This window comes from Amphiura filiformis, chromosome 10, assembly GCF_039555335.1.
Source record: "Amphiura filiformis chromosome 10, Afil_fr2py, whole genome shotgun sequence".
NCBI classification, from domain to species: domain Eukaryota; kingdom Metazoa; phylum Echinodermata; class Ophiuroidea; order Amphilepidida; family Amphiuridae; genus Amphiura; species Amphiura filiformis.
Genome location: NC_092637.1, coordinates 60,887,998 through 60,960,086, shown reverse-complemented (window position 1 = coordinate 60,960,086; position 72,089 = coordinate 60,887,998). Strand labels below are relative to the sequence as shown.

The window sequence follows — 72,089 nt, the reverse complement described above, 5'->3', positions numbered from 1 at the left end:
AATCCTGGATGGTCAGTGACATTTTTTCACTGGCTGTCATTTATGTATGTGGAGACTTGTGTTAAAAACCTTTCTCATATTTATTTAATCATGTTTAATTATTGGTCGGTTAATTATGTTGACTTATTAGATATTATGTGTTTAGTTCTTAACCAAGTTGTATTGTATTATTATTATAACTGTTTACCTTCTTGTAAAACGGACAAAGCTTAGAAAGCTACAAGAAAACTGAAAATATCACGGAAAGTGACATATTGACAAAACGGAATTTCAAAAGTAGAAAACGGAAAACTTATGCCTCTTGCCTAATGACAATTGAAGACCTGAGCGCAAATCCACTTGGCCCCTCAACATGTATACACTTATGTTACGTACAGTTTCTTAGGATTTTATCATGTTTAATACATGTTCCAGGGTGAAAACATCATGAAAGGCTGTGAAAGATTTGTTTTGGCCCCTGAACATGTATAAAATATTACCAAACTATATGAAACTATACGCAACTTTAGTGTATACATGTTGAAGGGCCAAGTGGACTTACGGTCTTCTTGCGCTTCGATCATCAATTCTGGATTCGTGATCATCATCGTTTAGTCCAATGTGTGAGTTTAGCCGATAGTTCACCCGCGTATCGTGTTTGTCATTACTTTGGTATTTGATAACGATGTTAGACCACAACAAAATTCCAGTATCTCGTATGCTTCATTTCAAGATTTTGAAATCTACTCATGACAAATTTCGTACACCTCTATAAAATGTAGGACGATCAAACTGCATGATTCTGTTTTGATTTTGCATGGATTGAAACAAACTAGCATCATAAGCATGCAATTTGACTAATTTTACTTTTAATGTTCTGCGAGATGGCCATACACTTCAATATTTAAATTTTCTCAAAAGATCAAGAGCTATCTTTAAAACCACCTTACCAATACAAGGCTTGTTTTTATTCATTTTAATGCATTTTTCATGTTGATTCCAAATATGGCCATGAAAATGGCCATATTTGGGTTAAGGATGTTAAGGGTGTCAAGCAGGGTTATAGAAGAACATTTTTAAACATAATTTGAAACTTAAATCGTGTGTTTTAGCTTATTGTAAGTACCTCATTTTAGGAAGATAAAAGTCAAAATCCAAATTTAATTTCATATTTCGCCAAACAATTCTCATCAATGATTCAAGCGTTCCAAGTAATTATGTGGGTTGGGGTGTGTGCGTGTATGCGCAACTTAAGTATGTTACTCACCTAATCGGACATAAGGTAAAAACATTGCGCTATGACCGAGAATAATCCAAAACATACTGATAACACGAAGTCCATTGAGGCAAAGGGTAGTTGGTGACGTCACAGTACAGTCCATATATTTGTTGGCATTGTAGATTGCTGATGATGACAATATCAGCTTGTCAATAAAGGCTGCGAGATAATAATAATAATAATAATAATAATAATAATGTACTCTCTAACCTAATTATTATATAGGAGATTTTCACTGACACTGATAACAATCCTACTGAGCATTAGTTCGACTGAACATACTCAAGTTCAGTACTGACGTTTTTGCGTGTTTCGCTGGTCACTGTTTCGAATCGCGCACGCAATGGTAATCTCGCATAGCGTACACGTACAACGGCGAGTTGTCACCACAAACACGAAAAAGCATTCACGTCACTGTCGAACTTGAAATGAACCAAACTCCAGACAGAGCTAAAAAACTTGACCAGAGCTAAAAGTCTTTGTCCAATACATGAGTGCCTCAGCTTAAATGGATGCGGAATAATCGCAACGCATAATATTAACAAAGTCCAAATGAGGACGATCTCGGTAAAAGTAAATTTTCACATTTCGAAACTGAAAGTCTAAATATTCCTGTAAATACCATGACATGTGACAATAGGAAAGCCAAGTTATAGTTAAAAACAATGCAATCGTGTTCTCAGCACATTGAAAATAACCTCGTAATACGGGTTACAAATGATCATTATTTTCACACCTACCATACCGTCCTATCTTTTTGTCATCTTCATTTTCGGTCATTATTTCTGTATTGCCTTCTTTGAATGTCACGTGTTTTAACGATTCATAATCATGCGGCGGCTCCTCTGGTGCCAGTTTACAGTCCTCCGAAGATGTTCCATCTGCATTCTCTTTAGGTCCTTCTGAAATAATAATAACATTTAGGAACAACCAAGAATGACAGACGTCAAGAAAACTATTTTAGTCTATAATGTCGATAATTAAGACTGTTGTTTCTTTTAGGTCATTAGAAGCAAAGTGGGAAATGAACAAATATATTCAAGAAGATTCTTGATCTGGGCTTTTATTATTTTGCGTGTTTGATTATCAGGTCAATCAACTTCCCACGGCCCGAGATTGATTAGTAGCTATATAGTACAAAATGGGATATTACTTTATCTGATGCTTTTATCTGTACTTTAACAAGACATAAATCAACTTTTCTAGGCATTGTTGACATGGTATCGTCAGAAAAATACCCGTTTCCTATTATTAAGACCTAACTTTTGAGGAACGGTTTTTAAGGTGAAAAACTAAATATAGGGCACCCGTTGTGTTCAGATCGTGTCTGAGTTTGACTGACAGATAATGTTAGACGATATCTAGTTTCTTTGATTTTATTATACTTGCCTTCGTCTGCAGCTGACAGTATTTTGGCTCCAAATTCTGTAGATGTTTCTTCGACCTTTACGTCGACGTCTTGTGAATACACGTTGTTTGGCTGGACTCCGTTTGCAATTGGTGTTTTTCGTTGTCGCCGTCTCTTTGACAGCTCGGAAACTTTTGCTTTAACATAGTAATGAGCAGTGAGGTGGTACATAGTGGCAGCGAATACAATCGCAGCGAAGAAACTTATGACGCTTCTGTAATTGTGTAATTAATAAGAAAAAAATAAACAGCCAAACACAGTCAAAAAGATGTTATAATCAATGCGACATTGTAAATGTCAGCGATATTTCAGGAACGTCAATACCACAACACTCACATGAAAATTCCGTTTCAGCCATTTCTGCATAAAATTCAACAACTTTATTATGGTCAAGTCTATTAAAGGGTTTTTTTAATATGATAACACCGGTGACTTATACATACACGTACAAGGACGTGTATATGTGTAATATATAGCAGGAATAAATAGTTTGTTGGTAGAGCACTTGTTTTTATCTGTTTTAAAATGAGTACTCCTGGTACATCACTCTGTGTAGGTGATGTAGAAGTAAAGGATTCAGTGTGTAGTATCTGTCTAGATTAGTGAGCTCTCCGTACTTAAGACCACACTCTGGTTTCTTAATCTTCGTTTTCAATGTAATCCTTCCACAGATTAGGCAATCGAAAAATGGAATACCAATACCAGACAATCTCCATACTTATAAAAACCTGAGCTTATACATAATATGTATAAGCTCAGGTTTTTATAAGTATATGCTTGTGAATAGCGAGGCTTAAGCTACTTCAGCAAGTGCTACAGACGTTGCAACGGTCGACCCGTGGTACAGGGGCTATTTTACGTGGCACGTTTGTGCGGTGAGATTAAAAATCCGTTCAGTAAGAATTAAAACTCAGTGCTTTAAATATTCATGCCATTCGACAAACTCAATAGAGCTCAGTGGCCCCAATCGTATGATCAATTTCAGGTATAAAAATAATAAGACATTACTTACATTGTTGTGATCGCCCCAGAAAACCAAGGAACAACATGTAACTCACACATATACCATGGCACATATATTATCCCTAACCAGCCCAGATCTAGGAATAAATCATTCGAGTTATACATGTTTAAAGCCACAGTGATACTTTACGCAACTTCGAAAAGAATATTAGCACGCATAAAGCCCGTGGTGTTTTTAGTTCAGGCTGGCAGTCCCCTGTTTGTTTGTTTGTTTTTTGTTTGTGTTTTATTTTATTTTATTTTATTTTTTTTGTTTTTATTGTTAGTTGTTGTTTTGTTTTTTTTGGTTTTTTTTGTTTTTTGTTTCATACCGAATGACCCCATTTTTATTCAGGTTGTGTACTGAATGACCCCATATTTTTGTAATTGTACATTTGACCTGAATGACCCCTACTTTTAACATGGCCGAGGCACATCCCTGCCATTTCAGATAGGGAGTGCCTCCCCCGGGACTGTGTGTTATGAACATCGCGTCGACTGATAATTCTATCGTAATAATAAAACCCCGGAATCTCGGATTTTGACAAAACTACAGCACCTAGAGTCTTGTTTTTTGCAGGGTATATTGATTTAATAAAGTACAATATAATCGTGTAAAAAATGAATTAAAAAAAAACAGTGAGGGCGTCCTCCTCAGCAAATGTTATAATATGGCTTTAACTATTGGTGTGCAACAAAGTACCATACTGTGATTGTGTTGTTTTTCAACTTGTAATTATTGCTAACCGTCTATTTTGAACGGATTTTCAGCAGCCTCGTACGTCACGTGGCGTGTGAGCTATACCGCCTGAAATTTACAGAATTTTGAAACTTACTACGCGTTACGTGTGCATATATGACTCTATATGTATATGGGACCGACGCATCGCGACGTCTTAACCCGTCGGTTACTCAAGTTTCATTTACCAAATTCGAAATGCACCATTTGGGTCATAGTAAATGGTGAAGTCTGAATTTAATATATAGCCAAATAATCTCAGACTTTTTTTCCCATGACACATCAAGTCACCACCTAAATATTGAACCCGGGACCTCCTGCACTTTGGTTTTTTTGCAAGTACCCTAATCGCACCCAGGTGAGAGTGTATCAATACTCACATTCATAAGCCATAGTGGTTAAGTCATATTCACTGCAGCTAGTCGACCAACAGGTGCCAACCTGGAATCCATCTAACTGCCAGGCAAACAAACAATATGATAGGAGTCAGGAGTGCGTAATCGTTGGATTGAAGAGTATGTGAAAGAAAAAAGTATGATATTTCACTCGAATAACATTGAACTATGACTATAAATGGGTTTTTTGCTGCATTTCGTCCCCCTTAAGTTTGGTCCAAAAGCGATATCAGTGCCCAAATAGATGCAAATGGTTCTTACCCAAAGAAGATTATCACTCCATTACCACATGCATTACAATACACCATGATTTTGCAAAACACCCTAAAACTGGCAAGCAAGTTCTCATTGAAAATGAGCACAAAGGAAGGCTTTACAGCAGCAATATCAATGGGGACCCAATGGCCTATAATCAATGACAAAATTAAAAAGACTTCTGACGTCAGTGCAAAGGCGCGAGGTGATTAGTAGCTGATATATGCAGTACGGCATTTTCGGACTGGTGGATATGAAGGACGTCATACGCAAACTATTTTTTTAATTAGGTCTCGAATTATAGTCATACAGTTCTTCTTACCACGTTTATTTGACAGTATTGTGTCTTGAATGGATAAGGAGCACTGTCTGGGACATCAAGTTGGTTTTCAAGACAAAGCTCCCAAATACCGAAATCTTGCATTTTCCCAACAGTTCCGTACCTCTCGAGCAAGTAAGTGAAACTACCCCATGATGCTGCGACTAGAGCAGAAAAAGTGTGACAAAATATACAGTCAATTTTAGTAAAACTGCCCCCATGATGCTGCAAATAGAAAGGAAAAGAATGAAAGAATATAAAGTCAATCTTAGTTAAACTGCCCTGCTATGCTGCAACTAGAGGAGAAAAAGCATGACAAAATATACAGTCAATTTAAGTAAAACTGCCCCATGATACTGCAGCTAGAGAAGAAAAATACAAAGTCAATCTTTGATTGATTTGGTCTTGTGCATTGTAAAACAAAATTCAAGATCATTCAAGTTAACATAACACGCGTCACATCTGACTAGAAAATGAAGGGTTATATACAGGGGTTCCAACGACACAGGGCGAAACTATGGAAAGTATCTCGCTGATCCGCTACTAACATTTTTAAAATGCACACCTTTAAATAATGCTAAAATGGGTAAAAATGAGAACAATTGTTGTCTAAAATCGGGGCAAAGGAAGATTAAGATGACAAATATTGCTCAATGTTTCCTAGTATTTTAAACCGGGACCTTTTTAGTACACTGGAAAGGACCCATGAGATAAAAATCTACATCGTAAGACCTTGTCGATGTCATGCTAACTCAAGTATGGATCCTCTCTTGACGGGTCAGGCCCTTTTTCTGCGTGTGTGGGTGGGTGGGTGTGTGTGTGTGGGGGGGGTGTTTTGGGGGGTATGTGTGTGACAGTAGCGGGGGGATGACACTAAATTCACAATTTTATATTAGCAACGCAAACCTATATGCGACTTGCCGTCTACAAAATGAGGAAAGGTAATAATTTCATACATGTATCTAACTCTTACTCGGCCCTTGTATTGAGGTCACCACATAAAGGTGTCGTAAGTTTAGCGAATCGTTCCTGTTGAAGAGGATAACAACGCCCTCTAACAAGGTTACGAAATACGTGTCAAATTATTATAATCCCATCAGTGATTTGTTTTTCAAAAAATGTCTTCTAATTTGAAATGTGAATTACGAAATTGCTGTCAATAATACGAATGAAGTGCGTGACAAGTATAAGATGTGAAATACAAGTAGTATTTGAAGTCACGAAAAGCTTTGACACCTCGCCTGACCTTCCATTATAACGCCGTATTTGTCCGTGTAGGTCCCCAGACTTAATTTCAGAAATTGAAAAAAATAGATTACCATAAAAACTAAACAGTAATCTTTGGTGCTCTGAAAATTTTATATAGACATTTTACCGTCATTTCAGTCTTCATTTTCGGTAAAGTAAAAGAAGAAAGGCGTATATGAGATTAAAATAAATACTCTGTCTCCTGAACCAGATTAATTGTAACGCAATTGGGTATCACGAATCGTTATATATGATGTGCAGTTAATATCCATTTATTTTTATACAAAAAATATTGGATTGAAACCCCCACAACTTAGAAGGTCATTCTTCGTATTCAGAATGCAATTCGATATATCTGATGTGTTATCAAATCATGTCCCACAATACTGTCTAAATGCTCATTCCAGAGCCTTTAAGACATTTTGTGTCTCTTTGAAATCAAATGTGTAATCAAACTCGATTTTTATTAAAAAAACACTTTGCAAAAGCAAAAACTTACTACGAACTGCGTACTCCTCTCCCGCTTCTTCATCCTCCACCATTTTAATCGTGTCATTGTAGCATAGTTCGGATATGTTTCCCAACGGTGTATCCACGTAGCCCCCCGGCAGGCGTAGCAGCTTAAAATCTATAAGAATAACAATGATAAAATATAACACGAGGTAGAATATTACGTTGATGAGAAAATGCAATGTGTTCTACCGGTGTATCGCCTCCTGGTAGGCATGGCATCTTAGGGGTAATACAAACGCATCAAAAAAAGTCCCCACTTATTTGATTGTTCATAGTATAAAAAGAAATAAAATGTAAGGAATTTTTAAATGCAGTCCACTTCAAGTCGAGAAAGTTTTATTCATTTTGAATGATATTATTGAGCTTTTAACGGTTTAATTGATAATCATCTAAATGCTGTTTAAAGTATATAACAAACATTCCCCAAATATCGCTATGACGCTATAATGTGACCGCACTCTTACAAAAATATAGGCAAAATTGTTTTTCGGCTATAAATTCTACGAACATGCGATTTTCTCCTAAATATAAAAGAACATAAAACGTCAAGAGTCAATATCTCTGGGAATAATTTTACAAGAGCGAAATGAAAATCATGACTTTTACTGTTTAACCTATGGTGGGCCTCACCAATCAAAAATTACCATAGATGGGGTTTGCCCCCACCCCCCGTGTCAAAAACACACACAGTTGTGTCAATGTCATCCCCTCGCCGAATGGTGTGGAGATTTGTCATCCACATCTTCTCCTGTGACACTTGTACTGATATCGCCAAGTTGAACACCCGCTAGTCATAAGGACCGCTAAACATAAGGTTCATGTCATAAGGGTCGCTAGTCATAAGGGTCGTCAGTCATAAGGTTCACTAATCATAATATAAAAAGGACCGCTAGTCAATAATAGAAAAAAGGGCTCGCTAGTAGAAAAAAAGGCTCGCTTGTCATAAGAGAAAAAGAGGACCGCTAGTCATAATAGAAAAAAGCTCACTAGTCATAATAGAAAAAGAGGACCCCTAGTCATAATGCAAAAAGAGGTTCGCTAGTCATATTAAAAAAAAGGACCGCTAGTCATAATGAAAAATTCACGGCCGCTGCAAGTGATCGGTAACATAATAGAAATATACATTACATAAATTACGCATTCTTTGGTTTGTTCGATATTTCTGTTGTTCGATACCATAATCACCTCTTGAGCCAATCAACTACAAAGACCGAACTATTTTCAATACGGTTAGGATTAGGATTAGTTTGTACCATTTCAAACAAATGAACTGTCGAAGAAACGGAGGGCTACCAGAATTTGTTATATTACCTGGTTGTTGATTGATTTTATCACGCATCCACTGGTCAAATGGCTGTAACTGCGATAATTCTTTGCCAAATCGTTCAATATCAGCTGGCGTTAAATCTTCTATCGCCTTCAACACTTGAACTTCCCGCTGTTCTTTCAGTTGCATAAACCTGTCATGATAACCGTGATTAATATGCTGTTTCTCAAGAAGATTTGATTTAACGGTATTGATAAGTTTCTCCGCGGAATTTACAGCTCCGATTTGTGGAATCGTTAAAATGGAGCAGCACATTACCAGAAAGAAGAGAGTGGACGCCATCTTCACAGACGAATAATCCGCTACTAAAATGCATTCGTAGAAGATTATAATTGGATACCAGACTAGTGCGGAATAACGTTATAGGACGTTGCGCGATTGACGCTTTTATTTAAAGGTACCGTGGACCAAGAGTGGTATGCCTGCAAATAAACTTTGATTGTCCTAAATGTCTAAAAGCATGGACATACTGACCAAGCTGTTCACTTGTGACTTGAACACGAGCTGGTACCGAATTATTGGGTATTTATTTAAATAATTGGCTATAATTTGCCCCGGGAATTTGCGAACTATAATAAACAATACGTAAATTTGTTCAAGGATGATAATCATGTGACGTTTGTTAGCAAACCTTCGACTTTGCCCGTTCGACTATCAAATGCCAACAAACACTGTAGCGTATCAGAGGCGTAGATTTTACATATGGTGGAATTCAATCCACGTACTTTTTGTTTGGTTAGTGTACTACTACTGCAAATGTCATATAAACTATTTACGTAGATATGTCGCAAGTCACTTCACGCTTGCCATAACTTTGTATTTGTTTACAGTACAATGATAATTAAACAGGAGCAATATATCTGTAATATTGCTGTTGTCTTTGTGTTAGGAATATATACTATATACATACATGTAGATATGACCGGGTTCAATGCACGCATAATTATGTTGATACCCTGATACAATGATAATCAGTGAACGTGTTTAGAATGGTCAACACTGCAAAACTCACCTTAAGGCCCGGTCACACTGTGACGAATATGGGTGAACGGCAAGCGACGTTAAGCTGCGAATTGCAATTTTGAATTTACTGTCACTCATCGTGTGTTGTCTTTTGTTGTCGCTGACGAATCCGTTAGCGACCGCAGACGGCCGAAATTATTCATGTTGAAAATTTTGTGACGTCAAACGAAGTAGTTGTGATTCCGTTCAGATTTCGTTGGAGACCGCAACCCTCATTTCTGTGACGTCTCCATACCGTCTGTAGTCATTTTGAGGTCGTCACAATTTGTTGGTAGTCGTTGCCAACGACCATTGACAAAAAAACAACGGCAAGTGACTTCACATCTCGAACCCTGACGACACATTGTGGCAAGTAACGAAATTGTAACGATCTTGGTGCGGCAGTGACTTGCGAATTTTGTCCGGAGGGTGACGGATGTTGACTGTTGATGGCGGGTCGTTTGCGAGTACCTGCGGCATTGAAACGGTGGTCTGCGATGGGTTACGATTTTTAAACGATGGTCCACGATTTAAAACTTTTTGTGCCATTTTTAAACATTTTTTGACGTACGTCAGTTCGATTTCAATAGACTGTCCGGCACGATGCAATTTTGAATTTCATATATAAAGAAATATCAATAATAATAAAAAAATATTAATATTTTTATTGTTATTGATATTGATTGATATTAATATTTTTGATTATTATTGATATATTGATGTTAATATTTTTGATAATTATTGATATTGATATAACAGTTTGGATTTTAAATGATATTGATTTTAATATTTTGATTATTAATGATATTTATATTAATTTTTTGATTATTATTGATATGTGTAATATTTTTTATTATTATTAATATTGATATTAATATCTTTGATTATGATAATTGATATTGATATTAATATTTTTGATTATTATTGATATAGATATTAATAGTTTAGATTATTATTGATATTGATTTTAATATTTTTGATTATTATTGATATTTATATTATTTTTTATTGTTATTACTGATATGTGTAATATTTTTGATTATTATTGATATTGATGTTGATTTTTTTGATTATTGTTGATATTGATGCTAATATTTTTGGTTATTATTGATATTGAGGTTAATATTTTTGATTATTATTCATATTGATATTTTTGAGTGGATAACCAGAACGCTGTGAAGAGTGGGAACGCTAAAGTGGACTATACGACCCGCACACACACACAGGCTTTGATGTCGGCCGCTGTCAGCTGCCGTTCCTTGCCGCAAGCAAATCCGCTGCCAGCAGTTTGGCCTCGTTGCTTGTTGTCGGGCTCCATCGATACATCGTCACTCGCCGCCCAGACAACGTCCGGTTTTGGTCGCTAGTCTCCGTTTCCTGTCGCAGCCTTTCGTCCCTTGCCGTCGTGTTGTCGCTGAAGGTCGTTCCCACTCGTCGGCGAATCTTGTTTTTCCTATTTTTGCCGTCGCTCTGCCGTCAACATTTTGTGATTTTCACGTTCGTCACCTTTCGTTGGTTATCGTCCGTCATAGTGTGACCGGGCCTTTAAGGGGATGTGCAATAATTATGTGTACCCTGGGTGGTAAATTGCCAGAATGGTCTGCCAAAAAGTCCCCTCCCTTCAACCTGCTCAAAAAGCTTGGCCCATTTTTAGCCACTCCATCGCATGGTACACGGGATTATTGCACTACACCTAAGTTAAGCCATATTGCAATATTTGTATTCAAAATAGATTAATAATTCTTTGCTATAAAATATTAGCTTTTATTATCAGATATGTCCACTTTTAGCTGTGCAACTGAGGTAAAGCAAAGAAAATTGGAATCAAGAGTGCCCCATCTGACAAAAAATGAAAGAGAAAATCGTGAAGACAACCAAAAAGAAAAGGGACAAATCATGGGCTATTTGGGGGGTGGTGGTAATAAATCAGTACCAATTGACTAGCAGGAGAACTTTGGATGATCTAAAAATTCAAAATGTGTACCCAACCAAGGAAAATAAATGTAAAAAAACTGTTATATATGTATAACATCCAAAATATGGTTAAAAAGACAAAACCATCGACGTTCTGGGTGCACACACATTGCTTTTTATATAGGTAAAAACAACAAGTAGCTCTTGTAGTAACTTAACTTATACGTTGGCCACGTAGAAGTAACTCTGAAATGAAACAAAAACAAAGAAAAAATCCTGTTTTTCATAAAAGAAAATCTGTGTGAAAATTTCGCATGAAACTAAATTTCGTGTTCCTACTTCCTTACCCAGGGACGTGGCCAGCTTTTTTGGTCGGGGGGGGGGCAAAATAAAATATCGGGGCACAGACGAAAACTTACTCCTCATAACTTTTTGTTTGTTCATTGTGCCATGATAATTGACTATTGTCAATATTGATTTATTATTGTCATTGCCTTATGACTATTATACGTAGATATGACAGGGTTCAATTCACGCTCGACATAATTATGTTGATACAATGATAATCAGTGGATGTATTTAGGCTAGTCAACACTTCAAAACTTCCCTTAAGGGGCCGTGCAATAATTACATGTAGCCCAGGCTGGTGAAATGTCAAGATTTTTGGTAAGGTGGTAGATGATGATATATCGTCATTTTTGCCGTTGCCATTGAAATATTACATACTCACGAAATCTTCACAAACAATTCTAAATGTGTTCCAGTTTGAGCTTAGTAGATCTTCTGAGGGTCCATGACACTGCTCCACAATGTTGGAGCGGTGTATGAGGGCATTGTAGATCCTGATCTTGTCATGTTGTAAATGGATCAGGCAAAAGCCCACACAAAAAGTCTGGTCCATCTCTTCATTTTTTTTCTCTCAATTGAAGGATTTTTTCAACTGTTGAATCATTGCAAATGATATCCAGTGGCTCGTTTGTCATAAATTTGCTTTATCTATCCAGTTCATCTATGCCAATTTAGCACAATTAGCACGGTGGTATCATCCGCATAGCGGATGTTGCTGATCCTGACATTACCCATCCCGACACCTGTATATCTCAGGTATCCCCCTCAATTTTGTCGATGAAGAACAAATTTTAGGATTGTGGATCCAAAAATGGAATAAGATCGCCTCTCAGGTCTCATACAATGCAAACCAAAAATTACACATGCTGCGTATGCTGAAAATATTTGGCTTAAAGAAAATGAGTTAATCAATGTATACAAAGGCTATCTTCGGACACTTTTTGACAATTCGAATGCAGTATTATCCTCGTCACTTTCCGCTGGTCAAAGTAGTACCCTGAAGCTGCCAAAACACCGTGCATGTAGTATTATGTTTGGCCATAATCTCAGCTATGCTGAGGCCCTATGGACTTACGAGCTTGAGTACCACGGTGATAGGAGAGACAACCGTTGTTGCAGATTTGTCCGAAGGCTTGCCAGCTCATCGCGTACCAATGATCTTTTGCCCTACCAGACAGGCGAGTCATGCTCGCAATCTCCGCAAATGGCATCACTACTCCCAGCTGTGTTTCAGAACACATAATGGAAAGGTTTCTATACAAATACGATTCTCTTATAAACCATCATGGGCACAGTTTTCACCTCGATACACCTGAGCACACATGTTGGTCCAAGACCTTCCAAGCAGAGAACACCAAGCAGTGAATGTCTCCACCACAGTCTTTGATTACACTACACGGTTGAGTGCATAGCAATGTGAGAGCTGTGGAGCTTCTAGCTGAAAAATGGGCCTCCTTGATTGGTGTTTGTCAAAACCTCAAGTGTTCCCTTCATCTAATCATTTTTATATCAAACGAAAGCTAACACTTGTTATAGCAAGGCGAATGTGGTAAATCTGTTGAAAATTATATTCCTATCCAATCACATATTTTAACCAAAATGTAGGTTTTAAAAGTCAAAACCTCAAGTATTCTTTACAATATTTGTCAAATTTTATGTCATTAAATGAAAAGCACAGTTATATTGTCCATATACTAGCGTCACTAGAATGAGCAATGGCCAATTCTCTCACATTAGAGTTAGTTAGTGGACAGTAGAGTTATTCAAATAAACCATTGACGCCTGGGGGCACTCAACCACACAATCACAATCACCCTGTAGGTAAATTTGGTAACATTGCACTCGCGATCATAAATGTCACCTGATTGTGATCATTTTGATCAAAGTTTAACAGATTGTGTATTGTTTATAAATCATGTAGTTTGCAAGATATTTATAGCCATTATTTAAAGTCAATGTCCTATACCCGGTACCTGCTCGGTGTGTTCATCGCGCTACGTTCTCGCACGTTATTCATTATATTCTTTATACGAAGCCATTTTAATACCGTAGCATTCGGCCACGAAGATGGCGTCCACTATCTTCTTGCTAGCAATATGTTGCTCCATCTTAATAATTCCACAGATTGCAGCGGTAAATTCCGCGGAGAAACTTATCAACACCGTTAAATCAAATCTTCTTGAGAAACAGCGTGTTAACCGCGTTGATCGTGACGGATTTATGCAACTGAAAGAACAGCGGGAAGAACAAGTGTTGAAGGCGATAGAAGATTTGACACCAGCTGAAATTCGACGACTTGGCAAAGATATATCGCAGTTACAGCCATTTGACCAGTGGATGCGAGATAAAGTCAGAACAATCCATCTACAACCAGGTAATTTTTTGCTTGTTTTTTATCCCCTTCAACAGTGGAACTTCAGCCGTACCGGATAACAAGGTCACATGTTTCGTTTGAGTTAATGTCACTTCATGGAACACTTCTGGACGAGAATTAGTCCCACAGAAAACTGCATTACAAATTTGGATGATGTCAAAACATGTAAATGGTTGTACATGATAAAATTAAATAATTATAAAAGTTTATATTTAGGAGCATTTACCGGTATGTGTATAATTAGTAACTTTAAAAAAATAACAATATTTGTATTTTTTTCAGTAATGTGAGATCAAATCATAATGCTTTGACATACCTTTAAAAGAAATTTTGATATGAAATGGTGTCTTTTATCCTAAGATAGTTGAATGATTTTTACAGGCCAGAAATTCGCCCGTAAATTGTTGTTGTTGGGGTTTTTTTTATTTGTTTGTTTGTTTTGTTTTGTTTTGTTTTGCTTTTTTGTTTGTTTTTTTGTGTGTTAAATATTAATATTAAAGTCTAGTCTAGACCAGTCGGCGATTTTGGAGAAAAAAAATTCGTACAAAGTCAAGTCTGTATTATACTAAATGTTAAGTCTATATTATGATATATGGTTCCCGATGATGTGCGTTCATCCTTCACTAGAGAACTATTTTATATGAAGCCTGCCAAAATAAAAACTCTTACACTAGAGCACTAAATTTCACGCCTACGCTTAATACCAGGATTTGAAAAAAAACTGATATAGACAGTATCAAGCATTGTGATTTCTTCGGACATTTACTAAAAAAAATGAACATTGTTGTTTTTATTTGGCCGAGAAAATTAATTTAAAGTTCAACTCCAAATTCGGTCGTTCCAGTGCCTAATTATTATGCCCTTTGAGTTGGCCTTGTATAACAATAGCCAGCGAGTGAATAGTGTTCTGAGTGCATACTGCAGTTTAAAAAAGAACCCACACATGTTCACATTCATTTTTATTGCTTTTAAATATTATAATCAATCAAATAAGTGAGGACTATCTTTTTGTGAGGCGTTAATATTAGGCCTAAGCTGCTACGCCTACCAGACGACGGTGTAGAAACACCGTTATAAAGGATGTCAGAATAGTGGTGGAAGGACACGATGAAGCATTCAACTTTCTCATCAATGTAATATTCTACCTCGTGTTATATCATTGTTATTCTAATAGATTATAAGTTGCTGCGCATGCCAGGGGGCTACGTGGATACGCCGTTGGGAAACATATCCGAACTATGCTACAATGACACGGTGAAGATGGTGGAGGATGTAGAATAGGGTGGGCCAAAAAAAACTTTTTTTCTCGGATCGACTTGGAACTCTCGGAGAATTTTACTGGGGTACATACTAGTATTGTGCTGAAATATCAGTAATATCGGAGCATGTTTCGCCCAGGCAGTAGATTTTCACAAAATCCCTACTTTTTTGCTATTTCTTACTGTATATCTCTATATAGAGATATCAGTAGAAACAATCTGGGAAAAGTAAGCATTCAGATGCCATGCTAACCAATATTAAACACTTTGGGTAGTTTGTTTGGACCCTCTAGAACATCACCAAATAGTAAGCCGTCTCCAATTGGTTACCATTATTTTGCTAAAGACACGCATGTAAGTCAAATATTAATGATATTTGAGTTGCTATATTAAGGGGTAGGGGTAGCATTATGGAGAATTTCACCAGTTCTACTCAGTCAAATTTCCCAAATGCGGTATTGTTGCACATATATGAACTGCAGCATTGCCAAAAATAAATGCTATATGATTTTCGGTTATCCATGTTTTGACCAGAGGTCAAAAGGTCACACAGCCTTGAAAATTACTACAAATCAGGCGTCACATGACCCTTTAACCCCTGGGCATGTCAAAGCTACTCTAAATTCATACCTGATGCATTGTTTGTACTTTTGCAGTTCATATCTACCCAACAAGACCAAGATTGTGAAATTTGACTCAGTAGAACTGGGGAAATGCTCCATAATGCTACCCTTACCCCTTAATTTAGCAATTCAAATATCATCAATATTTAACTAAATACAGGTCTCTAGCAAAAAATAATGGTAACCAATTGGAGACTGCTTGCTATTTGGTGATGTTCTGGAGGGTCTAAACAAACTACCAACATTGTTTAATATTGGCTATGATGTCATTTCATGCCTACTTTTCCCAGGTTGTTTCTACTGATTTCTCTATATAGAGTTATACAGTAAGAAATGGTGAAAAAGTAGGGATTTTGTGAAAATCTACTGCCTGGGCGAAACATGCTCCGATCTTACTGATATTTTAGCACAATAGTAGTATGTACCCGAGTAAAATTCTCCGAGAGTTCCAAGTCGATCCGAGAAAAAAGGTGTTTTTTGGCCCACCCTAATGTAGAAGCGGGAGAGGAGTACGCAGTTCGTAGTAAGTTTATGCATTTGCAATTTTTGATCACAAATTCGATTTCAAAGCGACACAAAACGCCTTAACATCATTTTCACTACTGATTTTCTATAGTGCATCTTATTGGCTATGATAATCTTATTTTCTTATTTCTGAAATTAAGTTTAGGGTCCTATGAGGATTTTTAGTTTAAAGTGGAAAATCCATCGCCTCTTCACAAAACGTCGGTGAGATGCAAAATACGAGTTCAGACATTCTGGACGCAGAAAACACACACTATTATTATCTACACCAGGCACAAAAAGAAACTCGTCAGTTAGAGTCATCCTTGCTGTTCAACAACCTGATAATTTTGGATTATTCTGAAATGTATCGTGTCCTAAATTTAAGTCCAGGAGAGGACTCACAGTCGTTTGAACCTATTGCTATGGCTTATCCCGTTGCATCATCACTTCTACGGCAAATTACAGCCTGCTAATGGTTAAGCCGAAAGCCGTGTATTAAAGACAAAATAATACTTTAAAGTACTTTTAGTAATTAGCGAATGGGGCATCAACTGTCAATACTGCTGTTCCATTTGCCCAATTTTTCACTTCAAAAATACCAAATGACAGTTTTATTGATTAACTTTTAGGCAATTACATACATTTTTAATTATTTTTACACTTTCGCTGGGATCACTGAACATACTTTTAATGTTTAACAGGACAAATCCCAAATATGGTGCGTTCTCTGTCTTTGATTGTCATAATATTGTTTTAATTTTATACTGTTACAGTGATGTGCATATGATTTTAAATTTCAATACTGCTGCTCATGAGGTCGTAGTCGAACTCTCTAAGGTTCTGCCACTGTTATGGCAATTGCGTTTTAAATAGAATCAATATATTTGGGTTCGAGTCAATCCGAAGGAAAACTTTTAGAGGATGCATGCGTAGTGTAGGGTGGTGTGATCGTCTTTACCTATTTCCAATAATTAATGCCAGGAGCCACTGTACCATTATGTGTGATTAGTGCAGTTTGATCATTTTTACATGTGGACACGAATACGAATACACACACATGAAGGAAGATCATGTGAGGTGTCAAATGTTTTCGTGACTTCAAATACTACTTGTATTTCATATCTTATACCTGTCACGTACTTCCTTCGTATTATTGGCACCAAGTCGTAATTTCGACATTACTGTTGCAAATGGTCATTCAAACTTCAAAATAGAAGACGTTTTTGACAAAAAAATTACTGTTGCCTGTTTGGAAAATCAATTACAAATAAAAATTGCACGCGTGGTTTTATTCAATTATTTGTTTGACAATGCACAAGACCAAAGCGATTAAAGATTGACTTTATATGCATGCTTTTTCTTCACTAGTTACAGCATCTTGGAGCAGTTTTACTAAAATTGACTTTATATTTTGTCATACTTTTTCTTCTCTAGTTGCAGCATCGTTGCGGCAGTTTTACTAAGATTGACTTTATATTTTGTCATACTCTTTCTTCTCTAGTTGCAGCATCATTGGGGCAGTTTACTCAAATTGACTGTATATTTTGTCATACTTTTTCTTTTCTAGTTGCAGCATCATGGGGCAGTTTCACTTACTTGCTCGAGAGATACGGAACTGTTGGGAAGATGCAAGATTTCGGTATTTGGGAGCTTTGTCTTGAAAACCAACTTGATGTCCCAGATAGTACTCCTTATCCATTCGAGACACAATATTGTCAGCTAAACGTGGTAAGAAATGTCACTATAATGAAGGTTGTCCGTGTTCTATAAGCTGCATATCCAATCAGCTTCTGCATTACCTTGTATCAGCTTCTGCATTACCTTGTTTTGTACTTTCAAAAGAAGTACCTGCATGTGCAACAATGACTGTTTTCAAAATAGCCCGCCAAAATCATGCAGGTAAGTCCTAGGTCATACATTGCATTGGTTTGAATGAGGAATACTACGGGAGCCAGCGCCTTTTGTTAGAAGTCACATATGACTGAAGTGGATAACCTCTATTAGTGACCGAATTAAAGAGACTACTTTGCCTGACGTCAGACGCAAGCTACAGCGCTATATCACCTATGGCTCTTTTTTGTACCCTGGAGATGTACTGTATATGTACACGATAGCTCTATACAAATGTTGGGGTACGACGGGTAACAGCAAAATGAAGATTTGCACAGCGTCCCAGAATGCACCATGTGCAGTAAATGCCACTTATGCGAAATTTGACCTTTTCCGGCAGCCAGACCAAACCATGACATATCTTTTAAACACCCAAGGATTACCGGGTGTATTAAAATGATTGGAACCCATCAGCTTTCATGTCTAATGAAATGCCTGCTTCATCCACACTCAACATTAGATTATCCTGAAATGACTACTATTTATTGTTTAAGGTAGTATTTATCAGGGGGGTTACACTCAAAAAATAACTACACACTGGTAACAACAGTTATGTATATTATAGGGGCAAGGAATCCAATTACTTCAATGAAATTTCAGTGATTCAAAACAAGCGGTTCATTATATAAGAAATGAGGTACATTCTAGCTGTACTGTTTGTCTTGAGTCACTGAAATTCCAGTGTAGAAACTTGATTTCTTGCCCCTATAATATACATAACTTTTGTTATTAGTGTGCGATTATTTTTTGAGAAAAATGCAAAAATAGTCAGAAATTTATCAAGGGGTGTAGTACCACCTTAATGACCTTTTCTAGGAACAAAAATCTACAACTATAAAGGTGGGTGTTACGATGCATTTTGATGTGGCATTCTTGACCATGCTCACTGGATAATGATTGGTATCAATAATTTTGATACACCCTGTATTATGTTCTGTCATGTGCAAATTTCAAATTCTAATGGATTTATGCATCTATCAGAAACTACACTTTTGTTATGCTGCAGTAGCCTTCCTACATAAATCAAGGAACATCAAAAGAGAAGTTAAGTTGATCTCGGTGTCAAAAAGTGAATGGTTACTTTGTGTCCTTACTTACTTTTGAGGGCTCTTAATTTTCGAACACTTGCAATGAGTACAAAATGAATAAATACTTAGCTTTATGACTATACATGAAACCCTCAATTACTCATGAGTACCATTCAAAGCCTAAGAGCCCAGTGATATTGCTGCTCCTTCGTGTTCATTTGCAACGGTTACTTGCATGTCACGTGTAGGGTGTTTTGCAAAAGCATGGTGCAATGTGGTGATAATTTTTTCTTTTAGTAAGAGCCATCTTTGTACCAATAGCGCTATATGACAGAGCTATATACCAAAGGATGCCTCAAATACCTAATGCAAATAATTGTGTGAATGTAAGACCTGTTTTTTAAGTTCTACAGGAGTCAAAAATTAAAGTTGCTCCGATTTTCATAAAACTTTTACCAAAATGTTTAACTAGCTTCAGGATGTGAGAAATATGTATGTTTTTACTATCTGTGATGTGTAGGTATAGGTTCTAATGCCAATTGTCCTGTAAAATCGGTTTAATTACATATCACAGATAGTGGAAATTTATTCTCATTTTTGAAAATATCACATCGGCCAGGATCTCACTTCGATTTCTCCAGAGAATAAGACTGTCCCCATGTCCCCTGTTTGATACCATTTATATTCCCTTTATATAACCCGACATAATAGTTTTGAGGCAACTTTTTCTAACCTTTTTGCGAATAATTTCGAAAAGGTTGTGTGTTTGCTGGGTTACCTCGTATCTGGAAGGATTGCGTAATCGTTGGACAACGCTTTTCAACCGGACATCATGCCGCCTGGGTAATGTTGCATCAAGGACACGCTTTTAGTTAGGTGAAAAAGTTCAATTTGGTGACCACTCTCTGGCTAGTAAGGTTTGACGATTGATTCGACTTCTATGGACCATTTAGAAAAAAATAGCCACCATGTCCCTCGCGAAAATCCCGGCATTTTTCGCTAGAGGCCAAAATCCAAAATGGCCGCCGCCACCATTTTGAAAATTTAAGTTTTGAACCAGAGCACCTAAAATCATGCACAACGACACTTTTTCGGATATGTCGAGTACAAGGATTCCGATTCTGACATTAGTTTGACATTACGGCATCATTTTCACCCAGAAATCCAAGATGGTGGCCGGCACCATCTTGAAAAATTTAGTTTTGAACAAGAGGACCTAAAATCGTGTACAAAGACACTTTTTTGGATAAGTCGACCACAAGGATTTCAAATTTGACATTACTTTGACATTACGAACTCATATTTACCCAGAAATCCAAGATGGTGGCTGCCGGCGCCATCTTGAAAAAAATAAGTTTTGAACCAGATTACCTAAAATCATGTACAAAGACACTTTTCCCGGTAAGTCGACCCCAAGAAATCCGAATCTGACATTAATTTGACGCTACAAAATAATTTTTGCCCAGAAATCCAAGATGGCCCCCATTTGGTAGAGCGTAAATGTGATTTTTGAATGAGAGCAGAAGCATAAGTGTGTCATTTCCGCCTTATCTGGGGTTCATGTCTCTTATATGGGGTTTAAACAGCCTTATTTTGGGTTTACATCCCTTATCTAGGGATAAGGCGCCTTATCTGTGGTTTAGACGGCCTTATCCTGGGTTTACGTTCCTTACCTGTGGCTAAGATGCCTTAACCTTAGCATATCGCAGTCTAAACCCAGATAAGGCATATAAACCCCAGATAATGCGCCGTAACCCCAGATAAGCGACGTAAACCCCAGATAAAGCAGTCTAAACCCCAAATAAGGCGCCTTAACCCTAAATAAGGAACATAAACCCCAGAAAAGGCATCTAAACCCCACATAAGGTGCCTTAACTCTAGATAAGGGTTGTTAACCCCAGATAAGGGTCGTAAACCTCAGATAAGGCATCTAAACCCAAGATAAGGCGCCTTAACCCCAGATAAGAGACGTAAACCCAGATATGGCAGTCTAAACCCCAGATAAGGCGCCGTCTGGGGTGTACTTCTCTTATCTTAGGTTTATGTTCCTTATTTAGGGTTAAGGCGCCTTATTTGGGGTTGGGACTGGTTTATCTGAGGTGTACGTCCCTTATCTGGGGTTACGGCGCCTTATCGGGGGTTTAGACTGCCATATCAGAGTTTACGTCTCTTATCTGGGGTTAAGGCGCCTTATCTTGGGTTTAGATGTCTTATCTGAGGTTTACGACCCTTATCTGGGGTTAACGAGTTAAGGCACCTTATGTGGGATTTAGATGCCTTATCTTAGGTGTATGTTCCTCATTTAGGGTTAAAGCGCCTTATTTGGGGTTTGGACTGCTTTATCGGCGGTCTACGTCCCTTATCTGGGTTACGGCGCATTATCTGGGGTTTAGATGCCTTATCTGGGTTTAGACTGCGATATGCTAAGGTTAAGGCATCTTAGCCACAGGTAAGGAACGTAAACCCAGGGGCGCCTTATCCCTAGATAAGGGATGTAAACCCAAGATAAGGCAGTTTAAACCCCATATAAGGGACATGAACCCCAGATAAGGCGGAAATGACACACTTATGCTTCTGCTCTCATTCAAAATCACATTTACGCTCTACCAAATAGGGGCCATCTTGGATTTCTGGGCAAAAATTATGTTATAACGTCAAATTAATGTCAGATTCGGATTTCTTGGGGTCGACTTACCGGTCTTTGTACACGATTTTAGGTAATCTGGTTCAAAACTTATTTTTTTCAAGATGGCGCCGGCGGCCACCATCTTGGATTTCTGGGTAAATATGAGTTCGTAATGTCAAATTTGAAATCCTTGTGGTAGAATTATAAAAAAAAGTGTTTTTGTACACGATTTTAGGTCCTCTTGTTCAAAACTAAATTTTTCAAGATGGTGCCGGCCACCATCTTGGATTTCTGGGTGAAAATGATGCCGTAATGTCAAACTAATGTCAGAATCGGAATCCTTGTACTCGACATATCCGAAAAAGTGTCTTTGTGCATGAGGTGGTCTGGTTCAAAACTTAAATTTTCAAAATGGTGGCGGCGGCCATTTTGGATTTTGGCCTCTAGCGAAAAATGCCGGGATTTTCGCGAGGGACATGGTGGCTATTTTTTTCCTAAATGGTCCATAGAAGTCGAATCAATCGTCAAACCTTACTAGCCAGAGAGTGGTCACCAAATTGAACTTTTTCACCTAACTATTTATTCCGTATTGAAAAGTGTAATCCAACACACTCCTGGCTCCTATCATATTGTTTGTCTGTCTGACAGTTAGACGGATTCCAGGTTGGCACCTGTTGGTCGACTAGCTGCAGTGAATATGACTTAACCACAATGGCTTATGAATGTGAGTATTGATACACTCTCACCTGGGGTGTAATCTGGGTACTTGACTTTGGTGCATGAGGTCCCGGATTCAATATTTCGGTGGTGACTTGATGTGTCAGGGGGAAAAGTCCGAAATGAATTGGCCGTGTATTTAATTCAAACTTCCCTATCCCCCATAACCCAATATGGTGCATTTAGAGTTGAATAAATGAACCTTGAGTAACCCGTCCTTCGGAGAGGCGAAAAGTGTTGGTCCTGTGTACATAGAGTCACTCATGTACATGTACACGAAAGTCGTAGTTAGTTTTGAAAAGAGTAGACTGCAACCCCACAAAAAGTTCTGAAATTAATTGGCAACATCTGAATATTAAATTCCGACTTCCCCATGTCCCATTATGGTCCACTAAGATTTGTCCAAAATTTGTCTTAAATTACTCCTCTCGGCAAATCAAAATAGGAACATAATTTATTTGAGAAATGTATAATCTCAGAATCGGATGAAAGTATGTGTCAAATGTTATGCTTTTACATAATTCTATTGGACTTTGGCTGCATGAACTCTGAAGGGGGACATGACAATACAAAATTGAACGTATATGTTTGAGATTTCTTGTGTTAGGGGAGTAACTTGAGGCCAGTTTCGATGAAATCGAACCATATTTCAATTCTAAACTCTGTTTATGAAATTTGTGACATTTGACCTATTCGACCTTAATACTCTGAACCTGAACTAAGCTCCAATTAAAGAGGCCACGTCGGTCTATCTGCTCTATTTAAGATTTTCGTGCAACATTTTTGGACAAAGCTTCTTATGGTGTTAAAATCTATCTACACACTCTGATCGTTTCATTTTACCCGGCTGTCATTTCTGGAAAGTAACGTGATCTGAGATATTTGGGTTGAAAATGCAGTTTTGTGATTTTTTTTTTATTTTTAACAAAACGTGTATTATTAAAACAGGTATAACTTTGAAAGTAAATGTATAGAGTATAAACTTCATATTTGCTGTGGAGAATACATGTCACATGTATATTCAATACTCGTTCCCAAAGAAAATCGCATCTTTATATCTTGATGCAATATTTTGGGTGGAATGCATTATTTTGATGATTGTGTTAAATTTTGAACAAAAAAGTTAATAATTTGAACCTGTATTAAGTAAAAAAAAAAAGCACTTCAGGCTATTCATGCGTGCAAATATTTTTTTCAAAGTCTCGTAAAAATCATCGTGTCCTTATACATGTAAAACTCAAATTATTTGTTCCTAGATCTGGGCTGGTTAGGGATCATATATCTGCCCTGGTACATGTGTGAGTTACGTGTTGTTCCTTGGTTTTCTGGGGCGATCGCCACAGTGTAAGTAACATCTTATTTTATGTAGTTTTAAGTTCTAAATAAATTTAATCTTACAAATTTAATTTACAGTCGCAAAGTCAATTCGCTGTAAAAGTAGTGATGTAACAAGAACAATTTCCATAGCAATAGGTGAAAACAATAGTTGAATGTATTGCCCTGCACTGGACATACGTTGTAATTGTACATCGCTACATCGCACCATTGATTATCAAAGACTAGGCATATGACCTGGAAATTTAACATTATGAAGAAGTAGAGTGCTTTTCCTAGATCAAAAACAGCGGTCTACATCATTGGTCAACAATATGAACAATGGGCCGTCGTTCAGCGACTCTGTGGTCTGAACTAAATTGTCTGTAAACTAATATTGTGGCACAGTGTTTAAAAGTTTTCGCTGACGAAGTTGGTTACAGATGATACTTTTACAGGTCTTGATATGCATCTAATAGTTTGTACTTAAATAGATATAAATTACAAGTGCATATCTTTAAACGGATAAAAAATAGGCTCCGAAGATGACAGCGCTGGAGCTCTACCAATGAACTATTCCTCTATGGCATTTTTCATAGCTTACACTAATCCTAACTCGGCATGTTACTTTGTCACCATGGGTCGACCGTTGCAACGACTGTGGAATTTTCCTAATACATCTTCTTTACAGAGTAATGTACCAGGAGTGTTCATTTAAAAATCATTTTTAAACAAAATCTTTAGAAGACCTGACCATAATGAAGTTGTTTTCACAACTTCATTATTTAAAAATATTACTTAGAAATGTAAAACTGAAAACGGAATTTTCATGGGATTACTTCTGCTAGTGATATGGAATTGACGTTCCTAAGTGCCAGCAACTGAAACAGCAGCAGTGTCCTCCGCCGTCGTTTTTTCTTTCCTTCTTTCTTTCCCTCCTTGTCACAAACAATGATGGAATGATGACATTTTATTCTCACAACATTTTTAATTTGTCTGAAGCTGTCATTTTAATGATAACAAATATCGCTGACAATTACAATTTTGCATTTATTGTGACATGTGTTTGACTGTGTATATTTGCTAATTAATTACACAATTACAGAAGCATCATAAGTTTCTTCGCTGCGATTGTATTCGCTGCCACTATGTATCACCTCACTGGTCATTACTATGTTAAAGCAAAGGTTTCCGAGCTGTCAAAGAGACGGCAACAACGACAAACACCAATGGTAAATGGGGTCCAGTCAAACAACTACATGTATTCACAAGACGTTAACGTAAGGGTCGATGAAGCATCTACAGAATTCGGAACCAAAATAATGTCGTCTGCGGAAGAAGGCAAGTATAATAAAGTCAGATATAATGAAAATAGATCTCGTCTGATGCCACCTGTTTACGAATTGTCGAGATGATTGAAATTCCTGAACGCAGCTGCTAAACAGCGTGCCCTATAGTGTGTTTTGCAGCTTCAAACACACAAAAGTAGTGTAGTTTATTACATTATTATCCGAGGAAATAGGCAAGCTCAGGAAATGCTCCAAAGAAATAAAACAGCAGTAGCAAAAGTAAGGTTGAAGATGAATGCCAACAAAGCGAAATGGGCAGGAAAACATCTATGGTATCTAGGTGCCTGGATGGAGAGTACAGAAAGGATGTCAAGATACGAAAGGTATCAGCTTGGAGGGCTTGTAGCATGCTTATACAAATCTGGAAGCCAACTCTACCCAGGAGATTTAGGCTCCGCCTTTTCTTGCGAGAATCGAGTCGGTCCTTCTCTATGGATTCGAAGTATGGACTGTCACACCAACAATCGCAAAAGAGTTAGATGGTCAATTTTAAATCAATATTCAAAACGTGAAATGTACACCAAATACAGTTCCAAATGGTCTATTTTCTGAGAAAACCCAACTCCGAAACATTTAGTGATAGTTAAAAATGCTATCAAATACCCTTTGGTTACCGTTGGACGAATTTGTAGATGTCTCCGTGTCGGAAAATTCTTGGTACAGACATAGAAATTGCCGCATAGGTTCAGTCCCGTTAATGATTACTGCTTACGCATTCCACTGTGAGTCACTAACATCCGAACAGTGCATCTTACAGCCATGACGTCACCAGCTCGGCTAATCGGAAGCCGTGATGTATTTTAAGAATAAAATGGACACTGTACATAGTCATACGCATACGTGATAGCGTTTTTCGTCATGGAAAAGAATATTGCAGGCCGCCAATTTGATCTCCGCGTGTTTTCGATCGCTGTATGTAGCGGTTTACAAAGTAACTCTTAGCTTTGTCGCCATGAAGTTTTTTAGGGAAGTTTGGAGTTTTCAACTGGTGATGTAGGATCGCAAGGTGAGTGAATTTGTGAAGAGGTTTCCTTGAGGAGACGTGGAATACGTAGGCTAAAACGGAACTCTGAATTGACGTGGACTTGTTTCGTTTCGCACTGGCTTAGCTAGACTGCACTACTCTTACTGCCTTAATTGCCTTTCTGGACAATGACATTTTATCTGACATGCTGTTTCTAGTATTAACGTTATTATTGTTTCAGAAGGACCCAAAGGGAATTTAAATGGAACATTTTCGGATGACTGTAAACTGACACCAGAGGACCCGCCGCATGATTATGATTTGGTAAAAAACGTAACTATAAAAGAAGGCAATACAGAAATAATGACCGAAAGTGAAGACGACAAAAAGATAGGACGGTGTGGTAAGTGTAGCAAATAATGGTGATTTGTAACCGGATTATGAAGACAAAATAACCAAAGTTCAGTTGCTTTTAAATAATTAAGAGGTGATTCTTAATAAGCTGTGAACATGATTGTATTGTTTATGCCCAATGTTTTCCTTTCGTATGTCATATTTCTATGGTATTTACGGCGAGTTATTATTTTTTCGTGTCCAATTAAGCGCGAGCATTTATGTATGTGTTTCACAGCGTCAACGCCATGTAAATCATAATTTTTGAACAGGCGAACCAATAGAAATATGCCTTTATTTTATATACTCCGTTGCTGAGTGATCGGTATTTGACCAATAAGGTAACTCACTTTTCCAAACGCAACAAAATGAGTTCTGTTCTATCATATTGGCTACAAACCAATCGCTATCGCTCAGCGATGTAGTATAAATTCACTCTATAAATTATAGAGTTGTCTTTCCAATTCCAGAGTCAAGATCCTATTGTTGCATGGGACAATAAGCTTGCAGTGTCTCGCTGTCTGTATAGAATTGACAACTCAGTGACAATACGGGCACATTCCTAAACCACATAGTTGCATTGAGGCGATTTGAGTAACCGGCACTAGAGATCATTCTGGTATTTATTCCTAGCTCTAATGTAAAAAGAGAAATATGTATGGTGGTGTATCTGCTATTGATATTCATTGAATGCCTACATCTTGACATCGGTTAAAAACTACGAATATATCCCGTTATTGATTTGATTCGTGTAAAAACCTATTGTAAGGCTTGCGGTTGAATTGAAAGAATATGTGAGCTTCTGTCGGGCCTTGAAATCCAAGCCGGATTTTGTATAGAAATAGGCGTAATTAGATGCATGGCCAGAAAGCCCAGATGAGTCCTTCAAGCAGTTGAATATCTGCGGCGCATGCGTAGAGGGAAAGAAACGTACCAATCTATCGTATTTTTTATACTTAGCCCGAGTCGCTCGGCCCCTCTCTCGAAACTATCAAACATGGCGGAACAAACTCGCCATGCGTATGCGTGGATGTTGAAGAACTATTGGATTCGACCTACTATCATGTAAATTTCTGACACGGGTGATGTGACGTCAATTCTTTTTCGTGTTTACAATACAAGCGTAGCGACAAACCGCATTTGTGCGTGTGCTGGTACGCTCTGCTCGATTACCATTGCATGCGCGTTGTGAGTACTACGACCAGCGAAACACGTAAATACGTCACTACCAAGCTGGGGTGTGTTGAGGCGAACTAATGTTTAGTGATATTGTTAGCAGTGAGAATCTCGTATATAATGATACAAGAAAATTCAGGTTAGGTTATAAGAAAAGTATTAATTTTCAGTTTATATTAACCTAACGAATATTATTATTATTATTATCATTATTATTATCTCCCAGCCTTTATTGACAAGCTGATATTGTCATCATCAGCAATATACAATGCTAACAAATACATGGACTGTACTGTGACGTCACCAACCACCCTTTGCCTCAATGGACTTCGTGTTATCAGTATGTTTTGGATCATTCTCGGTCATAGCGCAATGCTTTTACCTTATGTTAGATTGGGTGAGTAACATACGCTCCTCAAGTTTTGCACACACGCACCCCTTCATAACCCCACACATATACTTGGGACACTTCAATAATTATTAATGAGAATTCTCTGGCGAAATATGAATCTAATTTCGGATTTTGACTTATGTCTTCTGAACATTATGTATATAATGCTAAAACCAAACAAGTTATGATGTAAGGTGGTTCCAAGTATGGATTTTTCTGTCGACTGCAGACGACAAGTTTCAAATCTTGTTAAAAAATCAACAATTCGGAATTGTAAATTTCAATGACCATATGTAGCATCAGCATGAAAATACTTTAAAATGAGTACAATAAAGCATGGCATTGGCTCAGTGGTTCTTAAGAAAGCTCTTGTTATTTTGAGAAAATATCTCAAAACTCGGATTTTTACCATTAAGTCTATAGCCAGCGCCCAGTGCATTAATTGAAATATGAAATTATGCAAATTACTTGTTTATTATAAAAGTTTGTTTCAATTCATGCGAGATCAAAACAGAATCATGCAGTTTGACCATCCTAGTACCTTTTATAGAGGTATACAAAATATGTCATTTAGTAGATTTATTTATTTATTCATTTAATTTTTTGTGGTCTAACATCGTTATCAAATACTAGGGTAATGACATACACGAGTAAACAATACTCATCTTTAAATTGTGGCTTAAACTCAAACATTGGACTGAATGATGATAACCTCGAATCCAGAATTGGCATTAGGCCTACAGAAGTGCACCGGAAGTGATGGTTCTTTAATTTCGCCTGAGGTAAATTTATACCCGTAAAGAGAGCAGTATGGTGTTGTTTCAATATTGGGCGTATTTACAGTTCAATGTGGGCCTACACACGTGTGTCTACGCTTAAACCTTTTTTGATGTTTGATGTATTGATAGATAACAACTGGGACTTCGCTGACCAATCTGTCAAATTCACATCTAGGGTTGTCACTGAATCAGGTCTCGGCGTAGATACTTTCTTCTTCCTCAGGTAGAGATTCCTTTTAATTTCACTATTTAGTGACGTACGCAAGGAGTGGCCACGGCCCTTCCCTTTTGCCAGTCAGTTGGGGGAAATATTCCAGGGAATAGAGACACGTGACCCACTCTTTTGACACCACTGACTATTATAGGCGTTGAATAGGTCTGCATGTAGAAGAACATTGCGACTAGATCAGTCTCATTTGCGACCACATAACTCAGATGCAACTATATAGGCTTTCTACATACTGCAGTTACTGTCCGTTTTCCTATACACAATACACAGTGCTCTCACCATTGACGCGCGACCTTTACAAATAGTGTATGTTAGAAGTATATTGCATTTGCCTAGTTAACATCACTGTGTGAAAAATAACCGGCCACTATTTAAAGTATTCTCCAAACTTCTAGCAAATATATTTCTCTAACATGACCTAAAATTACAGCTAGGTTAGATGTTCAGAAATAGTCGCACTTTCGTAAAATATGAGTGAGGGCAAGGCATAGCTAGCTCATAGCTAGCCAACTCCCCGTGTTAATTGAATGGAGATTTGACCGAAAATATTGAGCTATATTGGTAACGGACCGGTCAGTTCTGAAGGATGCCACAAAAAAACGGTACAAGCTACATTTAAAGTATTCTATGAAATTCTAGAAAGTATAGTTTTGTAACATGTCCTAAATTTTTAGCTAGTTTAGGTGTTTGGAAATAGTCGCACTTTTGTGTTTTAGGAAGGATATGTAAACGACAGATAACACCAAAAATATGAAGAAATTATTTCCAAACCGTGTTAAGTCAACAATCATTATGTTGCTCATTTTCAAGAATGCTGGTTAACAAAAAGCAGACCATTGTCTCATTTCGTGAACAAAGGTCCACATACCATTGTTTCCTTGCGTTTCCTTTATAATCGGTTACCCAACTGAAGCTGTATTATACCAGCTCATTGCGATACCGCACATATAAAACAGACACATGTGCACAACCAGAGAAGATCCGATTTAATCAGTTGAGCTGTTTCAATGAGTGTTATCTTGGTTTAATAGCTTTTAATGGGGTTTAAGTCCTGCAAAGGTCGAGGTGAATTCTACTGTAGACATGACTGCATCATGACCTGCAAATGATTAATTTCTTGTTTTGACACGTTATTTACCCTGGCCTTTCAAACGAACACAAGGATTCAAACATGTTCATGCGGCTATGCATTTACATTTATTGTAATTGTATGACTACTCGGCTTCAGGTCGAATGATGCGCCGTAGAATCGGCACGTTAATACTCCAGCCTCCAAACTCATCAACATTTTTATCGCCAGTATATTCGGCATGAAGAATCGTATGGGATGTATGACATTATCCGTCTGTGATCGCATCAGCTCTGGAGGAAGTAAAATTTTGATGTTACCACAGACGAATAAATATGTATGACCATTCACCAATAGGTAAAGTCCATATAGCATCATATGTTAGTAAGGGCCAGACGGTCTATTAAGCACGCATACGAAAGCGCTTCTCCCATTTTGCACCTGTTCCCGCTAACATTTCCAAAGTACAGTCTGTACAACTTTGAAGTAAACTTAAAGGTTGATTATTAACTCAATACAGCTCCGTCATATCCACAAACGACGTGGGCGGGATTTGTTAGTGGGCGTGCTCGGCCCTCATGAATATGCGAGAATCCTTAGCGTACAAAGCACGGGACTTTGCCTGTTGTGATAATTGGTCTGTATACTTTTCGTCTCTGGATGTTATGCATTTGTGTAAGGCAGATGTGATGTAGTGTCAGCGGAAATGTCAACGGTTTTCAAGATTTTTTTTACCTAAATTTATTAATCTGTTAATATCTTTTTTTCCTATAAAAAGTGGTTTCTTGGTCTCGTTCCTGACACTAAAACAACTCGCCAAAGGCAACGGAAAAATCAACTGGGCTCTTTTCTATTTCCATCGATTCTGGCGGATTACACCAACGTATATGGTGTCCCTAGCGGTATGGATGAATTTGCTTTTAAAATGGGGACATGGACCGTCTCATGATATTGTTGGAAAGGACACCCATGATGTATGTCAGAAACAGTGGTGGTATTATTTACTCTATATAAACAACCTGTATCCATATCCTGGAAGTACAACTGAAAACGTGGTAAGTTTGCAAAGTTTGCAATAGATAATGGAGCCGAACTCGTCCTCTTTGTTCGTCTGTCTTCTCGTTCTTCATGTTTGTTGTTGTTTATCTTCTTCTTCCCTTTCTTCGTCATATGTTTCTTTTTGCTTCTTCTGCATCTTCTTCCTTCTTCTTTGTCTTTTTGTCCTCTTCTTCGCCTTTTGGTTTTTCTTATTCCACTCGTCACTTTTTTCTTCTTCTCCTCCTTTTCACCTTCTTTCTCTTCTACGTCTTATTTCTCTCGTCAATTCCTGTCTTTTTCTTGTTATGTATGCCCGGCCAACGGGCATAGACATTGTATTCTTGTGTTTAGTCTCCTTTAGTATCCAATGCAGGTGCTTTACTTTCCTCTGGATCAAGAACTAAAGTAGCCACATGACCCATGCTTGATCCAGCAATGGCCAATATATAATAATGTCCCCAGATACAGCCCTACTTTCGAGGTTTGTAAAGTACACTAAGTCTGTGAGGGTCAGATACTGCAGATGCCCTATACAGGGGCGTAGCCAGCTTTCTTGGTCAGAGGGGGACATAAAATTTCAGAGGCACAGCTGATAAAAATTGCAGTTGCAACATGCATGTTTTTGAGCTTCCAAAAAGGCTCTATTGGGACGATGTGTCCGCGTAGAGCACAAAAATTGAATTTTACACTATTTTGGCCCATGATCGGGGTGAATTTGGATGAAAAAGGGACTCCTTACCCTTTTTCTTTTCCTTTGCCCTTTGGTCAGAGGGGCACTTTTTTCTTTCATTTTTTGTCAGGGGGCAATCTGCCCCCTGAACCCCCCCTGTAGCTTCGACCCCAGAAGTCAAAGGATGTGGAAGACTAATATGTGTTAAATTTTTAACACTTTTCAACACTAGCTCACGAGCTACAGTGCCTTCACGGTATGTACTTGGAACAATAATGACCCATGGCTCCTAGCTAACACCAATGGAAACATGGACCCCATTAAATAAACGACAGGTTCATAAACGCCAGAAAGCAATATGTGCAAACATTTTCAGCATGGCAATTATGCATAACTTTATGCAGTGCTAGCTGTATATTTTATTAGTCCCTGATATTGATCTGGCGTGCCTGAATAAGACACATGTATCCTAACATTCCTTTCAAACCCTTATTGTTGCAATTTTGCTGTGTTTTTTTCTGCTGTAGTGTATGTGATGGGGATGGTATTTGGCTGATGATATGCAGTTCTTCATTATATCACCATTCATTCTTTATCTGCTGTATAGGTAAGTGTTATTTATAGTTTGTTTTTTTGGCCAGAGGCTCTGTCAGTGATACCTGCTAAAGCACAGAAATATTTCAATTTCTAATTTTCTTTCAAATGAAAATTTAACAAAAAGAAAGAAAACATCAGTATTAGCCTCTAACAGTGACCTAAAATATAAGTTTTTACCTATTTTACATTATATAGAGCAGTCATAGTCTTTTCACTATAGAAATCCCCCCGAAAAAAATAATAATTTGACCTTTTTGCTTATAACTCAATATAACTCCCGTATATACCGGACTACATATTCTCATCCTCTCTGCTTTAGATGACTTCTTGCACTTCCGCCATTTTAAGCTCTTGTAGTTTTAGTGCGTCACCTCCATAAATTCTCAGAGTGAATAATTATAAAAATTAGTTAACCCTAGAGCAGATTAGCCATATTTTGTAGAGTGTGCGGGTGTTAATTTGAAATAAGTACAACATAATATCGATATGACATCATAATGAGAGCGCCCATGTAAATTCTGGCTATGTACAAAAGTAAAAGCGAAATTGATTTTTGGCTACATTTTTTGAACAAGTTCATATGGATTGTTAATTCAAAATGATATTTTTTGTTGAAATGGAAATATTCTAAGCAAAATGAAGATGCAAACACGAAAATATTAAATAGGTACCAAACAAAATCTGAACCTTGATGATTTTTACGATCCTCCGGATGAGCAAATCACTGAATGAGCCTTTAAATATCTTCTGAACAACATTTTGTGTGTGCTGGGGTAACTCACATTTTTAACGACGTTTAATGGTTTCAGACTGGTAACACTTCATATTTATCTCTTTTTATTTTATTTTATTTTCTTTTGATTTTCTCTTAGATTCTGGAAGGCTGGAATGTTAGCCATTGTTGTATTGTTTCTTACGTCGTTTGGTTCTACTATCTATCTGTGTATGTACTGGGGGCTTGGCTTTGCCAACACAGGGTATGCGTTATTTACAAAAGTTGTAAAAATTATTTCATTTTTTCTGTAAGGTTGATTAGCAAAAGCAGTATGGTCTGCGCTTTTTCCTACATGTAATTACGGTATTTAGGCAATCCATTAATTGATGTTTCATTTTAAGCAATCAAAGTAATGATTTTTTTAAATATTTACTTTAATTTTGTACTTTTTGATATTATGCAACTTGGGTCATTTGTGACCAAAATTGAGAGAAAATTAATAACTTAAAAATGTATCACGACCCTTACTTATTAAGCGTGCATTTTGAAATCGTACGTGTGCGCGGTCGTTTACTGTCGCATGGCAAAGAAACTTTCGTGATACCATCATTGTCAGCAATACCACATGGTCCATTTCTACAGATATTATAATGACCGTGCAGCCAAAGATACCCGTCCTGGAGATGACTACATCTATACTAAACCTTGGCACCGTATTCCTCCATACCTGATTGGCATTCTGTTTGGTTACATGCTTTGTAAATTGAAAGGACGCAACATTGAAATTGGATGGGTAAGATATCGTGTTCAAATTGTCGTCTGTTACTAATTTAGTGAGTTTTGTACAAACTTTCGCATATTGGAGGAAAAGTCGAAATATTCGATTTTCGGCGTTTCGGCACTGATCTTTAAAACATCATTTCTCTTGAACGGAATGTCGCAGAGACATGAAATCTTCGGTGTTGAGCTTCAAAGTTTCTATAGTTTACTTAATGAGTAATAAATGTGGATTTGAAAACTTTTAACACCTTACAACGGCCGTCGTTATGAACGCGTTCCTTTTACATTCTTCGCGCAAAATAAGAGATGCGCTTCACAAAATGTGTTCTATTTCAATCATGATGATAAACAAAGATTACAAAAAGTCATCCTAATGAAATATTATTGGAAAAACACTTTATTGGCCGAGTAGGCGAATGCAACGTCTAGAAATGAGTCCAAAAATCCTCAAAAAGGCTCAAAAATGGATTTTAAGGTTAATTGACATTGTTAATCTGCATGAAGCCGTTTTGCTGAATATTCAGTAGGCCCCCGCAAAAAGATCGTAATTGTTACCACTGGAACGGGGGTGGTGGTTATACTTCAGTTTTGTACAAACTTTCGCATATTGGAGGAAAAGTCGAAATATTCGATTTTCGGTGTTTCGGCACTGATCTTTAAACCATCATTTCTCTTGAACGGAATGTAGGATTTAGCTTTCCCTAGAGAAGGCCTTTTCGAAGAGTCCAGCGAGAGTTCTAGCGAGTGCTAACTTCAGAGTAACTACATAAACACGCCTTATATAGGGGAACTGTCATGACAATTAATAGGAAGTGTCAAAAGAGCAATGCCAATATGATTGACATGTAGTGTCAGTGATAAGGGAACAACAGTGGTTAATTAACTCAGTCGTCCTTTTGAATAATATATTCCATTAAGGAGGAATGAATGTATCATGACTATTTCGTTTTATAGAATCAGATTATGGCATAGTTTTCTGACATCCCGTTGTCATATTTTATGGTGTGTGTGTGTGTGTGGTTTTTTTTTCATTATTCTGTCATAAACTTGACCATACTCTGATCAGCCCGTAATAAGCGGGCCTCATAAACATCGTGGCACAGGTGGGCGCAACACTTATTGCGTATTGCGTGACTGACACGCGGTTTCGTGAATTTACGCTGGCGTAAGTTGGGACTTTATTGACTCGTGAAGTAACAAAAACCAAATTATTAATTCTCATCTATTACGAGCTGACCATAGTATAGACTACGCCATATACATTATTTATTTACTTATTTATTTATTTATTTATTTATTTATTTATTTATTTATTTATTTATTTATTTATTTATTCAATAATTTATTTATTTATTTATTTATTTATTTATTTATTTATTTATTTATTTATTTATTTATTTATTTATTTATTTAATTCTTTATTTATTTGTTTATTTATTTATATGTTTATTTATTTCAGTGGAAAAATATTTTGGGTTGGTTTATTGCTGCAAGCACAGCATTGACAATTATATACGTTGGTCAGGCTACGTCACCAGATACGCCACAGTGGGCAGCCGTATTGTACAATACTTTCGGCCGTACAATGTTTTCAATGTCTGTTGTATGGGTGGCATTTTCTTGCATCATGGGATATGGGGGTAAGTAAATTGTTGGCTCACTGTGCAGCGTATTGTTTGTTTTCTCTCGTTGTGTACCACTAAAAAGGCCCGTAGGTGTGAGCCATGCGACTGATCTCAGAAGCGGGTTTATATTGATTTGGTCTCCTGTCCCAACTCGACATTGCAGGTTTCTTTTTGGCACTCCCCCCCCCCCATCTCAAATATGACTTTCTTCCATTGTTATCATTGTAATCAATTGTCACCCGTATTGATACGATCGATGACCTTATCGAAACTGGCGCAAAAGGTACGAGTAATCGATACGCAATGAACATAAATCCTTTCGAGGCTTATCGGCTGATAGTCTACTTCATAGTCCCTTTTGAAATTCATACTTGAATATCTACGTATATCACAATAATTACAAGTTCAGAACGAGAGCGTTCCCATCCGACAACCACGACGCCTCAAGAAAAATGGGTCCAATGACAATGGATAATACAATGAACTATACACTCTTACTGGATATGACGCCACCTCATTAATAATACTTCTAATATACATGATTTATATGTTTAAATAAAACTTTACTAAACCCCATAATTTGAGCATTAAGTGTTTTAAAATACCCGACTCCCAACTTGAGCACATGGGCTGTTTGTGCATTGCTAATACATTATTCATACGAAATCACAATTATGACAATTATTTTTGTTGTCTATTTGTTATTTTTTACAATTGATATTTACTGCAAGTGGCCAATATCATTCATCATATATTGCTATCTTCCTCGTCGTTGTCGACCAGCATCAGCACTACCACACACAGCACCCCACTACCACGAACACCACCGCCACTACCACCACCCTACACCACCACCACCACCACCACCACCACCACTACCACTACCACCTACAACACCACCACCACCTACACCACCACCTACACCCCCACCACCAACACCACCACCAACACCTACACAACTAACACCACCATCACCACCGCACATACACCATCACCACCTACACCACCACCACTAATACCACCACCACTAAAACCCCACCATTAACACCACCACCACATACACCACCAATACCACCCCACATATACCACCACCTACTCTACCACCACTAACACCACCACCACCATCTACACCACCACCATCACCACCTGCACCACCACCACCATCACCTACACCATCACCACCACTAATACCACCACTAATACCACCACCACCACTAACATCACCACCACCTACACCATCACCACCACCCCCACCTACACCACAACCATTAACCCCACCTACACCACCACCTACACCTACACATCACCAGATATCCCAATCTCCATGTTACCTGATAGCGATGTCAATTCTAATGAATTGTTCATTTCCTCTTCGGCAGGTCTGGTGAACCGATTTCTATCCTGGTCCATTTGGATCCCGTTGGGTCGACTCACATTTGGAGCATATCTTTTCCATCCTACAATGATCGGGTGGATGTTATACACTAGAAAAACGTTAATGCATTTCTCTTATGTTGACTTCGTAAGTACACAGTGGCGTAGCTAGGAGGTGGGCAGGGGAGCATAAGTTTTCGGGGATAAAATGGGGACGTACAAATGACAACAGAAACTGGAACAGACAAAAATTAAATAACTATTTATTGTTGGCTCCTATTGGCTCCTACTTTATTTTATACTACGATGTGGTCGGATGTCTGGAAAACGGAATTTTTTAGGGAAATTTGAGTGCACGCAATACATATTTGAAACTAACCCACCCGTATGAAAATAATCAGCACGTCCACAGGGATTGTCGTGATGAGAGTAGGGTCGTCTGCATTTTTTGTTTGCTAACAAGCTAGACCACGCCAGATTTGGAAAAGGGTGGGAACTAGTAAAAATTAATTTAGTTCTATGCGAAATTTTCGCACATGCAGAATTTATTTTATGTAAAACATGATTTTTTTTGTTCATTTCAGAGTTACTTCTTCGTCTCCAATGTAGTTTTCTCCTACGCATGCGCTTTCATATTTGTACTCCTCGTTGAAGGACCTACTGGTAGTCTTGAAGACGCCCTGCTTGGTAATCGAAGAAGAGGAAATACGGATAAGAAGAAGTAAACTGAATGTGTGAACAATATCTCCAAAATAAGATGATTCATAAGACAATTGGCCTCAGATTATTCTCTACACCAACTGCGGGAGGGGGGGATTAGCCACTGGTGTCATCCACCAATATAACATAATGAACCAATTGCATGGACATGCCAATTATTTGAACAAATGTTGTAGACGTGTGACGCTACAAAAATGGGTGTTTTTATTTACATGAGTAATACTCATGTTTGGTATAGGCAAATACAACAATTCTTTTGACTTAAGTCTTTCCAATGATATTTTCCTTTGCAGTTTATTCCTTATAGATTTTATACAAAAAACACCAAACACGAGTTTACTTCCTTTTGACTATAGCCTGTAAATCATTGACAATGTCTACACCATTACGAACCATATACCGATAATAATATACTTGTTTACCAACCCTAATGGTCTCAATTTACTAAAGTGAATTTCAATATTTCTTGTGTGGTAGTTGGTAATGGCAGTTAGAAAAAACGAATTCTCTTTGTCAAGGTCGATTTGGCGATGTATACACCGTAACACGTAAGATTTGAATGCGTACGGAATACAAAAACATGCACGTTTAAAAATTGCATAATGTATTGTGGTTCTTGAGTCATAGCGCAGGTAAATTTTGACCAAAATAAATCAACAGATACAACTAGGAGCAAGACAGTTTAAACTCACTTGGTCATAATCAAGGTAAATTTTGTAATAAGCACTCTCTCAACAGATTTATTATGGATTGCAGTCGTTAGGCGCGCGGTTTGTATCATAAATGGTAAATTGCAAACTTTTTTATACGGGAGATCTTACGCACACATCAATGGATAATTCTGCAAGTATGAACCACACATGTGAATAAAGTTGAATTTCCACACCTCACTCTTCTTTTCATATAACGTTATCTTACAAACAAAATGGATCATTAATAGTTTTCGTATTTTCAATGTCCGTACTATTGTATTTAATATAACAAATTGTTAATCGGACATATTATGTGCATGTTCTGCGTTTTCCGTGCGTTCAGTTTGTACGTTCAGAATCTTCAATACTGGCTAAATTAGTGATCTATCCCTCTAATATGAAGGTGTTAACGCAACGTGCGGGATTCGGAACAAAATAATAATTAGCATTTCTCATAAACAAACCGTTTTGCAAGAATCATTTTAGCTACTCTTTGACACAGTGGTGAACTACATTCATGACATTCGCACACATAAATATCTCTTTTAGTATTCTATAATGAGAACAAGTTCTTCATAAACTCTGACACAACGCCTCCGTTTGAGGCATATTTAGTAAGCCAAGGCCATCTCTGATAGAAGTTATAGAGCGTTCGAAAACACTCCCCTCAGTGTTTTATTTACAAATTTAAATATGAAATAACATTCTTAATTCTGAATGTTTCTTAACTAGTTTTTGTACAGTAAAGACGGTTTCCAAAACTTTGCTCGATATTCAACGTATTGTCCTAGATGTTCTCGTCATTCTCTGTGAGGTATTTCAGCTGGATATCACCATTTACGTTGCGTTTCCTGTAATAACGAAAAGCAAATGCTATGAAAAATTGAATTCCAACTCTTGTCCTAAAACTTTTGCTTATTGGTCATAATGTTGGTACTTATATTATGTTACTCATGGCCGGGAACGGACATTTATCGTTTGACGGTCTGAAACATTTAACAAGTTTAATGTGAGGTGCGGAGTGGATATACTATGACTATGTCATGCGCAGGGAGCAGGTGTCGTGCAACACCTGCGCTCTGCAACTGCAGTTTGAGCATGACAATTGCACTCTGCGCATATAGTGCTTTCATTTTGACCTTATACTCGTAATTGGTGTTACCTTCCTTTGTTTTAGGTTAATCAATAAATGGTTCTAGTATATTATTGAAAGCAATATTAGAGGTCAACATCAGTTGCTACTTCCGGTCAGATGACCGAATCTCCCGCTACCAACAAAACCAGCATCAGTCGGCATTGAAGACCAGTGGATGCTGGTCGCAGGCCACCAACCTCCACAATGTAAGTCGTGAGAACTTTGTTTGAATTTGTACTTTCTCGATATAAATATTAAATTATTACTTTATAACATTCAAACTCAAACATACCGAAAGTACAAAACTGTTGCGAGCCAAGCTACCAGAAGAGCTATCACGGCAATGGATAATATCGCGATGGTAGCGACGAAGCCTCTGCGCCCATTATCATGTTGACTGCTTGTAAGGCTGGCTGACAGGCTCACTGAATAAGAATGTCAAATATATCGTTGTGATTTCAGCATATTGATGAATACCATACCACTATAAACCGTACCTATATAACCTAAAGCAATTCGCCGACCGCAGGTAGCAACCACGGTAATTTGCACTGCACAAAATATCTTTACAACCAGATACAAAAAAGATCGTGTTACTAATTAAGCTCCACACGCCAGTATCGTATGTAGATATGTTGGGCTCTTAATCTTTGACAAATTAAGTAAAACATATTGTAATTATTTATTTATTTATTACGCCCATTTTATCTTTTCTAACGGTTAAAATGACTAACCTTGATCCACCGTTACAGTAAAACCACAGATAGCAGAATTTCCGTAGGAGTCTGTAAATACGTATTCAACACTTGTCGATCCAAAAGAAAACACTGTCCCAGGTATATGCGTCCTCGATCTTACTAATTTACTGAAGTCCGATGCAGACGGCTCGATCCAACTAACGATCACTCCTGAAGTGTCAAGTTCAGTATTAAGAACCATGTCACTTGGGCATCCGGTTATGGCAGGTGGCGTGGTATCATTTACAACAATGGTGAAGGTACATGACGCAATACGAGTATGGTCGATTGGATCCGTGAAGTTGTACTCTACTGTTGTCGCTCCAATATGAAACTGTTGTCCTGGTTCATGTGATCTTGATCGCGTTGGCTTGTTTAGATAATCACGAATGAACGGCTCTTTCCAAGTCACGGACGTAGATGATAGTTCAGGTGCAGCTCTTTTGACTATATCATTTGGACAACTTGATGTGACACCTGGTAATTGAATTAATGGATGTATTAAAAGTTAATTAGAGAATAAACGATAGGAATTTTTATTTTGACTATCCTCTACCGTTTGATAGACGACAGGCAGGTCCAATATTTTGAGTAGTAGATGCCGGCGCAGCCGGTATCCACTACGATAAAAATATTGGACCTGCCTGTCGTCTATCATAGGTAGAGGATAGGCAAAATAAAAATTCCTATCGTTTATTCTCATTCTTAGTCAGTTAAATATTATTCTAATAACTGTAAACTATTTTTAAAGCAAAAATTAAGTTACCGTCATAAAAACTCCCTTTTTCTAAAATGAACGAAACTTGTTTACAACTTCACATCTTTTGTTGCGCGTACTGCTAGCGCGTGCGAGTATTCCGCACTGCGTCTCCGCATACAACGCAATACATACGCGCACCTCTATGAGCGTGTTACGCGTTATCAACACTCATGATGACGTGGGATCCTCTACCGCCTGATAGACGACACCCAAAATCATGCGATTGTCCAATCAGATTATGTGTCTACGTAAAGACCACTCCCACTGACTAAGAATTTAAAATCATGGTCATTAAAAGGGGTTGGTCTGGTATATCACGAAAATATAAGACGAGAAAACATTAATTGTTTGATAGACGGGACATTCTGAGATATCCTATCGAGCAGCACGATTCTGCTTTGAATTGCATGACAAATACAGTAAGGCGAATTCATTAACCACTAAACCCAGCAAACGACGTAGCAGCTCGTTTTTACGTAACAGTTCTTAGATAATACCGGCATAATGCTCGTACGTAATTAGTTAAATGGGTGCAGTAACATAATTGTGGTTCCAAACGTTGCAAAAGGAGTACTTACAAACGGGCATCAAAACGTTTCTATAACTTTTTAGTGAAAAACTATTTTCTTTTGTGTATGTTTGTTTACTGAATTTTCTAATTTTACGACGGCCACTCTTACATAATAATGACATACTGGTGCCATAAGGAGACTCTTGGTACTGGATTGGAATCGGGCATGGAAAGAATCTAGCCAGGGTGAGTAAGATAATGTTTACCTTTTTTGCATGCGTATGGAAAAAAACCGCAGCATTTTGAATCATTCCAAGAGCCACTCTTGATGTCATATGTTCCGCCTCTCTTCATGTTTCCACAATCCTCACCTCCACCGATATTGTTTGGCTCAGAAGTACCGGTCGTATGGTGTATCCAATCAGAAAATTTGAACTAAAGTTTAAAAAGAATAAAAATAATGCATCGTATACTAATGAGAGGGATTGGGAATTAAATGGAATTAAAAGTACTATTTGCGCGCTAACGATGATAACATTCTATTCAGATATAACATCTGAAGTTGGTTACCTAATAGATTGGATTTATGACATTTACTTGACAAAATTAAATGCTCTGTTTTGTTTGTAATAATTACGAAAATACCAAACGAAGAAATTAAATGTGTACTATTTCTAGGTTATTATGATCATTTGTGACTTAAACCAGTTACGGCAGCTAATGAGCATTAATCAGGATTTTTGAATTAGTATAATAATATAGAAAAAGATTGATCAAAATGAATACATATAAACAAGCATTGCACCCAATACAAACTATATATTTTTCGGTGGCCATTTTCAAGCCCCCTCCATCGGCCTGCCAAAAATTGGGAATGCGAGATGTTCCACAGACCGTCCTGTGTGTACTGATACACACAGTGAAAGACATAAGCGCTGGAATAAAAGGCGATTTTCTATGTTTCACCTTCTTTCTTCATCCCGAAATATCAGATAGTGAAAACTTAAAATATTTGGGGATAATATACAAACCTTTTTTTTAATGTGAATCGTACAGTATGTTTACTTACTTGTGTTCCGTCGAGCCATTCAAAGTGTCCTTCTCTTGTAGTATCATGGAATCCAATCCACATTTTATGTAGTCCGTTTCTTCTCATTTGTCCTTCAATAAAGATTTTAAGTCATTATTGTCAAAACATATCACCCCCAGTGTTGTCAGGTCTAGATTCACTTTAAAAAGTCACAATTCCACATTTTGGTCGAATTGTGGAAACCAGAATCGGATGCTTTTGATTTAATTTGGCAAATTAAAGTAAAATTCCTAATCTTGATATTCAAGTGCGTTTCATGCGTGTTTAGGTTGAAATTGTTTTGTCTGCTTATTCCTTGATGAAGTAATTTAACGATTCAATCGTGTTTCATCGTTGTTCATCACCGTCTAACAACGATGAGTTCGCGTCATCTGCATGGTTTCTTTAGCTGCCCAAGTGAAATAAATTAAGCAGACGCATCGTGAAGCAAAATGATTTTAATATTAAATTATTTCACTATATATAAAAATCTAATATTTGTAAATATTTGACAGATCTACGCCCCCCCCAGGTCATCTTAAATGGCCGATCCTACCGCCTTGTTAGGTCCTGGGTAAAAAATATTATCACTTAATTGAGCGCAAAGGATGGACCTGCGATTAGCTTAGGTCTTGTTTATGACGGAAAACATAAGAGGACCCCCTTTCGTAGTTATAGGCAGAGTTTACTTTAACGCACAAAACACGCGTATTTACGCGTTCAGGCGCTTTGGGGAGGGACCCTTTCCGCCACTGCTCCAAAAACACACACGTTGTTAAATATGTCTTCAAAAATAATATTATAAAAATACCTCTTAGATAATGTTTTGGACCCCTTCAGAGGAAAAAATTACAATTGAAAGGGTCCAAAAATTTTGAAAATAGCCCTTCAGCAAAATTCTTAAAGAAAAGCCTGGTTATAGGGTTATAAAAAGTATATGATTTAGCTTTTATGTTTACTTACTTAAAAGAAAGTCATTTTCTCCATCACTATGTATACTTGTCAGCTCGGCGTCCTTAGATAAACATGACTTTTGTGCATCTGTAAATGATTTCTCAGCCGGAGATATGAAGTAACAATAACCATGATATGGAGCCCAGTCTGGCGGGCAACTCTCATCAAATGCTTGTGTGGGGAAGAATGTGGATGGGGTGGTCGTTTCAAATTCTGCAATTAAAATTGAAGTAATCGCATATAAAAATATAGCAGTGATGTATCGTTCTAGTCTGGACATGGATTCGAGTTACTTTTTGTAGGTCTCATGTTATTTACAGAATTATAGCAACTGTGTAAGCTTCCGTAAATATATTGAACATTTTTACCATAGTTAATAAGAATATTCCATGCTTGTACTCTATAAGCGTACATGAATTCAGTTGACGCCGGTACAAATATTCAGACCTGTCGACATCGCCCATCTTACGCGCTAAGTTTCTTTTGTGTACGCACGCGCTATTGCGCTAAAAAAAAGAAAACGATTTACAGCATCCTACAAATTGCAGACTGTTAGATGATTCTAACCATACCGTGGAAACTTGGCATGTTGCCCATGGGGATCGACGCTAAGTCAGGTACCGCGTGAGCAAACTCAAAAATAGCGCAAATAGCGCGAGCGTACACAAAAGAAACTTCGCGCGATGTCGCCAGGTCTGAACGCTGTACCGGCGTCAAATGAATTCGAGTAGCTTAGAGGGCACAGGCAGGGAAAATTGCAATCTGTACACTTATTAATCTGAGATTCTAACTTTTAAAATATAATATGTGACCCGATCAAGTGAAATGAGTCGGATGTCGCTAATATTGTTTTTGAGATATTGGCAAAAAAGTGTTACAATTCTTTTATTTTATATTGTTTTCAGCGATTGATATGTTTATGTAACTTTGCAAAGAAAAGTCGTATCAACATGGGATTTTCAGTTTAAGAAAGTTCTAAATGTCCTCATTTTCGACCACGGTCGACTTGCGACTCATTCCCCTTGTTCATGTCACATATAAAACACTATTTGGTATTCATTGAAAACCACAGGATAATAACCACCCATCTTAGTTTCAGTGTAGAATGTCATGTAAACATCATGTTTACAAACTGCGAATGATAGCGCACATGTATATTACAAAATCGAGTTTATAAAGTCGGCGTTATATTAATAAATTAAAAATAAATAATATCTGTTTACGTCCCGGGTTTATCTTTACCTTCTTCTTCTCCTGACGTTTCAGCGGTGTCCGATTCATTTGGTACACGAGTTACTGTCTCAGTTGCCCCAGTAAATTCTACACAAAACAAAAGAAAAAAGGCAGTGAGACCGAGTGGTTAAAGTCTTTGACTATGGTGCAAAAGGTATCCAGTTCAATTTCCGGTGGAAGCAAAAAAAAATAATAATAATAATGATTCGCTCTTTACATTACTGTATTTGAATTGTGGTGCAGATCATGCAATGGATGACAAATATCACGCAGTCAGCTTCGATAAAAGTATATAATACTTAATAAGAAGTTTTATTGTGCTATCCTGCAATCACATTTGAAAGCCATTATATGAATCACCATATAAAGCCATTAAAAGTCCCCAACCTGATGTCAATTTTGCAGCTAACACTGTTAAATAGAGGTCATTAAATTATATCAATATGTATATGGTCAATTCCAGCCAAAGCGGGACAAAATTCTCTCTGGGGCCATTTTGAAAATGTTTTCCTTTTCAATTCTAGACTTATCAAATGAGACGATCATATCTAGTGAATCATCAGGTGGAAGTGCCATCGGATTGAAAAATAACTTTTCTTGCTAGACCAAATAAAGTGTTAAATGCGCATATGCATGTTACCCACGAATTCAAGCCTTTTTCACCTGTTGTACGCCATAAAATTTCACTTTCTTTAATATCTTTCAATATTTTGTGTGTCACTCATATACACTAGAAATCGGTGAAGACTTTGAACTTAAAATAGAATTTTATTACATATATCTACAAAGAAATATTTTGGTTATTACAAATTTTAAGAAAGAACCAGATATACAGTTAAGATTGTGTCAATTCTTCGAACTCTTTCCAAAGTGGCTGTCATTTAACATTACTGTATTATTTCGAAAGATTAGAATAAATGCTTCATATAAATATAAAGTTATATTTTGTATCTCGTCGCAGGATGAAAATCTCGGATGGATTCGTGGGTAACAGCGTGTGGAAAATAGCAATTCCTATTAATTCTTTTAAATAAAAATAAAAAATACTTTTCCGTATGTCAATAATTCAGGCTGTAATGGCACTAAAATGAATTTTAATCAAAATACAGACTACATGGAATATTTAGAATGGATCATTATGGCATTTTGGGTATAAAATTGTGAGAATAATGAAGTTGCCAGATTCAAATAGACAGAGCAAACAGTTTTATATTATTATTTTAGTAAAATCATTCCATATTTTCATGCATCAATATTCTATTCTATTCGTGGGTAACCAAAATGTTCGTGGGTAACACATATTTGAAGGTATGTATTGGTAAGCGGCAAAATAGAAAATATTACAGAAGGTTGGAAACCATCATGCGGTCATTCCTCCATTGTGTTTCAATGATTCCCGTTTCTCTAACTAATTGCATTTACCCAAAAAATGGTAATTTAGGATAATCAATGAAAACTTCATGATACAGCTTCAGTATACCTTCAAGAGGACGCTATTAAACAGGACTGTTTTGGAACCTATTTCGCATGTTTTCAAAATGTTAATATGCATAAGAAACATATAATTTACGAGTAAATCCTTGGATTCGTGGGTAACGTCGAATCCGTGGGTAAAGCTATAAGTACTATAGTACCGTTTGGGGTTTGCGTTTCTTAGGTGCATAAACTGTAAGTACTGTAAAAATTATAGCATACCCATGGCTTGAATATGTGCTGATTTCAACTTAAAATAAACAATCTTCTTGTTTTTCAAGGTTAGCATCTATTCGGGATTCGTGGGTAACAAAAGTTTAAACCGTCATAGACTATTTTTTAAAGCGGTGAACGTATTTTTACGATTTACAATTTTAAGCGCTTGTCAAACTAAATTCAGTGTCCAAAGTCATTAAATGTTAATTTAAGTTATGGCAATTATATTTGCTGGACTCGTGGGTAACAGTTGATACGTGGGTAACGTCAAATTTGATTTTATGGAATTTTATGGGTAAAACGTATTTGCATAAAATAATCACTTGGACCTCAGAATTATAGAACGAAAGTTCGTTTCATGATATAGTCATTTATGGCATATTCACTTAACATTTTCAGAACGATCATTTTATTTTTGATACGCGGGTAACAAAATTATTAGCCAAATTGACATAATGGCCTCTAGAGTCCACAAACTTTGGTGGAATTCAATCGTTTTACATATGATGAGAGATCATGCAAACGTCTTTCTAACGGTAATAATTTCATTTTGATTGAAGGACATTTAATGACATATATGGTGATTTATCTTTGAATTCGTGGGTAACGCCAATTCATTTAAGCCATCATAACTTGTTCCCTGGTATGACTTGCTAGTAAAGGCCTATATGCACAAAGAGAGCACATTGGACGTGACATGATATGCTCCATCAATAACGTGATTTCCTTTATTAATGACATTTTAAAGTGGAAAGTTAACATAGAGAGAATTTTGTCCCGCTTTCGCTGGAATTGACCATATACATGAGGTTGTGGTTATAGTGCATAAAGGTAACATACCAAAAGGTTTTTCACATATGTAGGAACATAATTTACTGCAGGGGACGTCATTCCATGTTCCACCTCTCCAAGGCCATAGTCCTACACAATCTTCACCAACATGACCAGCAGCATTGTTAGGCTCCCCAGGATTCCAGACACTGAAATCGAGCTGTTTATTGAATAAAACACAGACAAGACTATTTTAGGTCGACGTACTAAACTTGCTGATGCCGGCCAGAGGCTGTACAATATCATAATTTTTTTATATTTTTTTTATGACGTCGTGTTCTTATGTACATGTATATATATCAAGTCATTTAATTGCGGCCTGATCCTGCAAACAATTGACCGTAGAAGTAGTGATATAACATAATTAAACATTACCGTAACACTCTTGCAGCGCCTCCAAAACAAAGCTGCGCGGCTTGTATTTAGTTGTGGACGGGACTATTCCTCTGCTAGCTTGCTTGACGAGCTTCACTGGCTTCCAGTTAAACAAAAGGTTCGTTTCAAATTAATGCATTTGATTTTATTCATCTCTTGAATAGTGGTGCTGCGCTTTGTCTGAGATCTTGGCTCCGCTCCTCATCTGATCTCACCGCCTTTGGGTTCTTCAATCTTTTAGAAAAGCTAGGGAAACTTCATTTGCCATAGGTAGAGTCGGTGTCTGGGTTCCAGCGCATGTTCAAATCTCATCTTTATCCAGCTTAGTATTGCTGTTTGTTTTTGTAGTTTTACTTTAATTGTTGCTTTGTGTATTTGCTTGATTTGCTTTTGTAAAAAAATATATGTTGTCATGTTTTGTGGAGCGCCATAGAAATACATCCTGCATATTGTGTTGGGCAATACATTCAAATATAGTGTAAACCCATTGCTATGGTAATTAATCCTGTTACATCATTACTCCTTCGGTTACATTACTACTTCTACAGCGAATTAAAATACTACATACCGGGGTACCATCTACCCATTCAAACTGTCCTTCAATTTCTGTGTCATGCAGGCCAATATAGTAGTAATGCCAGTTGTCATTTGGGTCTACGTGTATGTTACCTGCATTATGGTGGTAGAACAGACGAATATTATTACTTTACCCTGGCCTCGACAAAAATAACTTTTTCACTTCAAAGATTGAGTCCCTTGAATTAAAGATGAGCGAGCACGGTGGCCTATTTGAGAATCAAAGAAAAGGCTGACATCAAGCTGATTCTTAGGCCAATGCCCGTAATTATGTGCTCTTTTAATTGGCCTTTTCGTCTCAGGCACTCAAATTTCGTCTCAGGCACTGCATATTAAGAGGCCTGTAGAGCCAACAAGCCCCACACTTGCTTTTAATATCCTCTAGAGGGCCATAGAAAATAGGCAAGCAATATTTTAATAGTGGCCCATCATGACTATTGACGTATAGATCTTTTTCCCTGAAAAAAAGGTTATGCTTTTTGATTGTTAATATTTGATCGCTCCTGCCGGTGCGGCATGTTCCGTTTGGAAGTCGAATGCTGAATCAATTGTCAATTGATCGCTGGCGTCCGTGAAAAAAGGTATACACCGTAATGACGCAACGCACTTCATTGCGCGTTATGCAAACATACCTGCTAAAAAGTCTTGTTCCTCTTGACTGTGTATGACAGCCAGCTGCGCGTCTAGATGGTCGCATTTTCTCTTAGCGTTCACGTAAGAAACGTAATCGACAGTGTGCTCAAATAAATAACATGTATTGTTGAACTCTCTCCATCCTTCAAGGCACGTTGGAATTTCTGCATTGGAAATAAAACAATGAGGAGACCTAGAATTGCAAATAAATACGTTGTTCTTAAAGATCGGAGTACAGAGGCACCATTTACCTAATTTTTTCATTATTTTTTATCCCCGCGTATATTAATTGCACCTTACAATGTCCTAGATAGGGCGAAGCATTACATAGACCACTTCTTCATATTACCGGCTTGACATTAAGTATGGATTATTTCGAAGTGGCATAATGTAAACTCATGGAAAGCACATTTTCTATCAAACATTATTTGAATTCATCTCCCGACATACCCCAATAAAATATTTAACCCGTGCGGTTTATGCAGACTATTCAGGTTAATCTTGGTTCTTCGTAAAATAAATATTCCATACTAAATGTCAAGTCTGTATAAAAAAATTAAAAAAATCAGTGATAGATTTACAGTGCATTATGCAAACCCACAAAACTATTATCGGGTTGGACCGGGGCAATTAGCAGTAAGTTCTCCGCTCAAGAGAATTTCAACGAGAGCAAACTATAGGCACCAATGCTCGAACTCGTGTCATCGCATCAAAGGTCTAGCACCAGACAGATAGAGCTACCTTAACCCAGTGGTTTTTTGGTATCGGAAGGGAAAGAAGAAACGAAAAAGGAATGTAAACACAACCTTAGGGTGATTGTGTAATGTGAACACAACCTTAGTGTGATTGCGTCATAGCATCACCATGATCACGTGGGATGCATGCGCAGTGGTTTTCTTTGTTAGATGTTGTTAGACTTGGCAGTATTTATTAGTTGACTAGCAATTCCGTTAATGATAATAACTTTCATACTGTACCGATTTCACCGTGGTATACAAATTAAACAATAGAAAGATCTTTCACTTTTTGTAGAATGATCCCGAGAATGATTTGATCACAGATTTAAATAACTTCTAAATTATTACGTCATGTACCACTATGAGCTAAAATGATCTCACGAAAATTAATTAAAAACAGTCGGAGAACAATCATTTTGATACAGCTTGCAGTTCCATACATTAAAGCCTTCAAAGGCCATTCCATTCATGAACGAGTATTTTAGTATCATAGCAAAGAACAGTGTTATGACAGAGAGGGACATTTTGGTATCCATGGTGTACCTGCTTTACACATGTATCGGAAGCGACCAGAGCAGTCTTCGTCGTTCCATGACCCACTGGCAATATCGTGTAAGCCTCCTCTCTTCATGTCAACGCAATCTTCTTCGCCCCCTCTCCAGCTGTTTGGCTCAGAAGTACCGGTCGATTGGTGTATCCAATCAGTAAAGTTGTACTTTCAAGAGAAGAAAATAACGAAAGTTATTAGCGATCATTGTAATGTGTCATTATTAGAATACCCGATTTTGTAGATTTATAAAGGGTCATAAAACTATAACTTCTGATCATTTAAAGAGGGTCCAATGTTAAATTTCTATAAATAAAAACATGAACAGGACATCCAATCAGCATCAGAAGTCTAAGAAAACTTATTATTTTGATACAACTTGTATAGTGCCTGGATCGAAGGTACTCTTTGATCGCTCACTCTTCATGCTCGTTATTCCTTTGGAGTCGCTCTACGAGCTTAATTGAGTTAATGCTATGGTTTTGTTGCCACTTACAGGGGTCCCATCGATCCATTCAAAGTTGCCTTCAGTAGTAATATCATGTAGTCCGATCCACATCGTTGTGATCCCATTTGCTTGCATTTGTTCTGTAAATAAGACAGATAAACAAAAGTTAACTGCCTTATTTTTTTTAAACATTTTTCTTCAGTGAATCATTCCGACAACGAGATATGTAATTTATAAAGGGCATGCCACTAACATAACAGAATGAATATTTATATGTTATAAAGTACTGTCCAGGTGATATAAGTATGTAAATCAGCAATATCTTGGCACCGAAGAAATTTAATAATCTGTCGAGGTATGCGTCCAAAAAACCCGACGGAGTTGTCTCCTTGTTAGACGGGTATGAATTAAAAACAAAAAACTCTCTATGCAGTTTTCAGCCGGCTTCTCTTGGAAGCTGTATCTACCGGAAGCCGTGCATGAAATTGGCCGAGAATCTTAGCGTTTAACTTTACATTCATAAAGGGCACCCATAAATTAAAATCTACATAAAAAAAAAACATTTGTGCATTGAATTCTATTACACTATTTAGATGAACAAATTTCATACACAAAACCCATGGGTCGTATCCGGGACTCGGCCATTTCCTTTGGAAGAAAAACAATGGGATATTGAGACAGACACTCATCCCTCCATAGTCCATTTGGCCTCCTCGAGATAGTTCCGTACACGTGTGATGCACGCGCAATCAAAGGCGGTGTGTCTGTTGGGAGCAATCACTTCGCACCGCATCGCGCGCTATATACAGATGCACCGCCTTTGATCGCGCGTGTATCACATGGGGACGCTACTGCCTCGACGTATATAGCCAAATGAGCTATAGTACTTGGTCACCACCTGGCATAACATACACTATTATTTTCGAAATATCTGATTAATAAAATATATTGTATTAAATTTGATTGTTACCTATCTTAGTAGTAAAACGTACAGGGTGTCCCAGAAAAAATTACCGAGCGAATCAAATTGAACGTAAGTCGAGAAATAGACATCAAAATCAAAATATTTAAAATGTAGCGCATAGCCTATTTTGTTGTGCATCACATACGAAAATTTTATTTAATTCGGTTGACTGGTTGCGAAGAAACGAACGATTACATAATGCGTGCATCAATGCAGTTCATTCCAAGTTTGATCAACAGGCGCTTTTTTCATACTCGCTCACCGGTTCCTAAAGTTTGTATATCTCATCAAACTTTAGTCCACATTATCTATTTTATAATCCGACGGGGTTATGTCCGAGAAAACTTTGGCTTCTGCAATTGGAAGCTTTCCAACTTTAATTCTTTATGCTGTGCAGATATGTTATATTTTAACTTTCCAAAGAACATTTGAGCCAAGAATGACATTATGATCAAGTGCTTACAGCTTAAACGTGTGATTATTGATACCATGCAACATTTATGTTGAAGTTTTAAAAGATTTAAATATAACGAAAAAATATATTTACAAATTAAGTACCGAGCACCATCTTACCAAGTTTTCATTTTCAATATCGTGCAGGTTTTCAAATTTGAACAAAACCTAATCAAATGTTTTACAAGAAACCGATTGTTTAAAAAGAATGAAAGCGATTTCACAGAACAAAATATGAAGCCCATTGACAGTTAACTAGTGCGCATTTTGTTGAATGATCTTTTTTCAAACTGGGAATGAAGTGAATTGACCCATGCGTTATGTATTCGCTCATTTCTTCGTAATCAGTCAACTGATTCCAGTAAAATTGACGTATCAGATGCAGAATAAGATGGGCTACACGCTGATGTTTAGATGTTTGGTTTCCAAATTACGTCCAAATTTATTCGCCCGGTAATTTTTTCTGGGACACCATGTATTTTCTCAGCTATTTATAGCTATAATGTACAAATCAACAAATAAAGACGAGATACTGTAGTGGAATTTTGGTTGTTTGTTTGTTTGCTTGTTTGTATTTTTGTGTAACCAACAGTTGAGTTATGCATAGTTAACCCAAAGTTTGACAAGAAGATATACTTACGTAAAACGAAGTTATTTTCGTCAGCATCACGGATACTTGTCAATTCGGCGCCCATAGATTTACATAATCTTGTTACCTGAGAAAATGATTCAATTGCCGTTGATACGTAGTAGCAATGTCCATCATACGTGGGCCAGCCATCTGGACAGCGACCATGAACTGGTAAAATAAAAAATATACTTTTGTGTTAAAAAAAACTCCAAAAGGCTACTTTATTATAACTGTGTTTCTCTTATGCCGTGCCGTTATCATAATTGTACTATACGTGTAGACTCTGGATAATGTCATGGAAATGTGTGATTGTTGCCACTGTGCTGTTATTTAAGGAAGAATAGTCATTTCAACATAACTGTGAATGCATTATGTAAAAACTATGTTATTTGTATAGCAAAAGAGGCGTTTTGAAGAGATTCAGTCATCCCTTCATGACCTTCGACCAAAACTCTATGAGCACCGGTACATAATGGCTAATTTCAACCTATATTCAAGTGGCGTTACTGTGCTAAGTTTTTTTGTGGCAGAAGAGGTATTTTGAAGATATTCAGTCGTAGACAGGAAGTCACCCTTCGATGACGTTTGACCTCAAATATGTGATGATCCCATAGGCACTGGCTAATGTCAATGCATATGTGCAAGTGGTGTTGTGCTATGTATTTTGTGGGAGAAATGGCATTTTGTAGATCATGATAGTTTTTGACCTAGCCCCTCTGTTACATTTGACAAACTGGTCACGGTTGGTCATGGTAGTGGTCTCGTTATGTCTAGATCAGGTCAAAATATGTAAGAATTTTAGTGATTGACAGAAGAACGAACTTTGTAGAAAACGATACACAGTCGTCACGACTGATAATATTGTCACGGTTATGTAGAGAACCGACTGTGTCACTAGAGACAATTCTGTTCACAAAGCATGCCCCTACCCATATAGCCAATTAGCCATATAGCAAATAAGGTCAGATGCCGAGGCGATTCTTATCTACACACAAAGTATTTTGAATCTTTGTTAAGAATTTTACTTTAACAGCTTCCTTCAATAAGTCCGATCGTTGGGTGATTCTGATTTTTAAAATTTTAAGAAAGCTTCTACGGACACGTGATGAAGAGGATTTGCTCTAAACAAATGTATAAAGTTTGCGAAAACACATATTTGAAGTAGAAGAATTGCTGTTGCCATCTTGCTATTGAAACTACATGAATACGTAACAATGCCACTCTGGTTACATGCCAGACATCTTGTTTGCAAGCTTCAAAGGCAGCGCACGTTTATTTTAATAAACTTGAGTTTATAATATCTATAATTAAGGGCTGTACTACTTTGATTTACCATCTTCTTCTGGAGTATCAATGATGTCCGGTCCATCTCCTAAAGTATCAGTGGTGTCTGGTTCATCATGTTCATGTGGTACATGCGTTATTGTCTCAGTTGCCCTAGTAAGTTCTACACAAACAAACAAAAACATGTTTTACCACTGTATGGTTGAAAAATAATTATTTTTTAACAAAACGCCTTTTTGTCTCGTACAATGTTAACAAAATGTATTACAACACATTTAGGAATGTACATATGGCGACTATAAACAAGCAAAGGTACATATCAATAGCCTACTAAAATAAACTGCCTATAAAGTCATATTTACAAGTTTTGAAAAAAATGGAAAAAAATGCTTTGCTTGACTTATTATTATTATTATGTTGATTTGCTAGCTAAAAAATATATGTGTATATTAATGTGATAGCTGTTGGTATTTTAGCATTGAAAATTATGCAATGTTTTGTTAGAAACATTATTGATCACATCAAACAACCGTGATCGCTAAGTGACGAGCTATTGGTATTTGACTAATGAGACTCTCTTCCTAACGCAACAAAAAGCGTCTACGTCATTGGCTAAAAACTAATCGCTATCGCTCAGCGATGTAGTATACATTCTTAATGAGGAATGAATCATTAGGCATAGAGGTAACATACCTATTGGTTTTTCACATATATAAGAAGCTAATACCCAACATGGGTAGTCGTTCCATGATCCATCTCTCGAAGGCCACAAGCCTGCACAGTCATCACCAACATTCATATTGTTAGGTTCCCCCGATGTCCAAGCGGTAAAATCGAGCTGCAGAAGAATAAAACACAAGATGAGTTAAGGACATTTGGTGAGGGGATGTGCTGCCACATTGGCGCACTTTTTTCTACCCCCTCTTTCCCAATGACACCTTTTTGTTACCAAAAGATCCCTTTATTTAAAGAGTTTTGAGCGAATTTCTATTTTAAAAAATCTCTCCCCGCAAAGGTACCAAATGACCCCGTTTATTCTCTAAATTCGCGGATGGACTATTGTTTCCCAGCAATGTCTTCCTCTTCTTCTTCTTCTTCTTCTCGTAACCTTGAAATAATTTACTTTATATACCTTATTATATAGATTCCTGCCATCTGATTGGTTAAAAGTGCGGTCATTGAATTAACTATGCCCCTCTTGTTAAGAAATACGTCAAAACTGAACTATTCCCCGGGCGTAGTGCATTTGCTTTACTATTCCTGGAGCACAGTTATTTAAATCTCCTCTCCTTGATTGAATAATATCACTGTTTGCAATACGTCATTTCCAAGTGTGACATTAAGACTGTAGAAGAGACTGATTTTGTTTTGGCGACGTCAACACCGAGTCAACCGAGCCGGTAAAAACAAAACAAGCAAGAAGATAAATTGTGGACAAAAATAACCGAATCAGTAGAGAAGTACACTCCCAACGTGTTAAAAAACGGGTGAAGATACTTTACAAGTTGTAAGCATTATGCAATAAAGTGAAAACAAGAATTGAAGCTTAGGATTAGGCGTAACTTCGAAAATCATCGTCACGGACTTTGAATTCTAAAAAAAAAAACACTGGACGTGCCCATATGATATCAATTGAATGATAATACCGCAAATATAAGGATAATTAAAGGCGATCATTTGGAGGAAAAGAGTTGGTAAGAATAAATAAAAGCTTGCTCCTAAATTCAACCAAGTGCTATTATATAGAGCTACGCACTGAGGCAAGAAACTTATTATACTATCGGAAATTGTCTGTCACTCAAAGTTACGCAAATTCACGCGTCCATAAGTGGTATATCATATCTATATATGAGCTCAAATGACATTGATCAGTCCTTCCCGCCATTTTGTTTCCTACATAAGATTATTCCCGTGTTGTAATACTTAGACATAAAAACACATTTGTCAACATACCATTTAAAATTATATTATTAATAAATAATAAATTGATGGGATATGACGGTGATAATTGAGATATCATATGCTTGAAAGAATCAGACCCCCACATCAGACCGTGATCAACGTATCTTGAAGATCATGAAGATATAGACATAGTTACACTCATGTTCTATATAACTGTTGTGCGGTACCACTATAAATCATTACAATCATGTTCATGTACCTAAGTGACTTGTTTTGCATCGTGGGTTGAACATAAAAATAAGTCTAAATCGAAATGTACTAGAAACGTTATGGCCGTGGTCACTTAGGTATATCATATATGCTCAATTCACGTGACCGTAACTTCCGCTTTGCTCTTATGAACTCTATTACCATCCTGACTGAGGCCTTGCCTTGCATACTTCGTCTACGGTCTCGGGCCTATCCGTCAATCTCTGAAAGAATGGGCATGTCCTAGGCAACCAGCCTGGCCTAGGATAGCATATTCTTTTAACCAATCACATGACAATAATCTATTTTTAATATGTAGTCCTACAGGGGGATATGTTATTTGATGTAGTCCTGCTGGGAGCCATGTTTTACCGTGAATTCCGATGGTAGGTTTATCTTTGTTTTTGTTTTTTATTGTGTAGTCCTACAAGGGTGAGGAGTAATGAAAAGTAGTCATACAGTCAGTTTAGTCCTATAGTGGGATTCTTTTACTGTGTATCCCCACGAGGAGATTTAACCGTAGTCCTATTTTTGGTCACCGTGCAGTTGTACGGGGGACTTTTATCCTCTACGGAAAGGAGTTTATCCCACTGATGGCTTGAGCAACTTAATCCTCCAATGGCCACAACATGCAAAGATTTCATGTAAACTGAGAAATGAAAGCTTACATACCGTTGTACCATCTACCCACTGAAACCTTGCTTCAGTTTGTGTGTAACGTAGGCCAATAGAGTAGTAATGCTGATAGTCATTCGGGTCTTCGAGTATGTTAGCTGTATTATGGAGGTAAAATAAATGAATATCATTACGTAAAATCGACCTTAAACAAATTTCACTTGTGTGATGCGATCAAGCAAAATCAGTCGGAACTTGGAAATGTTAAATTTTGACTTTCTTATACGGTAGTAAAATACATTTACAAAACTGCATTTTGCAGAAAACCCCATTGAAGTTGGGCAACTAGTTCCAAAGATATGAGCAATTAAAGAGTTTCCAAAACAAGAGGAAACAAAAGTAAAATAATACTTACTTTGTTTGGCTATATATCTCAAAATCAATATTTCCGATACTGATTTTTCTTGATCGCATCACATTATGTGTTGGCCTTCTTCTATTGTATTTGTTCATCTGTGTATGGAGAGCTAAAACTCCGTCGGTTTCAGGGCGTAGTTCATTGAACTCACCGGACTGTTTTTGCAAGTACTTTCCTATTATGCACTAATCGCAGCTAATGGATCGAGGCGATGGCAATTAAAACCCTAATAAATTATTTATAACAGTTACGTAATCAGTCATTAGTGCGGACAGTCTTCACTCGCAAACCACCAAAATGGGTTATATTTTTGTGAATCACGTGAATAGAGTGCCCTTTCAAGAATATATGTGACGTGTCTAGTCAAAAGGAGACACTTTTGGGCAGGATCGTAAATGGAGAAATAGCCACAAATCTGCCCGGAGGTGATTTTTTTCACGATTTGAGTTTGTTGCGAATTTGTGATGTTATTAAGGGCTGGGGTATGAGCGACCTTCAAGTACAGGTATCTGGAGAAGGGAAGCAACTAGTTACCCCAAATCACAGCGACAGGTAGTGACTTGGCCGTCGAGTGTTAATATATATTTATTTTGGAAGGTTCGTGTTTGTTTTAAATTTTGGGGCGTTTTTCCAAAATTTGATATTTTTGGTGATATTTCAAAAAAAGCGACATGCCAAAGACAAATGTTTTTGCACATACTTTGTTATTGCTAATACAACTCTTTTCTGCATACCTACGTTACAATTCGTTTTGGTGATTTAGTAATATTATAAATTTTGTGACTGCATCTTGGTGTTTTCGATGCGATTTTAAGCTTACCGTGATTTAACGTTGATATCTGGTCTTGCTCCTTTTATAATTTCACTTTGATCGTCGGCTTTTGTAAATAACAGAATGTAGATTGGCTCTGAATAAGTCTCGTAGTCCTCTTGCTGGGGTTTTTCATGATATATTTAGTTTGTATTTGCATGTAACAACCCAAAAACGACCTCTGATTTCAGGGTTGAAGGCTGTTTTCGGAATTTCCGTGGACTCAAACAAGTGCACGAGTGGCGACTATGGTTTTATACTTCCCGCATTGATGATTGCGTCTACGCCTAACAATATACTTCTTTTTATATGTTGACTGTAGCTGGTAATAATGGTATATACACTGGTATACAAAGAATTGGTTACATGTCAATGACCATTAACTTCAGGGATAGACCCTTAGATTATTTATGCGCCTTTCTATCATGCAGTATCTTTACCCGCAGACATGTGCCTGTGCCATGTGCCAATATTGCGTAACGTGAAAGGTTAATACATTTCTTTGACTTCGAAGAAACTGTGTGCTTCTATGGCCTAGCGGTCTAAGGCGTTGTGGTTTCTAAGTTGCTGTTCTTGGCATCGCTTGTTCGAAACCGTGCGTCTGTCGCTTTTCTTATGCTGCTTTATTTTTCCAACGTTGGGCCTAGAAAAACTAATTTATAATTTCTTTTTGTATTATTTATTTATTCATTTATTTATTTATTTATTTATTTATTTATTTATTTATTTATTTATTTATTTATTTATTTATTTATTTATTTATTTATTTTATATATTTAATGACGTTTGGGGGCTCGAGAGAACGGACACATTTATTTATTTATTTATTTATTTATTTATTTATTTATTTTTGGATTGATTATTTGATGAGCAGATTTGTCGATTGCTACTTTAGTTGTGGGATTTCTATTTGATTTTGAGTGACATCGTACATTAGCATTGATTTTTTCCGTTAAGCATTATTAAGAATTAATATCACAGGTTTTAGTGCAGATAGAAAGTTGGCTTAGTGATACTATCCGTTGATTCAGAACTGGAAGGTGCCGGGTTCGATTCCCACCTATGCCTATTTTTTTAAAGACTTGGAAAATGTCTGCAGTAAGTTTATTTGGCGCGCGATCTCAGTTATTCATTTTCTGATGGCTGTGCCTCTTACTCCCTCTGGAATCCAAACCACGGTTCGCTCATTACACCTCCCTTAATGTTAGAAATATTGTCTGATAGTTTCAGACCGGAATATAACTGGCATCTTGTATTTTATGAGACATTTTTCAAGATTATTCCTACTCTCAACATTGTCAGTAATATTTTTAAAGGCCGATATCTCAATTTTCCAATCTTATAATACCATAACTTACGAACGCAATATCTTCGCGTAGAAATGCCCGATTTCATTGAGAAAAACGGTGTTGTGGAGCAAAATATCTCTATATTTAAGATATGTAAAAAGCTCAAAATTGATAAGTGTCTCCTTTTGACATGACACGTCACATATACTCTATATCATAAACATTCAATATTTGTATAACAATGCACTTTGCCAAACCACAAGGCCACACTTCAAAATGCAACAATACCTTCTAAAAAGTCCTGTTCTTCTTGGCTGTGTATGACAGCAAGCTGCGCGCCTAGAAGGCTACATTGTCTTTCGGCTTCCACATAAGTAACATAATGGACAGTATGCTCAAACAAATAACATGCATTGTTGAACTCTCTCCATCCTTCACCACAGCGCGTTGAAATATCTGTTTTAGGGAGAAAATAAATGAGTAAAACTAGACTAAGAAGGAGATACAGTTTTCTTAGATCGCAGAATAAACTTTTTTAAAGTGCATATGATTCTACTCGTCGTGTGCATCACATACTGGTCTGTCTTGAATTTTTTTACTTTTTCGAGAAAATTGGTATTATAGTTCTTTTTATGGCGCTCTTCCAATTTAAGAAATTACATACCTCAATTTTTCCTAAATAATTAGTTATAAAATGTTAAATTTAAACTATTTATGATTTTTACAAAATACGTATTTACCGTACCGACTACAATTTAGATGTAACGTAAAATCCATAGTCTAATTAAATTATAGAAAGGTAAGCTTAATACAAGGATTTTCAATTGCGTTTTTTTAGAAATACGTGTTTTTCGATATAGACCAGTATGTGATGCGTCCGACGTATTATAGCCTACGTTACATCTATTTGAAGCGACCCTTACTTTTGGGCAGGTGGTACTCGTGGAATGGAGGCGTTCAATAATGTTTAAATTGTAGTCGGTATACACTCTAAAAATGTGTGGTAGCTTTATTTGGTCACGGTGCAAGCATGCGTGCAAGCATGCATGCAGGCTTTAGAAAATAGTTATTATTCACAGTATGAATGAGGTAATAGGCTTCGAATGCAATTTTGGGTTATAAAGGAGTATAATGGAACCATAATTTCAAAGACATGCATGTTTTCTGTGGCAGAAGCTCCGATTATATGTAAAAAGATTCTCAGAATAGAGCAAACTTTTTTACAGTGTATTTGTGTTACTATCATGCAATGAAACATGCAATAATCCGGCAAGACAACAATTATTGGTTTCTTTAATGAACGAAGGTGACACATTCAGCGTGTTTATAGTGCGAACAGATGTGCGGTACATTGCGGTATAATTTCTATCCGGTCAGAAATTATCCGGAAACTTGCTCACTATAAACATTAGCCGTATTTTTATGTACCGCACTAACATTATCGTACATTTGCAATGACCCTGAGGTCACAAGGGGAATGTGTAAATATTGTGGCGCGAGCTATAAACAGCCCATTCAACAGTATAATCATGTAGCATCTGTTTTGATAACTCTTGGGGGTGAGAATTGTTCCAAATGTCCTGCGTGATTGAAAATATACCGCAATGTACCGCACATCTGCTCCCACTATAAACACGCTGAAAGAGCAGTGAAGGCCTTCTCGATATTTTAATATGTTGTTCATACAGGGCCTACATTCTTAACCTACAGGGTTTCCATGAAAGAACTGTATCGTCGGAAACTTAATTGGGTATTTCAACGTTACAACAAAACTAAAGAAATGGTGTGGTTTAGGAATAAATCAGCTATCACATACTTTTTGAATTTTGACAATTGACCACACCGTTCATGAAATATTTTACGAAACTCCCTCATTTTGAAACCTTTCCACGAATTCAAATATCAATCGTTGATCTGTATTCGGAGTGCTAATCGCTGCGCATCATCAGCGCATGAGGTGTCTATTGTCATGCATAAATATTTGACTCCGTGGGACGGATTGAAAATGAGGTAGTTTCGTAAAATTCTTTTATTTCAAAAACGGAGCTGTCAATTGTCAATATTCAAAAAGTATTTGATAGCTGATATATTCCTTAACGACAGCAGTTATTTACTTATGTTTGGTTTATGCGTTAGAATACCAAAGCAATTCAGTTTCCGACGATACAGTTCTTTCAGGCACACCTTGTATATCTTGCAATGAAATATGGACAAAATAATAATTATAATTAGTCCTTTAAAATTACAAGTTAAACACAATTTGGTACGGTAACCGAACTGGGTATCCCAATTTTGATATATTATTGTCCATGATCTAAGCCTATAATAATTTTATGTCAACATGTTTGATCTCATACCGACAAAATTATAGTTGATAGTACGAACAACATAATTTTTCTAGCGCCCTTTTCTTTCATGGCAAGTTTCTTTGAGACGCGAATCAGAAATCGATAATAATAGAGAGATTGCGAAGAGGCGTTCACTGCTAACGCCATACGGGTTACGTATTACGACATTGTGTCGGAGAACGTCAGAGTGCCGTTCACATCCAAACTAGTCTCCTACACAGCCAGTTTGTGTCGTTCCTAACGCTCGTCGTTCCTAGTATGTTCGTGATAGCCGCATACAGTCTGACCCGAGACTACATCTAATCGCAACTGAAATAAGCTCATGGTGGCGCTATGCTGAGACATGCTGAGATGAGATGAGATGAGAATAGATTCTCATCTTCTCTCATCGAACCCATTTTCCTCGGTATTGATATGCAAATACGCTGTATCTATTGCTCTAAGCAAGTTTAGTCCAGATTAGCGATATTTGAGTTTTGCGGGCTACTGGAAAATTTGTAGGCCTATTGTTCACCATCAAAATTCAATAATATTATTATTAGTATTATTATTATTATTAGTAGTAGTAGTAGTAGTAGTAGTAGTAGTAGTAGTAGTAGTAGTAGTAGTAGTAGTAGTAGTAGTAGTAGTAGTAGTAGTAGTAGTAGTAGTAGTAGTAGTAGTATTACCATCGTCGTCCGGTTCATCTGGTACATGCGTTACTGCCTCAGTTTCCCTAGTAAGTTCTACGCAAACAAGAAAAGAAAAGTGAACGTAACACGAGAGCAGGGTGCACCAATGTATGGTTGTAAAAGCATTGTTTTTTAACAAAACACCGTTTCAACTCATAAATTGTTAACAAAATGTATTACAACGCGTGAATAAAATCTGTATGAAAGTATAAACGAACCAATATGACGACTATAACAAGGTACATATCGTCAGCCATAAAATGAACAGTACTAGTTTTGAGACAAAATGTAAAATATTGACTTAAGACATCGGATAGCGAAGTTTGTACAGTAGTGTTTTGGTAGGACCTGAGAGCACATCAGATACACCAAATTGTATTCTGAATACGATAAATGTCCTTTTGATATCAAATAATTTGGATTATTTGAAATTTTATGGCAAAATACATATTTTTGACACTTAACTGTCCTCGAAATCAACTTTCTAAATCTCATGATATGTGCTTAAAGTGTATGTATAGCTGGGAGGAAAAGCCAACCACCATCTCAAAATTCTTACCTTTTCTATTGAAGATATACATTTTTCCCAAAAAGACCTGTTTTTGACAACAGTACTAGCTCATAACTTGATCTCATGCTCATATGGAAAGGTTTCTGTACAAAAATGATTCTCTTATAAACCATCATGCGCATAGTTGTCACCTCGATACACATGAGCACACATTTTCCTCCAAGAGCTTCCAAGCAGAGAACAACAAGCAGTGAATGTCTCCACCACAGTAGAGCTTTGAAGCTTCTAGCTGAAAATGGGCTTCTTTGATTGGTTTTTGTCGAAACCTCAAGTGTTCCCTTCATTCAATCAGAATTTTTTTTGATCAAACGAAAGCTAACACTTCTCCCTAAAAACACTTTCAGTCACTAAGTCAACAGATAACGCAATTCAATGTTATAGCAAGGCGAATGTGGAAAATCTGTTGACAATTACCTATACAAACACATTTGTTGACCAAAATGAAGGTTTTAAAAGTCAAAACTTCAAGTGTTCCTTACAATATTTTTCAAATTTTATATCATTAAATGAGAAAGCCCACTTATATTGTCCATATACTAGAGTCAGTAGAATGAGCAATGGTCAATTCTCTTTAAATTGCAAATCTTGTGCAAAAAGTTACTATATATTTTCGCCTGTTTTGTCATACGGTTGTAAATTCAATGAACTGTGACTTTTAAAAAAGAGCGCTTACAAATTGATATGTTGCAGTATAAATTTGTTCCAGATGGGAGAGGGGAAGAAGCATAACGTTTTCGGGGGGGGGGGGGTGAAAATGTGCAAAATCGCAATATAAAATATTACGGCGGCAATCATCACACAGTACAAGAGGAACTATACCTCACAATGGAAATTTTTCCCCTCCCTCCCCCGGTACGCCTCTGCAGATGAGCATATTTTTAGTATCTATATATTATAATTTACCTGCTTTGCACATGTATCTATAGCGACCAGAGCAGTCTTCGTCGTTCCATGATCCACTGGCAATATCGTGTAAGCTTCCTCTCTTCATGTCAATGCAATCTTCTTCGCCACCTCCCCAGCTGTTTGGTTCAGAAGTACCGGTCGAATGATGAATCCAATCAGTAAAGCCGTACTGTCATGAAAATAAAATAATGATAGTTTGGCATTATCGACTATTGATGAGTCATTTTTGAAGTTCTGATCATTTTAACAGAGCCCAATGCGGGTCCAATGCTAAATTTCTATTTAAAAAAAACGCCCACTCTTCATTCTCACAATTCACTATAAGCTATTCATAACCTCATTAATATATGCGAAACCTGTGATCCAATCAAAAGAAATTGATTGCCTGACCGCGCACTAATTGCGAGGTCATTAATAACTCACAATGACTCCTGACGCGCTACAATGACGTTTTATGGCATAAAATAACATAAAATGCTATTTTGATTTGTTCAAATTATTAAATACGACGGTAATGAATGACAATAATAACTTTGCGCCATCTATTTTGAGTTCATTGTGTGAAATTGTCGGGTTTTGTTTTGGGCCTCGGTATTTTTCCTCGGGAGCTACCGCTCCCTCGGAAAAATACCTCAGCCCAAAACAAAACCCTCCGATTTCACACAATGACCTCAAAATAGATGGTGCGCAGTTATTATTGTCTAAATGTTATGATATTGATTGATACTTACAGGGGTCCCATCGATCCATTCAAAATTGCCTTCAGTAGTAATATCATGAAGTCCGATCCACATGACTGTGATTCTATTTGTCCGCATTTGTTCTTCATATAAGACAGATAAAAAAGAGGTTACAGGCCTTTTGGGTACCGAAATTAGGTGGTCGTGTGTGACATCACCATCTGGCTGTAATTTGTCAACTTGCAAAAATAAAAAAAATCTATCCAATTTGTAAATTAGAATGCAACAGACTGTCTAACATAGTAATAATGGGTTCCAATCATTTAAATATAGTCTGTATATTGGGCTATTCCAGAATATAGATGCACACCCCCTACAGAGGAGTTCTGGTTTCCGCACTTTTTCTCCAGTTATGATTGTTAGAAAGTGTCCAAATGCTACATATTTCAACGGAAAATATATAGCTTAAAATTTATGAGGCTCAATTTTGACTTAATTGATTTATTTCCAAATCTTTTCCAGTAGCATTGGCAACTAGAATTCCAGAAAACTTACTTGAAATCCAAACATTCCTTTTTTTGAAAGGTTATTCATCTATAGGTGGCGTGCAATTGGAATATTTATGAATATTGTTCTGACGATAATTTATTCGATAATTGAATATTGATCATAGTGCAGTATGCCATGATAACCATTCATCAAGTGAACGTTTTTATATCCGTGAATCAATTGCACTGACTGTAGCGATGTTTTGTTTGTGCGTTAATAAAGACTTCACTCCTTGTTAACCCTGCAACCAATAAAGACGTGCCCAGGATTGGCTCATGATGGCGATTATATTGTCATCATGTCTTGCACGTGAATCATATTCAATTATACTTATTATGATGCAATGTAACTCTGGTAAGACTTATTATTAAAACACACATTATATTTTGATCAGTTTGTCTGATGTTGTAAATTCACAATAAATTCATAAACTTAATTTCTGTTTCATTTGGTTCATTTTGTGTTAGTCATTTCCTTTCCCGTTCATTTTCCCTCATCCCTTGGGACCCCAAATCTGGTACCTCGCTCTGCTTTCCTCTTGGACTAATTCCCCAATTTAGATTCATAATAATATTCTGTAGTCCAGATAACTGATTTCCGAGCCGTGGTCTTTTGACCGTAACAATAGTCTAGCAAAGTAGAGTGGAGTGGTTTATGCTTTGTAGAAAAAAACATTGTGAGATCTTATAAAATTACTGCACTGCTTTGACTTTCACCGAGGAGGATATTCTGGAGGCGGCACTACAAATTAGCATGTGACTTTAATATGTCAAATCTAACAAATTTATAGAACCACTGCGCATGTATGCATCCCACGTGATGGTATGACCATGATGCAGGGGCTATTTTAACGTGCCTCACCGTCACGTTCGTGCAATGAGATAAAAGTGTTGATGAAGTAGAGTGCGTTTCAAAAATAAAAAATTGACATTTTTACCTGAATGTGACCGTAAGAAAGGCTCTACCATTGTCTACTATTAAAGCATATCTACACGGATGGTTAATTTTCACTGCACGAATATTTTATCTCGTCACGTACGTGACAGTGAGGCACGTTAAAATAGCCCCTGCCATGATGACGCAATCACCCGACATCTATTGTACGCACGGTTTCGTTGCCCGTCCTGCTTGGCACGCAAGGAGTCCTGAGGTTCAAACCTGGGGGTACCAAGCAACGTAAACAACTTCTCCGATACTTGGAGGGTAAGGGTTGAGGTCGCTGTGCTGGGTTTGTTTGGGAGTGTCTTATTTATTAAATCATGTAGTAAATCACACGAGGAAACACACGCAATCGAACATAGCACTGTGAATCATGGGCAGAGAAAGGTCAGGTCAGGTTTTTTTAATGACTTGAACTTCCAGCTGGATATCGTATGAAAAACCTATGATGCATTTCCTTCTTTTTATGGACAACAAGTATTATTTTCGATATTATTATTTATGTCAGACGCCACTGAGCTCGTTTGGGGCACTCTGTAGACACAATGAACAGGCAAAGTTCGCTCAAAATTCACCGGCTTGATGCCAACCTTAATCAAAGTTAAGAAAGTGGTCGATATCGGTGAATTATTCATAACCGATCGACAGCTTGTCAAACAACCCAGCGTTATTTGTGATAGGTTTGCATTAGTAGTAGAAAATCTGTTAAGTCAGTGGCATCTTCCTGCTATTACCAAATGTGGGCCACCTGTCATACTTGTAGTAAGACTTAACAGTTAGGACGCTGGACAACCGATTGTTATTGTTCTGCAAGGCTCACTCAGTCATTTAATAAGGCAATACAAACGATCGAATTTGGTATTCAAATGAACAAAATTTTGAGTTACACCTTTTCAGTGTAAAATTATTTTTCTCGGCCAAATGAAAAGCAATAATTTTCATTGTTTCAGTAAATGACAGGAAAAACTGTAATGCTTGATACTGTATTTTTTTTCAAATCTTAGTGTTAAACTTAGTCGTGAAATTCAGTCATTTAGTGTAAGATTTTCGATTTTGATAGGCTTCAACTCTGCCCGCGAGCCTTTTTTTTTTTTTACCTTTTAGCTTTTCAAAGTAATATAGTTCGCTAAAGAAGGATTTTTCCCAACTTTCTAACGCACATCACCGTGAGCGATATATCATAGTTTTGTCAGAATTTCCGTTTTGATTCCATAATTTTTGACTACCAGCTGAAAAATTTTCAAATCCACGCGTGAAATACTAGCATTGTGGATCGATATCTCTGGGTGCCCGGCCTGGATACAGTGTTGCCAGAACTTCAATATAGCAAAGAAATTACCCAGTGTTTCAATTGTCATGAAGGTGACTGGGTATAGTGCCTTTTGTTTGTGTTTGTTTGAAATTGCTTAAACCCACCGAAAGTCATAATGAAGCAGCCAAAACAATACAAGGTTAAACATGGAAGTTTATAACAACCTATTATAATGACCTTAAGGAAAAATCATGTATGGCAACAATGAGCCTTGCATTGTAAGTCATGGTTAAAATGTGTTGAGTACCCACCCCACCTCCATAGGCCTACATAATATTACATACCGGTACCTTATAATATTTATATAGCACGGCTATAGCTATGCATTTAGAAAGTAGGTCCTATAGCGCTAAATTATGACAAATAGGCCTACACAAACCCGAACGCAAGTCTGAAGGGTGTAATGAAAATGCCAACCCGCGATGGGGGGGGGGGGTCATTCAAAATTCACCTGGAGATAGGAGGGACAGAAAATTAAAATCCCTCTAATAACACGCGAATTTTTCTAGGTTTGGACAGTGGATTTTCCCATGGACCTCATCCTAGGTAAATAAACAAACAAACAAACAAACAAACAGACAAAATGGTTTTCATAATCATGGAATCCATAGCCCCTATAAATTGAAATTGCAGGCTATCACGGGAGCAAATTTCCAAAATTCACCTCATTTACCAGAATTGGGGATTTGGGCTACCAAATCGCTGGTCAGGCAATCCTGGTTTTCAATGGAAAAGGGAACTGGTTGACAGCAATTGAAATATCGATTATTTCTGCTGGTTGCTCTCGAGATAATTTGACATTTTCGGAGCATGAAGGGAAAAAGGGTAAAATAAAAACGGAAATTCTGACAAAACTATAATATATAGACCCACACGATGTGCTTTACAGAGGTGGGAAACATCTTTCTTTAGCAAACTATATTAGTTTGAGACACTAAAAAATGAATTCTCGCGGGCGAACTAAAGGCCTAGAAAAAAAATATCACACTAAAAGACAAAATATGATGCTTGAATTTTAACACCAGGATTTTAAAAAAAATGTATATCCAAGCACAAAAAAATATTGCTTTATATTTGACCGAGAAAATAAATTTCGAAGCAAAAAGGTATATCTCTGAATTGTGCTGATTTTAACATGTATCGATCGACTTTTAGCGCGACTATGCATTTCTAAAGAATTGGTTGTCCTGCGTCCTAACTGTTAAGGTCTGGGCAATACAATGACGTCAACGCGATGAGGCGCAGCAGGTGTTTCGCGTGTGCATCTATAATGGCGTCTTTAAACGCTTGAAGTATGTACGCCGATGCTTTTAGCGAACGATCGCGATTAAGCTACGTCCAATGAAATGCACACTGCAGGGGCTATTATGCGGAGACAATGCACGTTAGCAAGACAGTGTAGTTACTTTTGTCGCAGTGGAGGGTAATAGATCCCCACGGGTTAAAATCTTGTGACCTCACGTAGACATCTTTTAGACATGAGAGGCATAGGCGAACCAGCCAGGTGAGGAGGGGCAACATTTAAAAATCGTCCTGCTAGTCCGCTACTAAACTTATACTTTACCGAAACAAATGCGGGCGACCAAAAATGCTAAAAAGGGCCAAATAAGGGCACTTACTTGTGACCTAAAACCGGGCCAAAAGAAGATGCACATTACAACTTTTGGTTAGTTTTGTCTATACCAGAGGCGGTGTAAGGCAATTTTTGGTTGAATAGAAAAAAGTATTTGGTACTAAAAGTAACACTACTAAATACCGTTTTTGAATAGGATTTGCGACTCGATCTTACTTCACGGAAGAACTATTTCAGGTCATTTAATCGGTTGAAACCTGAATGGCACAAAAATAATAATTTAAGCACGGATTTTTAATTCTCACTGCACGAATTTTTAATGTCACCGCACGAACGTACTATGAGGCACGTAAAATAGCCCATGGTGTACTGATGTCACTGACTCGCTAGGGTGAAAATGCTATAGAAGATAAACTTACGTAAAAGAAAGTTATTTTCGTCAGGACCGTGAATACTTGTCAACTCGGCGCTCACATTTTTACATGATAATTTTGCATCTGAAAATGACTTAGTTGCCGTAGACAAGTAGTAGCAATGTCCATCATACGTGGTCCAACCATCTGGACAGGCACCGTAAACTGGTTGTAAGAAAACAAAAACATTTGTAAAATTATCTCCAAATACTATTTTATTATTGCCTTGATTCAAGGCGTATTGTGCATCTAGGATAGTGCTATCTACACAAATCTATTACTAAGTATAGGCCTACATAGAGATCTTTGCCATATGCCTGTAGCCAATAGTCACAGTTAGTCCAAACTACTGTCAAATCAGTCTATGGTCAAATCCATGTTATAGCCACAAGGTACATGACCATGCATAATGTTTACAGATATCAAATGCCTATGTTCCTTTCCTGTTCAGACAACAGCAAGAAATCCTTCATAGCCACAGGAAATCATTCATAGCCTAACACCCGGAATCCAGTACACCAGGATTACCAACTATGCAACCAAACACTATCTGTTGTGAAGACTCACCCTTACCTTGGTGTCCATCTTCAAGATAACTTTTGTTGAAGGTCAGTAGAATGCTTGGCGTTGTTCGTCGCAATCTGTACAACTGTCCAGAAAGCTTGAAGGAAACAGCTTATACCAGCTTGTTTAGACCGCATGTGGAATACGCATCGGTGATACGGGACCCCCATCAGAAGAATGACACAAATCGAGTGGAGAAAATTCAGAGGAGCGCAGCAAAATTTGTTAAATCTAACTATGAGCGTACTGAAGGAACTGTAACAACTTTGCACAACGACCTTGGATGGCAGTCACTGGAGGAGAGAAGAAGAACAGCCCGCTTGTCCATGATGTATAAGATCGTCCATGATGAGATAGACATCCCCAGCGACCGTTACCGTACGCCAGTTACCCGGCTTTCTCGCCGCAATAATACAAAAAGTTTTATTCACCACCAAACTCGCATCCAGTGCCACAAAAACTCGGTTTTCCCCCGAACCATTACCGACTGTAACAGTCTAAAAGAAACCACCGTTCAAGCAAGCAGCCTACAAGTATTCAAGTCACAACTACAACAACAATAAGCAGCTTTACCCCCGCACAAGCTTGGCTTCTATACTCTTTTGAGTCCAGCCAATATATGAATTGATGTTGATGAAATGGAGCCCGTTTCAAAATTACCAGAGACACTATTCCCAGGATACTTCGATCGACAATTCACAACAGCAAGCCATATAATAACATTAGCTGAGGATGACACCTTCAACATTTTTTTAAAGTCTGTTTTTTACACGATTATATTGTACTTTATTAAACCAACATACCCTGCAAAAATCAAGACCCTAGGTGTTGTAGTTTTGTTAAAATCCGAGATTTAATCCGTTCCATTATTACGCGTATGATGGAAATATTAGTCGAACGCATACACGATGTACGTACAGTACGTACATGGTGTGGGCCACCGAGATCTACACAACAAAGGATCGTGCCGTAACACGTCCGAAGGAATGATACGTATTGGCGATCGGCGCTGGTAGTAAATTCCAATTTTCTTTGCTTTGCCTTAGTTGTTCGGCTCAAAATTTAAATGGGCTATATCTGACAGTAAAAGCTAACATTATATGGCAAAGAAATACTAATCTATTTTGTATGAAAATGTTATAATATGGCTTTAAGTGTTTAATAATATTATAGATATACAAACAACGTTTTACCTTGAGCCTGGTTTAAGAGGAAGCATACTATGATGATGCGTATAAATGAACTGATGCTACCGGTGGATGTATTCATTCTGCCGTAGGCTCAAGCTTCCATACAATAGGTCTTCGATGATTGGCGTCGAGTCTTGTTGGCCTAATATTCGTACTATACAAAATACTTATGCGCTTAATAAAATCATTACAAGGCGTAGACCTATAGCCTACTATATTGTTGCCAATAACACCACAAGAAGCTGTGAAAGCTCATCGCCTGATCTGCTATATTTATACAAAAATGTATAATAAATGTTAATTTAATGTGACACAAACTGACCCAATGAGATAAAAGGAGGCAAATTTAAAAATTGAGTTATTTTCATATTCGACTCGAACAATAACTAATTGTACTTTTGGAGATATCCTTACATCCCAAGCGTGTTTGGATAACAAAGTTATGGTCTTATACAAATGTCATTTTTCTTATCTATTGTATTATTAATTGCTCCCTATTTTTCTCTGTATCTCAATTTTGCAATTCCCGTGTTTGGCCTGGTTAGTCAATTGGCAATGTGCGTATAACATAGCGTTGCGGAACTCGTAGGGAGAATAAAGTTGTATTGTAACCGCATAGAAAACCCAATCTCCTGATCCAGGATATTACATAGGGAAGTACTGGGTATTATGCTAATAGAATTATATACAACGCTCAATTTCAATATTGCCGTCTCTGGTCATATCGGCATCAGATCACATCACAATTGACAATCTGCGTGTAAAATAGCGGAAATCGTAGGCACATAATAGCACATTTAATGGAACAGCGTAAAAAATATTCTGACCGCATAGGAACCCACTCACCTGATCTAGGATTAGACTATATCAAAGGCAGTAGCGTAGGGGTGGGACA

General features: G+C 37.3%; 3 protein-coding genes across 3 annotated transcripts in view; 1 reads left to right on the top strand and 2 right to left on the bottom strand.

Annotated features, from left to right (window-relative positions):
* The window catches only part of LOC140162018 (O-acyltransferase like protein-like), an 18,991-nt gene extending 10,245 nt beyond the window's left edge, over positions 1–8,746 (bottom strand). The window contains exons 1-7 of the mRNA XM_072185307.1: positions 8,449–8,746; positions 7,124–7,252; positions 5,380–5,540; positions 4,788–4,863; positions 2,648–2,803; positions 1,999–2,160; positions 1,304–1,417 (exon numbers count right to left, since the gene is read on the bottom strand). Coding sequence (XP_072041408.1) covers positions 1,304–1,417; positions 1,999–2,160; positions 2,648–2,803; positions 4,788–4,863; positions 5,380–5,540; positions 7,124–7,252; positions 8,449–8,746 — 1,096 coding nt within the window. The remainder of the gene's footprint in view (positions 1–1,303; positions 1,418–1,998; positions 2,161–2,647; positions 2,804–4,787; positions 4,864–5,379; positions 5,541–7,123; positions 7,253–8,448) is intronic.
* Positions 8,747–25,646: 16,900 nt separating this feature from the next.
* LOC140162016 (nose resistant to fluoxetine protein 6-like) lies at positions 25,647–37,940 on the top strand. Its single transcript, XM_072185306.1, has 11 exons — positions 25,647–25,857; positions 26,621–26,782; positions 28,175–28,288; positions 29,248–29,341; positions 31,195–31,471; positions 32,673–32,731; positions 33,594–33,698; positions 34,079–34,229; positions 35,676–35,856; positions 37,221–37,363; positions 37,800–37,940. Exons 1-11 carry the CDS (start codon positions 25,647–25,649, stop codon positions 37,938–37,940), a joined length of 1,638 nt encoding a protein of 545 aa, XP_072041407.1.
* Positions 37,463–71,444, bottom strand: LOC140163108 (macrophage mannose receptor 1-like). The gene is made up of 22 exons (XM_072186484.1): positions 71,198–71,444; positions 69,447–69,605; positions 64,706–64,797; positions 63,972–64,143; positions 62,495–62,551; positions 59,767–59,934; positions 57,018–57,118; positions 54,888–55,032; positions 54,244–54,357; positions 52,920–53,078; positions 50,911–51,002; positions 50,411–50,582; positions 49,130–49,294; positions 48,490–48,590; positions 47,556–47,706; positions 45,036–45,113; positions 43,803–44,006; positions 42,840–42,931; positions 42,037–42,205; positions 40,497–40,976; positions 40,055–40,187; positions 37,463–39,478 (listed from the first exon to the last, which is right to left on the bottom strand). Exons 1-22 carry the CDS (start codon positions 71,271–71,273, stop codon positions 39,415–39,417), a joined length of 3,144 nt encoding a protein of 1,047 aa, XP_072042585.1. The 5' UTR covers positions 71,274–71,444; the 3' UTR covers positions 37,463–39,414.
* Between the last annotated feature and the right edge of the window lie 645 nt (positions 71,445–72,089).

Excerpts from the sequence above, each read along its gene's own strand:
- LOC140162016 (XM_072185306.1), top strand. The coding sequence starts at position 25,647 with ATGAATGCCAACAAAGCGAAATGGGCAGGAAAACATCTATGGTATCTA. Across the intron at positions 28,289-29,247 it reads CAATGGACTTCGTGTTATCA|ATAACAACTGGGACTTCGCT; the intron begins GTATGTTTTGGA and ends ATGTATTGATAG. Across the intron at positions 34,230-35,675 it reads GCAACATTGAAATTGGATGG|TGGAAAAATATTTTGGGTTG; the intron begins GTAAGATATCGT and ends TATTTATTTCAG.
- LOC140163108 (XM_072186484.1), bottom strand. The coding sequence starts at position 71,273 with ATGAATACATCCACCGGTAGCATCAGTTCATTTATACGCATCATCATA. Across the intron at positions 64,798-69,446 it reads CGAAAATAACTTTCTTTTAC|AACAAATGCGGACAAATAGA; the intron begins GTAAGTTTATCT and ends TCTTATATGAAG. Across the intron at positions 40,188-40,496 it reads TACTGTAACGGTGGATCAAG|TGAGCCTGTCAGCCAGCCTT; the intron begins GTTAGTCATTTT and ends ATTCTTATTCAG.